The 72,089-nt window shown below is 34.6% G+C and overlaps 2 protein-coding genes, 2 long non-coding RNA genes and 2 other non-coding genes across 9 annotated transcripts; 3 read left to right on the forward strand and 3 right to left on the reverse strand.

Annotated features, from left to right (window-relative positions):
* Nucleotides 1–10,558: 10,558 nt before the first annotated feature.
* Nucleotides 10,559–15,267, forward strand: LOC111019574 (nuclear transcription factor Y subunit A-7). Of its 3 annotated transcripts, none has more exons than XM_088118967.1 (6): nucleotides 10,559–10,726; nucleotides 11,988–12,262; nucleotides 13,467–13,582; nucleotides 13,675–13,749; nucleotides 14,633–14,800; nucleotides 14,887–15,267. In XM_088118967.1, the coding sequence occupies exons 2-6, from the start codon at nucleotides 11,998–12,000 to the stop codon at nucleotides 15,094–15,096; spliced, it is 834 nt and encodes a 277-aa protein (XP_087975093.1). In that variant the 5' UTR covers nucleotides 10,559–10,726; nucleotides 11,988–11,997; the 3' UTR covers nucleotides 15,097–15,267. The 3 variants fall into 3 exon arrangements, with proteins under 3 accessions (XP_087975093.1, XP_087975087.1, XP_022151660.1); XM_088118961.1 differs by having other exon boundaries at nucleotides 10,715–10,850; XM_022295968.2 differs by having other exon boundaries at nucleotides 10,715–10,850; nucleotides 14,636–14,800.
* A 1,058-nt stretch (nucleotides 15,268–16,325) lies between these two features.
* On the reverse strand, nucleotides 16,326–25,222 carry LOC148213260 (uncharacterized). Of its 2 annotated transcripts, none has more exons than XR_015791940.1 (2): nucleotides 24,099–25,222; nucleotides 16,326–16,957 (listed from the first exon to the last, which is right to left on the reverse strand). It is a non-coding gene; the product is annotated as an uncharacterized LOC148213260 (long non-coding RNA). The 2 variants fall into 2 exon arrangements; XR_015791939.1 differs by having other exon boundaries at nucleotides 16,326–20,050.
* A 5,939-nt stretch (nucleotides 25,223–31,161) lies between these two features.
* LOC148213261 (uncharacterized) lies at nucleotides 31,162–49,658 on the forward strand. Its single transcript, XR_015791754.1, has 2 exons — nucleotides 31,162–32,485; nucleotides 49,379–49,658. It is a non-coding gene; the product is annotated as an uncharacterized LOC148213261 (long non-coding RNA).
* On the reverse strand, nucleotides 36,382–36,487 carry LOC148213262 (small nucleolar RNA R71). The gene has a single exon (XR_015793178.1). It is a non-coding gene; the product is annotated as a small nucleolar RNA R71 (small nucleolar RNA).
* Nucleotides 49,659–57,862: 8,204 nt separating the features above from the next.
* On the forward strand, nucleotides 57,863–57,935 carry TRNAA-AGC (transfer RNA alanine (anticodon AGC)). The gene has a single exon. It is a non-coding gene; the product is annotated as a tRNA-Ala (tRNA).
* Nucleotides 57,936–66,909: 8,974 nt separating this feature from the next.
* LOC111019566 (guanylate kinase 2) lies at nucleotides 66,910–70,503 on the reverse strand. Its single transcript, XM_022295962.2, has 11 exons — nucleotides 70,242–70,503; nucleotides 69,641–69,676; nucleotides 69,365–69,472; nucleotides 69,161–69,237; nucleotides 68,962–69,091; nucleotides 68,391–68,753; nucleotides 67,999–68,120; nucleotides 67,773–67,908; nucleotides 67,635–67,680; nucleotides 67,442–67,550; nucleotides 66,910–67,353 (listed from the first exon to the last, which is right to left on the reverse strand). Exons 2-11 carry the CDS (start codon nucleotides 69,641–69,643, stop codon nucleotides 67,236–67,238), a joined length of 1,212 nt encoding a protein of 403 aa, XP_022151654.1. The 5' UTR covers nucleotides 69,644–69,676; nucleotides 70,242–70,503; the 3' UTR covers nucleotides 66,910–67,235.
* Nucleotides 70,504–72,089: the final 1,586 nt, after the last annotated feature.

A 72,089-nucleotide genomic window follows, 5' to 3' on the forward strand; every position in this document is an offset into this window, starting at 1 on the left:
ACGGTCTCCTTCATGAATTTGCAAAAAAAGGGTTTCATGCTCGGCCTCATGGTGTCCTCGGAGCATCCTCCCTTCGAAAAGTGTTTGCATGAGATCAATTCTCTGGCAAACTCTAGAAATGGATAGGGTTCTAAAGTTTTTGCAATGGTATTGTCCTACCCTTTGGTGGGTGTCGAGGCGGAATTTTAAGGTCTAAAATGAAAATGATACACTTACAAGAAATTATTAAGTTAGTTAATGATTTCTAGACCAAATGAAATAGTAGCTAATCATTATAGGTGTAAGAGTTATCCTAGTATAGTGCTTGGTTGAGATAGTCTCAATTCAGTGAAGGAATAACTGACTACCCTTTGGTGGCAGTTGTTCTAAATCATTAAAGTATCATTGCAAATTATTTAATCGTTTGGGTTGATTATTTCTTAATTTCCTAAATTTGATTGGTTTAAAGAGTTTTTGCAAAGTTCTAATGTAAATAATTTGTTTGTTTTTAGCAATTATGTCTACGTCTTTAATTTCACTTCTCGCCGCCGATAAACTAACTGAGCATTACTATCCCGCGTGGAAAACGAACCTTCACACCATACTCGTAGTAGATGATCTCTACTTTGTCTTAACGGAGGCTTGTCCGGAGACCTCTAGACCTGACGCCACGAAAGCTATTCGTGGCGTATATGATAGGTGGACAAAGGTCAACTCAAAAGCCCGAGTCTACATCTTGGCCAACATATCTGATGTTTTGGTTAATAAGCATGAGACCATGATCACTACACTCGAGATCATGGATTCATTGTATGGCATGTTTGGAAAACCTTCCTCACAAGTCATCCATGAAGCTCTCAAATTCATCTTCAACTCACTAATGGAGGGAACATCTGTCCGAGGACATGTTCTCAGTATGACGGTCCACTTCAACGTGGCGGATATGAATGGTGTTGTCATCAACGACTCCAGCCAAGTCAGTTTTATTATGGAGTCTCTTCCGAAGAGCTTGCTTCAGTTTCGCAGCAACGCTGTGATGAATAAACTGGAATACAACCTTACCACGCTCCTCAACGAGCTCCAAACTTACGAGTCCCTTATGAAAAATAAGCGACCTGAAGGGGAGGCAAATTCTGTCACCTCCAAAAAAAACTTCCACAGAGGTTTGACCTCTAAGACTAAGTCTCGACCTTCTTTTTGGGTTCAAAGAATTTCAAGAAGAAGAAGGGTGGACAGGGGAATAAAACTGTCCCCACTGCTGTCTAGAAGGGAAATGTTTTCACTGTGGTGTTGACGGGCACTGGAAGATGAACTGTCATAAGTACTTGGCCGAGAAGAAAAAAGTCAAAGAAGGTAAATTCAATGTACTCGTTCTAGAAAAATGTTTGGTGGAGAATGATGATTCTTCCGGGATAATTGATTCGGGAGCCACTAATCATGTTTGCTCTTCTTTACAGGAAATTAGTTCCTTGAGGCAACTGGAGGCTGAAGAGATGTCTCTCAGAGTTGGAACCGGAGAGATCGTCTCTGTTGTTGCGGTGGCCAGCGTCAAGTCATTTTTTAGCAAGCATGTTACATGTTATTAGATAATGTGTACATTGTCCCTCAAATGAAGAGGAATTTAATTTCTGTTATTTGCTTACTTGAACAATCCATGACAAACTCTTTTCTTCATAATGAAGCGTTTATTATAAGAAAAAGTGTTGAAATTTATTCAGCAAAATTAGAAAATAACTGGTACAAATTAGGACTAACTTTAACTATAACAATTCTAAACACAGAATTGTTTAAAACTACAACAACACGATCTAAAAAGACAAAGAATTTCTCCTAAAGAAAATGCTCATCTTTTGCACCTTAGGCTTGGCCACATTAATCTCAACAGGATTGAGAAGCTCGTTAAGAGCGATCTCCTAAGTGAGTTAGACAACAACTCTTTACCAGTATATGAATTAGGCCCTTTACAGCAAAGGGTTATAAAGCCAAAGAACCCTTAGAACTTGTACATTCAGACCTTTGTGATCCGATGAATGTTCGAGCTCAGGGTGGGTATGAATATTTCATCTCTTCCATAGATGATTATTCAAGATTTTAGTATTTTTACCTAATGCAACATAAGTTTGAAGCTCTTGAAAAGTTCAAAGAGTATAAGACTGAAGTTGAAAATTCATTAGGTAAGTCCATTAAAACACTTCGATCAGATCGTGGTGGTGAGTACATGGACTTAAGATTCCAAGACTATATTATGGAAAACGCGGAATCGCTTCCCAACTCCCAAGCACCTGATACACCATAACAAAATGGTGTGTCATAAAGGAGAAACAGAACCTTGTTAGACATGGTTCGGTAAATGATGAGCTATGCTCAATTGTCTAACTCATTCGAGGTTATGTAGTGGAGACTGCATTTTATACCCTGAACAATGTTCCATCAAAGAATGTTTCTAAAACACCGTTTGAACTTTGGAGAGGTAGTAAACCTAGTTTAAGACACTTCAGAGTTTGGGGATGTCCAACATGTGCTTGTGGCAAACCCAAATAAATTGAAACATCGTTCAAAGGTATGCTTATTTGTAGGTTATCCCAAAGAAATGAGAGGCGGTTACTTCTTTGATCCTAAGGAAAATAAAGTATTTGTATCGACAAATGCTACTTTCGTAGAAGAAGACCATGTAAGAGATCATAAACCCCATAGTAAAATGGTGTTAAATGAAATTTCTAATGAAAGTATCAGTACGACTGATACTGCTGGACCATCAACAAGGATTGACGATGGAGCCAGTACATCGAGCCAACATCAAACTTCACAAGATTTGATAGGGCCTCGATGTAGTGAGAGGGTTGTAACTCAGCCTGACCGTTACGTGGGATTAACAGAATCTTATATCGTCATACTTGATGATGGCGTTGAGGACTCGTTGTCTTATAAACATGCAATGAAAGATGTTGACAAAGATGAATGGGTCAAGGCTATGGATCAGTCTATGTACTCCAATTCCATCTAGGAGCTTGTGGATCAACCTGATGGAGTAAAACCTGTAGGTTGCAAATGGATCTACAAGTAGAAGAGAGATGTCAATGGAAGGGTTCAAATCTTTAAGGCTAGACTCATGGCAAAGAGTTATGCCCAGTAGGAGGGAGTTGATTATGAAGAAACTTTATCCCCTGTTGCCATGTTGAAGTCTATCTGCATTATCTTAGTCATTGCCACATATTATGACTATGAGATATGGCAAACGGACGTTAAGACAACTTTTTGAATGACTACCTTGATGAGAGCATTTACATGGCTCAACCAGAAGAATTCATAGAACAGGGTCAAGAGCAAAAAGTTTGCAAGCTTAAGGGATCCATTTATGAATTGAAACAAGCTTCGAAATCCTGGAACATAAGGTTTGACACTGCGGTCAAATCTTATGGCTTTGACCAAAACATTGATGAACCTTGTGTTTACAAGAAGGTCGTCAACAATACTATAGCTTTCCTAGTTTTATACGTTGATGACATCCTACTCATTGGGAATGATGTAGGTTTTCTCACCGACGTAAAAGACTGGTTGGCAAAACAATTCCAAATGAAAGATTCAGGAGAAGCATAATTTGTTCTTGGGATTCAGATCTTTAGGAATTGCAAGAACAAAACGCTAGTTGTGTCTCAAGCATCGTATATTGACAAAATACTAGTAAGATATTCGATGTAGAATTCCAAGAAAGGGCTATTGCCTTTTAGACATGGGATTATGTTGTCTAAGGAATAGTGTCCTAAGACACCTCAAGAGGTTGGGGATATGAAACGTATTCCCTATGCGTCAGCTGTGGGCAGTCTTTATGTATGCCATGTTGTGTATTAGGCCTGACATATGCTATGCAGTAGGGATTGCCAATCAATATCAGTCCAATTCAGGACCTGTACATTGGACTGTAGTCAAAACAATCCTCTAGTATCTTCGGAGAACGAGGGACTACATGCTTGTGTATGACGCTAATGATTTGATCCTCACCGGGTACACTGACTCTGATTTTCAGACTGACAAGAATTCTCAGACATCCACGTCAGGATCAGTGTTCACTATTAATAGAGGAGCTGTAGTGTGGCAGAGTGTTAAGCAAGATTGTATTGCGGACTCTACTATGGAAGCTGAGTATGTAGCTACTTGCGAAGTTGCTAAAGAAGTTGTCTGACTTCGGAAGTTCCTGACAAACTTGGAAGTCGTTTCAAACATGTCCCTGCCCATTACACTATATTGCGATAATAGTGGTGTAGGGGCCAACTCAAAGGAACCTCGAAGTCACAAAAGAGGCAAACATATAGAGAGGAAATATCACCTGATAAGGGAGATTGTGCAACGAGGAGATGTGATCGTCACAAAGATTGTTTTGGAACACAATATTGTTGATCCGTTTACAAAGGCTCTCACGACTAAAGTGTTCCAGGGTCACCTAGAGAATCTAGGTCTACGAGACATGTACCATTTAGTCTAGGACAAGTGGGAGATGTCAGTGGTATATTGTATGCCATAGTTTATTGTAATCCTTATATACATCCCACTGACTTTAGGACAAATGGGAGATTATTGGGTTTAGTACCCTGAGCTCGTGAGTTTGTAATTTGTAAACATTTTATTTATTTTTAATAAAAGTTATTTTATTATTTCTTTGCATTACTTGTAATCCAATAAACTAAGATCCAATGTTATTTAATGTAACTGGAACATTATATATTTGATATACGGTATATATTTAATATACAATGTATATATTTGATATACAGTATATATTTAATATGCAGTGTATATATTTGATATATAGTATATATATTTGATATACAGTATATATACAATATATATTCGATATATAAGTGGATAATGTTCCTGTAATAACCTAAATGATCTATAGTACATGGATAAGGTTGGGTACCTTATCCTGGTAACGCAATGGATACGACTCGTTTTGTAATAGTTACAAACGACTTTATTCAGGTCGTTCATGTAGAGACATGCGAGTGAGGTTATCCTATACAATTAGTTTGTATAAGATCGGACAGCAAAATAATTAATCATTGGTTGTAACACCGTTAGTCAATAGATTGTTATCTCATAGGATGATCAGGTAACTCAATCTTAATCTTGAGCGAGTTATGGACTCCTGCCTATAAGAGATCGTTCTTTGATTTGTATGGGTGAGAGTGGTCTGGGTTGTCGACTCAATAATAATACCATTTTGGGGATGAGACCTAGTGGGTAGCTGGGAACATAACTACGTAAGATGAAATTCGCTCCTTCCCAACTTTAAGAAAGTAGATGAGTGTTCTCTTAAGTGCTGATTTTGAAACTTGAACAAGGGGCCCCACCCTCTCATTGGTCCGAGAGAGACTTCCGGTTATTGGTCGGACCATAATCGGGTTGTTCATTAGAGAAGTAGTGATATTTAAGAAGAATGATGTAACTCAAGGGTACAACGGTAATTTGACCCAACTAGAGTTATGAGCACTCGTGAAGGATTGACTTGCCGTTAATGATCGATATCTGTGGACATAGGAATATTCTATAGTGAGAAGAGTGCAGCTGCGGGTTTTTAGTGGAGTAACCTACAGTTAACGTTTGTTGATTAAGGTGGTTAATGAGTTTAACTAATTAATCTCGTAACGTTGGAGCTTCTGGCCTATAAGTCCATTAGATCTCTTTGCTAGCTCATAAAGGGTAATTAAGAACATTAAGTCTCGAAAAGAATTTGAATTGTTCAAATTTAATTAAAGGGATTTGAGTCAATTGTGTATAACACAATTAATGCATTATAAAACTATGTAATATGAGAGAATAATGTGAATTGGATTCATATTAAAACTATACTTTAAAATTTAATGTGAATTAGATTCGTATTAAATACTATAGGTTATCAGGGGTGTATATTTGAATATGATTCAAATATTAGTTGATTTAATTAAATTATGTTCATTTAATTAATTAATTAAATGACATTTGATTAATTATTAATTAAATTAAAATAGTGTTAATTTAATTAATTATTTAATTAATTTATTAAATTAAATTAATTAAGGACTCCCAAGTAGTTTTGCTCGGAAGTGGTGACGTGGAGAGGGGGAGGTTACTCCCTCATTCATTAAAAATAAAGATTAATGCTGTTTTTTGGGTTGGTTTTTCCCATGGCAAAAACTGTACGCAAAACAAATCACTCTCATTATCAAACTCAAATTCCCTGAATTTTTGTTCCTTTTTCCAAGTAGAAGGATCCCACAATCCGGGTTCTTAAACTCAGAGAATAGCAAGGTTGCTTGTGGTAGTGTCCCAACCTTGAGTTCGTGAAAAATTGTTTGTGTTGTCACAAAATTTATGCTCGAAGAAGAAAATCCATTCATGGTCTACAAAAGTAAGTTTTTTCCTCCCAAGAGGCTTAACCTCTCATTTATAATAGAAATGGTTCTGTTTTAAATTCGGTAACGTATGACTTCTAAACCGAGTTGAATCACAAGCGATCAATCATTCCCGCTGGGGATTCAATCCTTTCAGAAAAAACATGATAGAAATTGAATAGTTTACCCAAAGAATTTTGATAAAGTTTATTATATGTATTGTAGTTATTTGACACTAAATCTAATACAATTTAATTAGGCAATGAATAAGTTATTAATTTTAGTTTTTGATATAGAAATCCTGAATTCTAGTGATGAACAGGAATGTTTGAGTTGATTTATAGATTCGATTGTTAAAAAAAAATAATTAACAAAGATATTCATAAATTATAACCAAAAAGAACATTGGAATAAAGTATTAATAAAAATTATTTTTGTTGTTAAAAATCTTGCTTTCTTTTAGATCAAAATTTTTGTCTAAAACCTCATATCACCTCGAGTCGTCCCACCCGTCCTAGACTGATTAGGATAAAATCATCCAAGTTAGCTACACTTTAAAAAAAAAAAAAAAAAGCATAGGTTATAATATAAATAGAATATTCAAGAGGCTTGGATTGGTCCATTATTGTTTTTTCCAAAGCTTCGAGAAGATCCCACGTGGAGGGGGAAGAGTTGTGAGTTGTTGAGTGGGCATCGCATCCGAGGACCTTCCAATAATTTTCCTTACTCCGAGATCTGCCGGTGGGCCCCACCTCTTACAGTATCGACACGTGTGATTGCTCACAGAGATCTGTGCGTGTCGTTTTGTAAACGTCTGGCTCATGAGTTAGCGTCGTTTTTTGGACCACGTGGCACTTACTTTAACATTTTTCCGAACTGGCGGGGCCCAGTCAACTCATTTTCTAATTTCTAATTTTTGTCTTTTCGTTTTTTTCCACGCAAAGGTGAGATATAGATAAATATAAATATATAGTATTTACTATTAGTTATTTAATTCGTACATTATTAACTTTATAGTTTTTTTTGTATAGAGGGAAATAGATAGGTTGTTGAAGGGAAAAAAAATTAGAAAACTATTTAAATATTTTGTAATTAAAAAAATCGATCTCAATATTTTTAGGTTACCAGTACCTAATAAGCTAGTTAGTTATGCTTAGGTTGAGATTGAAAAAATAATATTAAAATAATTTAAATCTCAAATTTTACATTCTTATCTCTTGTTCAAATGTAGTCTTATCCTTATTTTTGTTTTCAACCTTTTCAAAATATAATATTTATTTTATTTTTATTATTAAATTTATTTTTTGTATTAAGTAGAAATCTTAAAACATTTGATTTTCTATTGAAGTTTCTCCTCAAAAAAATATGAATTTAAATATATTTTTTTTAAGTAGAAAATAATACTACTATTTAAGTTAGGCTATGGTGTCGGAATATGCCAGAAAAAGTTTCTTTTTCATATTTTCTTTTCCTTCTCTGATCTTTTTCCACTGTGGATGCAACCTTTGAACTTTTTTTTCTATAATCAAATTTATTTATTTTTTTCACATTTTCTACTGAAAGTATTTTTTTTAAATGACCAGGTTGAATTTAAATCTAGCTGAATAATAATATAAATGGATGTAAATTCCATACATAATTCATTATTATTAAAATTTTATAATTAAGTTGATGCTTTTAATTTTCCCCTGAAAATTTGGTAATGGAGAAACAAAATATCACTGTTCATGTTGTTTCTTTCCTTCATCTTCCTTTTTTCCTTCTTCTATTGGACTATTTTAACCTCACTTTAATTTCTAATTTACTAAAATGCTATTAGATTTTGTATTTATCTCCCCAAAGTCGTGTCAATCCTTTTGACATCAACTTCATTAGTTGATTTAGATTATCTATTCACATCTCTTTTTTTTTAATTAATTGAGATGAAATTTTGCTACAAGACAGCATTAATTATCATAAAACAAATCCTTATTTGCAACTAATATATTTCATATCGGTATGATTTTCGATAACATATGAAAGAAAAAATTAAATCTATGAGTTCGTTCGTCCCTTTGGGACCAACAATGAATAGCACAAGAATATTAATTTGTTGGTTTTGTCCATCGACTACGTCTTTCAATATAACGTTTGGCCGTAGCTCACTCTTCAATGGACGAATCTTATAGAAGAACCTATTTATTTTCAGAGTATTAGATTCTCACCAATGTTTGCATATTATTCAAGTAGACATTTTCGCTCGCTATAATTTATATTTATGTAAATTTCAAGTGACCAAATCAATCAAAATAATATAGCTAAGTTCATATTTAACAGTATAAAAAGGAGAAAAAGGCATTAGATTTTTTTTAATGTTGATTATTTTCACTCCAATGTAACTTAGATATGGGAGTTCTTTTCCCACTTATTTGTTTTAGATATAATTATAAGTTTTATTTTGATTTTTTTCAGTATTATAAAAGATGGAAGTGAGGATTTAGACCTCCACTATAAAAAGGTTTTTGTCGTTTGTTAATAACTCAATTCACGGATAGTTCCAAGGTAACTTCATATTAAAACTCATATTTATAAATGAACTATGTTAAAGATCCGACATTGAAAAGATATAAGATTTAACAAAGATTTATAATTCACTGTTACTCCTCTCTTAACCAATTTTGATTTTGAAATTGAACTTTAATAAATGTTGATGTGATATTAGAGTACCGGTTAAGGATTATCTCTAACAAAAGTTTATAATATACTAATTTTTCAAAAAGTCTTTTCACTATATAGTTTATCTTTTACGAAGATAATTCTAGTTTTTGAAATCACTAATTTGATCAATAATTTGCTTATTGCTTTTTGTTTTTTAAAATATAGTTTGTTCAATACCATGTGATTTCCTTTTATGTCATCTGTATGTATTCACTTTCAAAAATCATAATTAAATTTGAAACGTTAAAGTCTTCAAAAGGGTCTCAATAGACTTTAAAATTGTTAAGTAAATAAGTATAAAGATGAAATCTTTATCAAATATATGCAACTTTAAAATCAGTTTTAATGGTAACCTGAAGAAATATAGCAAAACAGGTTAAGACATCGATCTATGTTTGATTAGAAAATTGTGAATCGAATCCTTCAACCCACACGAGTTCATTTATCAAAACATCACATCATGTCAATTCAGTCAATACTTATATATAATAGTCTGGTCACATTTATTTTAAATAATAATATTGCTTAACAACAAAGACTAAATAGAAACACATATATATATATATCAATTAAAGAGTCAAAAGGCTAAATTTATAATTTGACTTAGGTAAAGGTTGAGTTTTACATATTTCTTAGAAAGGTTAAATTTATAATCTGACCTATGCAAAGGCAAAGTCGGACATTTTCTTATGAGACAAAATTGTACATATTAATTATTTGTATATAAAATATTTCAATTATGAAAATTTGGGAGGAAGGGGAGCAAATTAGAGGAAAACTACCAATTTTAAATTTTGACATTAAAAAATTTTTAAATTTTTAAATATACTTTTTGAATTACGACGAATTAAGGGACAATTCCTTGTTGGCTCCTTTCGCCTAAAGAAATAAAAGATAGAAAGGAAATTAGAAAAAGTGAAAAAGAAAAAGAGAAAGAAAAATAGGAGAGAGGTAGGTATGGGAAATTATAAACAACAATTCATAGAAGGAAAAAAAGGTTAAAAATTAGGGTAGGTTTGGTCATTGAATCCAAGAAAATGGAGAACATCCATGTCACTCTCATTCACATGGCAAGAAAATAAAAATAAAAAAAAATAAAAACAAAGAAAAGAGATAATACCAATTACCAAACCCCTCTTCTAATTCCTTGTCCCTTCAACCATAGATTTCTCTTTCCACAAAATTTTCATTATATATATTATATTTTCTAGAATCGATGTCATTCCTATAATCGAGATTCATTGTCTAAACACACAATAATCATTATAGACATAGGAATCGAACATAAGACATGGTAGGTGATACCATAAGACCCCATATCTTTATTACTATCCTTTTTTTTCAAGTGGATAAAATTTTCAATATATATTGAAAATAGACTCTTTATCGACGAATACCAATCTGAGAAATGAAAAAATATTCGACTGTTTCAATTTTTCCTTGTCGGGTGAGAGAAAAATATTAACAAAAATAGTTTAAATAGAGGGTAGGAATAACAATGATGTCTGCTTCACTATTAGCATTTTCTCTCTCTCTCTTATAAATTACAGTCTCAATCTCTGTTTTAATTTGTGTTTCCTCATTTGCCATCTGCTGCCTTTCTCTCCCTCAGAAAATTCACTTTTCTCACAGAATCTAGAATTTTCTCGGACTCCAAACACTCCTCTCTCTCTCTCTAAACTGTGAGTTAATTCTCTCTCTCTCTCTCTCTCATTTTATTTGGTAAATTGGGTGTGTTCTTGGCTCACTCTGATCAGAAATCCAGAATTTTCTTGGACCCCAAACACTCATCTTAATGTCTGAACTGTGAGTTTAATTAGTTTCACCACTCTCTTTCTCTCTTTGCTTTACTTTATTTGTACAAGAAACTTTTTTGAATCTTCTTTGAAGGAAAAAAAATAAAAAATTTCTTTGCTTTTACAAAGAAAAGTCTGCTCCTTGGCCATACACAAAGAAGACTATAATATGTATGTATTTTGTATGCATGCATATGCATGTATCAACATGGATTTACGTCTTATTTTTCCTTTTTTTTTTTAAGTTCGTTAAATTAATATTCGACTTTTAAAGATGTATGTTTGAGCTTGAGCTTGTAATATTTTTATGTTTGTGTCAATTTCATCTCTATATATATATATATTTTTTTATTTTATCTGTATATTTTATTTTTTTAACGGGTGTTTAAAATTTATTCTGGAAATAAATAAACTAAGAATATAAAAGTGAAATTAAAATTCTCAAAAGTATGGAGAGAGAAAATTAAAACAAATTTAAAATGTTGACCTTACAAATGTTGAAGGAACCACCATACAAATTTAAAAAAAAAAAAAACCAATCTCAATAGAATTTGTCTCTACTTGAGATCCATTGTTTCTGATTATGACAGAGTTTCAATGTTGCTATGTTTTCAATATTATTATATATGTTTTCAATAGTCAATTATTCCAAAATTCAGGAATAGTAGATATTTGTAAGTGTTTATTTTTAAATTTTAATTTATTATTATTTTTTTACAATGTTGCATATTGAAATATTGGGATGTATTGTTTTCAAATATATATTTTTTTAAACAAAAGTTGTGCGATTTTTTTTTCGTGAACATAGCTCAATTATTTAATATATATATTATCGACTATAAAGTAGTGAGTTTGAATTCTCACTCATGGTCACTTTTAACTTATTTTCTTTTAGTTTATCCTCGAAAATCAATTTTTTATTTCTAAGGAAAAAAATAAAGATGTTATCCCGTTATGACTTTTTTGAATAATAAAATCCATTACGAGCTATCTAATCACAACTACTAAAAACCATTTAAAAAGAATAAATATATTCTCCCAAATGATCAACCAAATTTTAGTTTTTTCTTTATATATATTTTTTATTTTTAACGAAGATCAGTTTTGGCCAAAAAATGACTCAAATTTTTTTTCCTTTTCTTCATAGAACACTGCAAATGATGAGCTCTGGAACAGAATATAGAAACCGTCCAATTTGTGATAATCTGCAAACCAGAAACCGTAGCCCAAACTACACCACTGATAATTCTCAATCCTGGTGGTGGCACGGCGGCGGACACGGCGGCGCTACTACTACCACCACCACCACCATGTCAAAGGAAGACGAATCAAATTGGGCTTGGCCCAAAGGCTTGGTTAGCAGTGGGCCAGGGCCCAAAACAAGCATCAAGCAAATGCAAACAACTATATCCCCACCTCAAGGTAAGGTTAAATATGTCATTTGGTCAAGCTATAAAATATCGTTTAGTTTTGTTTTTTTATATTTAAAAAGTTTAGTTTTCTTTTACTTTGATGATATTAACTTTCTAGTCTAGTCATACTAAAAAATACCATTGAAATTGAAATAGTGATGTGACATTAAAAATTTAAATTTATATATTTCATATCAATTAGCATTTTTTGAACATTCAATATTCATTTCAATTTGTTTACTAAAAAAATTTCAAACAAATCTATTAAACTTGTGCATAGTTCAACTCTTAAACTTTCTTACTCCTTTTAAGAGTTCGTAGGTTTAAATCACCACCCACCCACAGGTAATAATATTCTAATTTAATGAAAGAAATCTAACCTTGTTTGAATTAAAAAAAAAAAAGATATCATTTGGATCACTTGTATTATGATAAAGAACAATTTATCTCTCATTAATATTGAGAGAAAGCTATTTACCTTGGTTATTTTTTGGTCTCGTTTTCTATTTTTGATTTTGATGCAGTAGTTATTCTTTTACCTATTACATTGCTCGATGTGTTAGAGTTATTTTCTTTATATTCGGAGTACAGTATCTGTTTTTTAATATGAGTAGATTTATTCTTCCTTTAAATATTGTGCAGACTGTCATTATTTTATGATACTATAGTCTAAAAGCTCAAATAAGTATTGAGTCAAATAATGGAATTCGGCCTAGATTGGTGAACCAAAAAGAAATGCTATCTTAAAAGGGCATATTCCACAATAAAAAGATAATCAACCTAACAATAGTTTATAATGTAATATAAGTGGGTTATATTTCTTATTACCAATTAATTTTGAGATAGAACACATGAATATTAATATGATATTAGTGCTAAGGAGTTAAGGATCCCACATTGAAAATAAAAGGGACTTAAAAAGGGTTTATAATAGACATGACTACTCCTCTCTTTGCCAATTAATTTTGAGATGAAATCCATGAATTTTTTTTTAGTTTCTAAAAATAGAATGGTGTGTAACTCTAGTTCTCAATTAACTTACAAAAATTTATAATAGACATAGACCATTCCTCTGGTTGTCAATTGATTTTGAAATAGAATCCATGAATATTGATATCTCAAACTTATCTTTCTCTCTCTGAACATTTTAAAACATAAAATTAGAAATTAAATAATGATGAAGAACAGTCTTGTTTGAATTTGGACATGATCAGGTGGAGAATCCGCTGCAACACCAAATAAGAGTAGAGATGCATCCATTATGCTTCCATTGATGAACAATGAACACCTTGCCTCCACTTCCCACTCAGAGCTTGTTACCCTTCCAATGGTATTTTCTCTCTCTCTCTCTAGATCTCACTCTCTCTCTAGATCTCACTCTCTCTCTCTCTTCATATTGGAACTAATTTCTCTTTCTAACAGACAGCTACATCGTACCAGTACCATGATGCTTGCAATGGAGGAATAACGATGCCTCCATTTGGGTTTCAAACATTGGTATGAATATCAGATATTAAAATCTTGTCCTTCTCTTGTTTCTTTTAGTTTCTTGTGTTTTTTTTTGTTAGAAAGAAAAATTGAAATATATTTACTAATGATTTCTTTTAAGTCTCCATCAATATAAAATTGGTTAAATCTATAAACTAATCCAAACCCAAAAAGTAGTCTCTATACTATAATGATTTGTTTTTTTTGAGGTACTTAGTTTAATGAGTTAGTACTAGAAAATAGTGTAATTACGTCTCTAAGAGATCTATAATGAGTTGAGGGTGTTATTTGGGATGAAACAATATACTTAGTTATTGATAGGCGCGATCAGTTGAATTCTTCTTACTAACTATCATTAAAAATTTGACAGCTATTTATTTATTTTGAATAAAAAGAAAAAAATCTCTCTTTTCTCACTCTCCTTTTGTATTCATCTCCTACTTATAAAAAATTTAATGTAACCGTGGGGAATGCGACCAAAGTTCATGTTAGTTAAATAAGGGGTAGATCATCGGTACATAAAGTGAGAGATATTATCTTAATTAATATGAAACTTTTTAGGTGAAACCAAAAGTAAAACCATGAGAGTTATGCCAAAAGTGAACAATATCATATCATTATATAGATACTTGAAGTAGTTAAAGCACCGTTTTTCTTAATAGCAACAAAAAATTCTTACTGATCGGTCAATAGCGAAGTATTATCATTGATGTTTCTAACTCTGTTCGACGTGTTTTTAGAGTTATAGATTTGATATTTTGTTGTAGGGTTTAGATTTTCTTTAGTTATTGAATTTTATGGTTATATTTGGATAACCGACAGAAATTAGTAACACTTTAGCTTTGGTATTATGGTACCAATAATTATTATGAAAGTATGTGCTTTATCTTAGCAGAATTCAGAATATAGCAAAGTGGCACATGGTAGAATGGCTCTGCCTCTTGCGATCGCAGAAGAACCTGTTTACGTGAACGCCAAGCAGTACCATGGAATTCTACGTCGACGACAATCCCGAGCCAAAGCCGAAGTTGAAAACAGGATAAACAGATCACAAAAGAAGGTAACCAAAAGGAGTAGCAAGCTCACTTCTTTTTAACCACAAATTCCTATCTCATCAGCTTATGCTTTCATGCATTTATTGTGCAGCCCTATCTTCACGAGTCGAGACACCTGCACGCCATGAGAAGGGAGAGGGGCTGCGGAGGCCGTTTCGTGAGCAAGAAGAAGAAGGTGGAAAGTTCAGCTTCCATGGATGATGATGAAAATGGCAGCAACATCAGCTTAGGCTCTGAGCCAATGTCTAATGGCAGCAGCTGCTATGAAGGATCAGGGTTACACTTATCTGCATATATATGATCGATTCTGCCGTTGGAATGTTTCTTAAAGTTGGTAGGACGAAATAGATGTTAAATCACTACTCAACCTCAAACCCTAAATTTATAAGTTAATTAGATCATAGATTATAATTATTGACACTCTTTGTAAATCATTAAATAGACTTAATAGTTTAAGTTTTTTTTGATCTAATAGTAATATAATATATAGTCAGAGTAAGATGTCCAAGATGTGAAAAGCTCACGTAGGGTTTCATGAATCAAATTAATATATAAGTCTGAATCATAATTCTTAAATTTAAAAGTTAAGGACGCCTTTTATTGGTAATCAGGAAACATAAATTTAAAAACAGAGTTAGTATTCTTTATTTTTAGTGTTTTCAGATATATGTTTGGTAGTAAATTTGGTAATTGAATCTCAATTTGAAAAATTATTCAAGGTGTGTTTAGTAATATAAAAAACGAATCTCCAAAATCCTGCCAACTTGTATTCGCTAAATCCACTGATTCAGTGAATCTGAAAAAAAAAAAACATAATCCGAGTTTACAACCAAACACATCGTAAGCTTTTAGATTTAATAGTGATTTAACCTGATATTAGAGTAGAATATTATGATATTAATAGTTCATGCGTTAAGCTTCATGAATAAAATTAGTACTCGATCAACGTACACGGAGAGGAGAATATATATATATATATAAAGAGCAATCAACTTTAATGACTAGCCAAAGTGAGCATAACGAGAAGGTTGAAAATTCGATCCCCACCCCCACATGTTGTACTAAAAAGAAGAAATTTTAACGGTCCATTTTACCCTTCCATTTTTTAAATGTGTGTCAATATTGTCCTGTAATCTTTCCATCTTCCATATTTTCTCTTCCTTTCACGTTTATTTGCCTTTCCATCTTTCATCGTCCTCTTAAATGTCGTGTTTCCTCTTTTTCAATGGCACAAAATTGTAGTATGAATTCATACTATTATTTATGTTATTATTCAATGTTATTTTGGCCAATTCAAGTCTCAAATTTCTTTTAGTCTTCCCAATACCTTTCTAAATATACACATAAAAAAATAAGTTTTATACTAAACATGCTTAGCACAAGTGAAACACACAATATATTGTGTCAATATTGTCCTTTAATCTTTCCATCATCTCCCCTCTTTTTTCTTACTCTCACGTTTATGATATTGAGTTGATGAGGGGGCAGCAATAAAAAGATTATTATTATCACTTTGTGGAAGATCGTCACTGGATCAAATGTCAAAACTCTCACCCAAAAATAGGAGAGAATTTGACAACCATTTCATATATTTAAATTACAAAACTTTGAGCAAGATCAATATAATTTACATAATTGGATGATGAACTTCTAGACCATAAATATCTTCCCAAGATTCCTTAGCATGAGAGGATCTACAAATGGATCCTCTCTTCCAACGAATTTCACGAAACCAAGAACTATCAACCTTTGAATTAGGATTGCCAACTCGTGACTCAAGGTGCAAGAGCAGTGTGAGAGAGAAAAGAGACCTTTTTTATTTTAACAAAATCAAACAGGGAATGATCGAGATCCATTCTCCCGTTTGAAGGGTAACATGTAGAAGTGATTGTTTGATTCTTCCGTGAATTTTGTAAAAAATAACAAGAGAAACTTTTGGTTTCATGCAAAAGACCTCATACCAATGGAGATAATTGTCTTTCTTTATATACCATGGATCACCCTTTTCCCTAACCAATGTGTGAGTTTGTTTGCACTCTTTACAAACTCAATAACAAGTTGCATCAGTATTTAGCTTTAGCCAATGCGGCACGGAATCCACACGTTTTCCTAGTGATCCATGTTGCGGAGCAAGGTGGGGTGGATGGGAGCATTTGCATCTCCTGCCGAAGTCACGTACGAGGTAATCCAATTAGCTTTTTGGGGAACATTTGGAACTTGTTTGTGTTGGTTAATTAATTTGGTTTCTATCATTCCAAATCGACCAATAAAAAGTGGTTACTGTTAAACAACAAAATAATAAACCAACAAAATACAACAAAATAACACACCAGCAGAATATATTAACACCTCAACAAGTGATATTTCAAAATAGTAGCAGTAGATCTACAGGTCCTTGATTGGCATCATTCCATGATCAACATATTCTCCTTCCTTATTTGGTGAAGATTTTAAGCAATCTACAGCAACTCAATTACTCAGCAATATCCCTTAATTACTGGCCTTTATTCATTTCTTATTACCGTTGCAGCCTTCCTTACCTATTTTATTTTTCCTTTCTTGCTTTAGCTTGGTCAGTGGTAGTCTTTCATGTGTCTATTTATCCATCTTGGATTTAGCTTGTAAAACATCTTTTTTCACACAAACCAGAATAATACATAATCTGTTTTCATTGTTCCTTCAATTCTATTTCTTTAACCCATTCTTTCAAGCTAAGTTTTATATGATATCAGAGCTATAGACACAACACAAGAAAGACATATCAACTACCAATTCTCTCATATCTTCACCATGGCAAAACAAGAAGCACCATTGACCATTCAATCATTTCATCAATGTGCAAGTCTCATATCCATCAAATTGAACACTTCTAACTATTTACTTTGGAAGACACAAGTATTGCCACTTATTAGGACTCTTGGAGTAGAGCATCACCTCAAAGAAGATCCACCAGAGATCAAGTAAACCCAAGATGAAAAAGAAATTGCAGAAATTAACACTTAATTCAACACATGGACCAACAATGATGGCCTTCTTACCTCATGACTTCTTGGAATTATTACGAAAGATGTGTTGGCTTTGATTGAAGGTACTGATACTGCAAAACAGGTATGACATTCTCTTGAAAATTTATTATTGACTATGACAAAAGAGAATGAGATACATGCCAATGAAGCTCTTCTTACTCTAAAGAAAGGAACATCATCTATGGATGATTATATTAGAAAGTTTAAGAGTTTATGTGACAAGCTTGCAGCAATGAAAAAGCCATTGGATGATCTATCTAGAGTCTTCCATATTGCAAAAGGGTTAGGGAGCAATTACTAGGAGTTCAGAATAGCCATGTTATCCAAACCTCCCTATCCCTCGTACAATCAATTTATTCTTGCCTTGAAAGCTCATGAACAACTAATTGTAGCTGAGTAAGAAGAAGAAAAGGCAAATCAAATAAACATTAATCAAGCCTTTTATGCCAGCTGTGGACGAGACAGGGTGAGAGGAAAAAACTTTTCTTCCAAAGGAAGAAGTTTTTATCACAATATACCAACTAAGGTTAACAACTGCCAGCAACAAGGTAATTTCTCTTCGACATCAAAACACAACTCAACCCATCATAGCAATAATATCTCAGGTCGCAAAGAAGATAGAACAATGACATGTCAAATCTGTAGTAAAAACAACCATACTGCCATGGAGTGTTGGAAGAGGTTTGATCATGCTTATCAGTCAGAAGAAATCCGTAAAGCACTTGCTACTCTCACACTGAATGAAGGCAATAATACCAACATCTATGCGGATTCTAGAGCAACCTCACATGTTGTAAACGATCCCGACAAGTTTAAAATTATATGTCCTTACTTTGGCCATGATAAAATGATTGTTGGAGATGAAAATGGGCTAAACATCACACATATTGGACACACTATATTTAAAACTAAAACAGGCCAACTTGCCCTTAATAATGTACTACTAATAGTTCCTGAAATAAAAAAGAATTTGCTATCTGTTAACAAATTAACTAAGGACAATAATTGCTCAATCACATTTTTTGCTGACAAATTTCTTATAAAGGATCAACAGGTACGAATTCTAGCTGAAGGGCAAGAAAAGAAAGGTCTTTATCGTTTGGGAAAGCTGCACCCCAAACAAGAAGAATGTGCTGAAGCCTTTGTTACTCACTCCTCTACCAAATTAGTTAATTATTCTAATTTTTCAGTTAATGATTCATGTGTTTTTGTTGATTCCTCTAATAAAGCTTCTTGTTCAATTTGGCACAAAAGAATTAGGCATTTGAATGACAACTTTCTAAAGATTTTGTCCAACAAATAGCTCATTGATGTGTCAAATTGGAAAAAGGACTTAGTTTGCATTAGTTGTCAACTAGGAAAAAGTTGCGTCAATGAAATTCATTCATTAAATCCCTTAGATAAAGTGCACTGTGATCTTTGGGGACCTGCTCCTATAACCTCTGGTTAAGGCTTTAAATACTACGTTAGTTTTATAGATGATTTCACTAAATTTATATGGCTTTATCCAATAAGAAAGAAGTCTGATTTCTTAAGTTGCTTCACTAAATTCAAATTGTTAGTTGAAAATGGAGGATAAAAGTTTTTCAAAGTGATGGAGGAGGAGAGATTCAATCCATTGCCTTTCAAAATATTTTGGAACAAAATTGAATTCACCATCAATACTCATGTCCCTACACACCCCAACTAAATGGAGCTGTAGAAAGAAAACATAGACATATTGTAGAAACTAGCCTAGCTATTATATTTCACTCTCGTATACCTTTAAAATATTGGGTGGATGCATTTTTAACCGCCGTGTACCTCATAAATAGAATGCCTACAAAAGCCTTAAATATGAACTCTCCTTTCTAAAAGCTATATGGGAGAACTCCTAATTACAATAATATGAGAATATTTGATTGTCGATGTTTTCCTTACTTACAAAGCAAACCAAATAACAAGTTCCCTAAACGAACATATCATTGTGTCTTTGTCGGTTATAGTATGGACCATAAGGGATATAGATGTCTTGACCCTTCGACCAATCGCATATATATCTCAAGGCATGTAGTGTTCGATGAAGAATTTTTTCCCTTTAATCAAACCATAGCTAACAACTCTATCAAGAGTATTTCTCCTCTTGTTGTTACTACTTTTCAGGCACAATGAATGAAGATGCAGCCTAAACTCAAGCATCTGTAAAGTCACTTGAAAACAAGACTCAAGCCACAAATTAAGAAGACCAACCTGCAGATACCAATTCATGACAAGCAGCAAAAATTAGCTACTCAACTACCATTGTGGCAAGTCTAGATGTTGTACCAGCAGTTGAAGGAGATAAAGAAGACCAAAATCATTTCAACAATACATCTACAGTAGTAGCAAAAATCAGTAGCTCAATTGAAGGTGATTTCAACAATACATCTACAATAGTAGCAAAAATCAGTAGCTCAATTGAAGGAGTTCAAGAGGACCAAAATCACCCCTGTAGTAGCTCAATTCAAACACAACAGTTTGGTTTGCAACCCGATTCACGAAGCCATCTCAGTGAATCAAATACAAAAGAAGTAGCAACTGGTGAAATCAATGCATCAGATTTGACTTCCTCTCTCCTTACTAATTCTTCTCCTTGTCCTACAAATGCTGATTTTAGTTATTTTCAAGATATTGGTGACTTAGTTCATATTGATTTGAATTTTTCACCTGCAGAAACATTACCAAAAGATCAAAGCAACCAATTGGGCCAATCTTATATCCCCTCTACTCATCAAATGGTTATATGAAGAAAACTAGCTGAGAATCCATCCCTTGGTACAAACTTAGCTCAAGAAGTCCATCACTTGAAAGCTAAGAAATATCACCAATCTTATTTGGCTTCAAGTTCTCAAATAGAACCAAAGAACTACAAAATAGTTTTGATCCAACCTCATTAGCAAAGTGCAATGAAGGATGAAATGAAGGCACTCCTACAAAACCATACTTGGACCCTTGTTCCTAGACCTCATGACTCCAACATAGTAGGATCCAAGTGGGTTTTCAAAATAAAGCACAAGGAAGATGGCACCATCGATCGTTATAAAGCACGACTAGTAGCCCAAGGTTACTCTCAAATAGAAGGACTCGACTACGGAGAAACCTATAGCCTTGTGATCAAACCTACTACAATAAGACTAATCATATCCCTAGCGACTAGTTTAAGTTGGCCCATACAACAATTAGATGTTAAAAATACTTTTCTCCATGGTCACCTTAAAGAAAAGGTTTATATGGCGCCACCCCCGGTTTTGTGGATCCAAGTTATCCTACTCATGTATGTAAGTTGGAAAAATCTATTTATGGGTTAAAATAAGCCCTTAGAGCTTGGTTTGATAGATTGGCTAACTTTCTTCTCCATACGGGATTTACTTGTAGCAGATCAGATCCCTCCTTATTTATATTGAAAAAGGACTATATTCTAACGCTTATGTTAATTTATGTTGACGACATTATTCTTAGAGGGCATGATATTTCTCACATTCAATAGTTAATACAAACACTAAGTGGTGAGTTTGGGTTAAAAGATCTTGGTGTCCTACATTACTTCCTTGTAATTGAAGTCAAGCATACTCATAAAGGAATCACATTATGCCAAGGAAGATATGCTCGTGTTCTTCTTTGCAAATCCAATATGCTTGGTGCATCCTCCATAAGCAAACCAATGGCCATATCAACACAGGTCTTGCCCAATGATGAGCAACCCATAGATGTCAAACAATATAGAAGCCTAGTAGGATCTCTTCAATACCTCACTCTCACCCGTCCTGACATCGTACAAGCTGTGAATAAAGTGTGCCAACGACTCCAAAATCCCACCATAGCAGACCTCAAAGTTGTGAAGCGAATCCTACGATACATTCAAGGAACGGTAGATCATGGTATTACATTTTATAAACGTAGCACAACTAACTTATATGGTTTTTGTGATGCTAATTGGAAATGGTGTCCTCTGACAAGATGGAGTACCACTGGATATTGTATATTTCTTGGTTCAAACTGCATCTCATGGTCTTCCAAGAAACAATCGACCATCGCTCGTTCAAGTTCTGAAGCAGAATATCGAGCAATGGCTAATGCAACTACCGAACTGACATAAATTGGCTTCCTCCTTCGCGACATTGTCATCCTAATACTTAAAACACCTTAACTATATTGTGATAACATGAGTGCTCTCTACATGTCAATAAATCCCGTGTTCCATGCTAGGACCAAACACATTGAGATGGATTATCATTTTGTTCGTGAGAAGGTTGCTCTCAGCTCTCTCATCACCAAGTTCGTTCCATCCAAACAACAAATAGCTGACATCCTCACTAAACCCCTCGCTAAAGCTGTTTTTAAAGACTTAAGGAGCAAACTCGACGTTCGTTCAACCACTACCTTGAGTTCGATAGACGATGATAAACAACAAAATGATACACCAGCAAAATACAACAAAATAACACACCAGTAGGATATATTAACACCTCAGCAAGTGATATTTCAAAATAGCAGCAGTAGATCTAAGTCCTTAACTGGCATCATTACATGTTCAACATATTCTCCTTCCTTATTTGGTGAAGATTTTAGGTAATCTACTACAACTCAATTACTCAGCAATATCCCTTAATTGCTAGCCTTTATTCATTTCTTATTACTTTGCAACCTTCCTTACCTATTTTATTTTTCCTTTCTTGCTTTAGCTTGGTCAATGGTAGTCTTTCATGTGTCTATTTATCCATCTTGGATTTAGCTTGTAAAACATCTTTTTTCACACAAACCAGAATAATACATCATCTGTTTTCATTGTTCCTTCAATTCTATTTCTTTAACCCATTCTTTCAAGCTAAGTTTAATAGTTACAACATCCCTTTCTAATTTGCTTAGAATAGTTTGCCATTTCTTCCAAATAAAATAAAAAGTGTCATTCAGGGATCAAGGAGAAGCTGAGCTGAGGGGAGGATAGCTTGCTAGATAGCTTGAGCCCGAGAGCAAAAGAAGAGGAAATGCATAACAGTTTCAAAATTATTGTGACAGCAATGACAATAACGTGATATATCCATACATTTTCTCGGTAGGTTGTGTCAAGGATCCCACATTGAATAGAAAAGAGACCGAACAAAGGTTTATAATAGACATGGACTAGTCCTCTCATTGCCAATTGATTTTGAGATGGAACCCCATGAATATGAATAGCACATGGTAGGAAGATACCCATGGTTTGCTTTCCAAATAAAAGATTTTGAGATGGATACCCATGGTAGGAAGATACTCATTACCAATTGATTTTGAGATGGATACCCATGAATATGAATAGCACATGATAGAACTGCTAGCTTTTGAGATTAACTTTAGATTCATATATAGCTTGTATGAACTTTCACACTAAATGAACCCCTTTTATCAAAATGCCACATCATCAAGGAGATTACGACAAGTAAAACTAATTGTTAGAATGAGGTTGATATCTTTTTGAGGTAGAAAATCTGATAATCTTTGAATATCCCAAGTGCATAGAGGACGAATGAAGTGAGAAACTTGAATGACCTTATGAGTGTTAGGAGGGGAGAGATGTCTAAAAGACCACTCTCTAGGCAGCCAAGGATCATGGAACACTCGGATCGAGCCTCCATTTCCAGCCTACTTTCTAATTCCTTCAATTAGAAGTTCACCATTCCAAAACAAACTTTTTCAAATATAGGAAAACTACGAGTGAGATTTTGTGTCTAGAGTAAATGAATCCAGGTTATTTTGGCCCACAGCACCCTAAAGACTAGAAGGTTTGGTTTTTGAAGAAATCTCCAGACTTATTTGGCTAGGAGAGCTTTATTGAGCCCCTTCAAGTCAAGAAAGTTAAGACCCCAAGCTCTTTAGGTAAGCACATGCACTTTCAACTCATCCAATGAAGCTTCTTCTATTTGCTAATGGATCCTCACCAAAAGCGGGTGAGAGTTTCAGAGAGATCACCACAAAAACCTTTCGAAAGTCGGAAGACACACATACCGGTAGGTTCGTATAGATTGGCCCACACTTTTGATAAGGATTTCTTTCCCCGTTGATGAAAAGAAATTTCTCTTCCAACCTTGCATCAATTTCAAAATTGTCCTTCAAGAAACTCTAATCACCTTCTTTCCTTCGACAGAATGAGGAGGGTAAGTCTAGGTAATTACCTAGATATTAACAAGTTGCACGCCCAAAAGAGATTGGAGGTACTGTTATCTATTAATATGGACATTTTGGGAAAACATAATAGTAGATTTGGAAAAATTTATGGACTAACCAGATGCTATGGCAGAGTCTGCAAGAACTTCTTTGAGGAGCAAGCATTCAAGTTCATTTGCCTTAAGTAAGATTAAAATGTCACCTGCAAATAGTAAGTGAGAAATAGTAGGGGAAATGGGGCTGAATAGCCTTTTCAAAGGCCAACTATGAAATATATCCCCACTTCCAAATTTTATGTTTTTTAAGAATTTGCTTACGTCATTTTTGCTTGAAATTACAAGTTATCCCTTCTTATTTTATCTCTCCTTTTCTCTACTCTATCCTGTTCCTCCCAATTCTTCCTCCCAATTCTCTCTTTCTCTCCTTTCTTCATTCTTCCATTTCTCTGCAGATATTCTTTCTCCCTCCCTGATTGTTTTTTCACTATCAGATTTTTCAAGGACGTGCACTTCTCTCTCTCCCTCTCTCTTTCTTCCATTTTTTCTACATCACATTCCATTCGATTTTTTGTTTTCCTTTGATTTTTGATTTTTTTGTTTTGATTTTGAAGGCATGCACTCCTCTCTCTTCCTTATTCTTCATCCATTCCCTTTCAATCTTGACTCCATTGTTGGACCTTAAAATTCAAAAAACAGAACAATAACAAATACACAACACAAAAGAACGGGTCACACCTCAAAGAGAGATAAAAACTCAACAAAGAACACCAAGAACAAGGAGTTCGTAGAAATCCCCCAAATTAAAAAAAAAAATAGAACACACAAAAAAAAGCTCTCACTCTCTTGCTCTCGGCGCTCTCGCTCCCGCTCTTGGCGCTCTTGCTCTCACTCTAGCCCCTCTCGCTCTCGCTCTCGGCATCTGTCTCTCATCGAAAAAAAAAATCGTAAATGGAGCAGCTTGTTGCTGTTTTTCAGAAAGTGAAGAAAAAAGAATGGGAATGAGAAGAGGCAGCTTAGGAGGGATAAAGAGAGAGGTAGAAATAAATATTTAAGGTTTTTATGGTGAGTAAAGAAGAGAGAGAAAGTGGGGTTGGATTTTTCAAGAAAGAGAATTTGTAACCATATGAGAGGGAAAGAGGAGAGAGAATGTGAAGAGAGAGTGATAAATTGAAGAAAACAAACAAATAGGTATTTTCACACAAAATTGATGTTAGCAAGTGATTAGATAACATAGTTTGGGAATAGGGACCTTTTATCCAAGTGGACCCTCCAAAAATAGCTACTTTTGCCAAAACCCCAAGACATGTTTTCCTGAAACTGATACACACTAAACTTTCCCACTGAATCTGCATAATAAAGTATCATGGAAAGCCCTTCAACACAAAGAAAAAATAAGTAAGGGGAGAGAAGGTTCCCTTGCCGAATACCTCTAGATGGAGTGATGGTACCTTTTAATTGTTCATTGATCGGAATAGAGAATTGAGTTGTTGTGATCGAACTTTAGGGTTGCAAGACCATGCATACCAGACTTCTAATTCCCAATTATAAGTAAACATTTGTGGGCAATTATGAGGTTGATTGATGGCTCTGCTTTTAATAAAAGCTGACTGATTATGGGAGATAATCTCATCCAAAACTCTTTCAAACTGATTGGCTAGAACCTTTGTCACCATTTTTATAAGATATATTGCAAATACTAATGGGGCGAAAGTCAGAAATGCACTGGGGTGTTTAACTTTTGGGATGAGTGCAATATTAGTGGCATTCCACCTTTGAAGATTGCCTATATTATTTAGAATTTCTAGGTATTTATCTAACATTTTAGACCCTCAATATCCCAATAGTATCGGTAGAAAAGAGCTGATTTTTTCTTTTTGACCTAAGAAAAAGATTACAGACTATCGGAGAACCCTAATTAACAAAGGCAGTGGATGTTGCATTTCGGTGATAGTTGAAGGGAGTGGCTTGGTTCCACTGAAGCCCACTGCCCTACTTCTTGAATAATTGCAGCAGCATTGGTTGTAAACTTGTGATGAGTCCAACATTCTTCAAATTGACCAGTCAAGATATATGTATCACCTCACGTTACGAAAGAATGTTAAGAATCTCACGTTGAAAAGAAAAAAGATCTTACATAGGTTTATTATAGACATGAGCTACTCCTCTCATTGTCAATTGATTTTGAGATTGAAACTCATGAATATTAATATGGTATCAGAGCCCGAAAGCTCAAATGAGCATCTGGTCCAAAAATAGAATCCGACCAAGATCGACGAATCAAAAGAGCCACGATCTTGGATTACTTCCCTCATTGCTAATTTGTTTTGAAAATATTAATAAAAGGGGCTGCAAAGAAATCTGTGAAGTCATCTCCATTGTTGGGCATCTGCATGTATATTGTTGCACCACATGTATTAATTACCTACGAAACCCATGTCCAAAGGTGACGAAGAATCCAAAGTGTCCTTGAAATTAGAAATAAGATGATCATCGGCAGAATTTCGAGTAGACTTCTCGTGGCTTTAAAGGATAGCATTTAAATCTCCCCCATCAACCACGGGGAGTTATCTTGATTATGGATCCTATTAAGTTCTCAAATATGGATTCATTTGAGAGTAGTAGGATGACCATAGAATCCTGTGAAATGCCATGTTAAATTTGACCACTATATACTTGAATCAATGTGATTGTCGAGAAAGAACTAATAGTAACATTAACCGAATCTTTCCAAAGTAAACATAACCCGCCACTGAGACTTGACAATTGTGAGATTAATGGTTGAACAACCACTAAAATTAAGAGATAATTTCAGTTTATTAGTCAACTAGAAACTCTCCGTAAGAGATTTATTTTAGGTGAAAATTTTCTTGAGTAGAGATGTTTTTGAATGATTTAGCTCTATTTAGAAGTGTTCCAAGCCTAGAATTGAATATTTAGAGAGTTATTTCCTAATTATGATAAGAAGCAATATCGTGAGAAGCAATATTCTAATCCTTTTGTGGGAATTTGCAGTAGTGTTGAAAATTCTTTTCTTCGTAGGATACAGGTCCCCTGTTTTGACTCATTTATCTCAATAATACAAGGAAAATACATAAAGAATAAGGAACGATATTATAATCGCAAAATTTGCCTTTTGAGGAGTTGAGAGGAACAATGTCGTGAAACCTTATTTTTTAATAGAGAAGATGATTTTGTTAAAAATAAATAAATAAATAACTGAAAAGATAGTTGTTTTTTGTCGTGCAACATGTGGGGTGGGGATCCAAGTCACGACCTTTTTTGTCAGAGATAATGATGGTTATTTAAGGAAGAAAAAAAAGATTTTGAAATAGTCCCATATGAGATAATTTTGGCCACATCGGAGTTTGTTGCTAACATTGCAATCAATATCATCTACTAAAAAATAATTTAGTTTGATAACGAAAAAGTTAGAAATATCGACGTGATTGTAGACCCCTAAATTTGTCCGGTATTTCATTTCATCATTCTTTTTTTATTTGATTTGTAGTAGTTTTCTTGTAAAATTTTTATTTTTGTTTTAGGGTCAATATTTTCCCTTTGTGTGTTTTATCAAAAAAAATATATAAAAAAGTATATTTGATTTCAATATGATTTATTTTTCAAAATCAAATATTTTTAAATAAATTAAAAAATGGATTAAATGTGAATTTTTATTTTTCTCAAAATAAAATCTTTGAATAAAAATAAAATAAAATCTTACTTAATGGAAAAGTTTTAAATTTGATTTAGTATAATTTTCGTAAAAATCAAAATTTGTAATAAAATCATAAGATTTGATTAATTTTGTAATGATGAAAATATTTTTTCCATGGCTAAATTAGGGTTTCGAAAACACAGTGGTAGTTTAGATCGAGGGGAGGACGGAGAAACCTATCACAAAGAGAGGTCCACTACTCTAATTTTTTTTTTGTTCTCTCTTAAGGTTTGCTTCTTTTTGTTTTTTTTTTCTCTTGGTTCGTTACTTCATCGTTCTCCCACAAATTCTTTCTCACTATTTCCTACTCGATTCTCACAATCTATCACACGGTATCTCACTCGCTCTTTACTTTTTTTTCTTCCTCTTCTTTCCCATCGACTCATCATAACTTCTTTTATCTTCTTCCATTTTCTTTAGTTACTATTTTTGTTTTATTTTCTTCATTTTTTGTCTCCTTATTCATTTTTTCTTAAAGTTTACTCTATCACTATTTTCACCACAACTTTATTCTCCATCATTTGACTCACAGTACATTTGAATAAGAAGGCAAAAACCAGAGTTTTGTTCATCATCCATAAAATATTGATATTAGTTTATATTGTTAAAAAAATGTGGAAATCGAAAATAAAAATTTGCTCATATAACACTTTTTTGGAAAAGTTATAAATCTTATTTGTTAGTATGTGTGATGGTGATATTTTTGTTGAATTTTTTTTAATAGTAGTTAAGCTTTATAAAAACAAATTGAGAAATTGAATCTAAGAAATGGAAAGTCGTGTTGAGTGTAAACTCTTGTGGTGGCTTTGTGAACAATGTCAGATGAAGTATTTGCCGATGAGGACAAAGTTCTCAAACGCAAGGAAGATCTATAGTTAGGCTATAATAAACATAAAATTAAAAGTTTAAAATTTTTTTTTTAAAAAAATTGAAAGCTTAGGACTCGTTTGGTAACTATTTTATTTTCCGTTTTAGTTTTTGAAACACGGGCTTGTTTATAAACGATTCAATTTTATGTTTTTATGTTTTATGTTTTTTAAAATTGTTTTAAATCCTTTATAAATTAAATAAAAAAGTAGTTTTTAAAAACATGTTTTTTTTTTCCTTCTCATGCTCAACTTTTTTTTCTTCTCATGCTCAACTTTTTTTTCTTTTACATATTTTTATCTAATAATTTTTTCTTACTATAAGTATTTTTCTACCTAAAATGGCTCTTTAAAAAAATTGTCTTTTGCTCTCTAAAATTTTCATTTTTTAAATATTTATCTCGCTCTCCGTATATATTTATATTTCTTTCTTTTTATTCTAACTTATCACTTTTTTTTTATTCGAACATATTACTTTCCTTCTTTTCTCTCTAAAAAATTAATATTTTTCCAAACGTTTCCGATTCTCAAATTTCACAATTTATAACTTTTCTTTCTCTGTTTAGTCTATTTTTCTCCGAGAAATATATATTCAATTTTTCTCTGCCTAAATGTTTTCTTTTTCAATTTTCTTTCGCTTATAATTTTTATTTCTCTTTCTATTTACTTATTTTATGTAACCAATATATTTTTAACTTTTGTTCAAATTTTATTCTCACTATCATCTTTGTTTCTCTTTCAAATTTCTCTTTCTTTATTTAAATGTGTTTTGCTCTCAACTTTACTCTATGTAGAATTTTCTATTTTTGACTTTATCTTTTCTCCCACTAATTTGTTTTTCTAACTTTTCTAACTCTTTAAAATTTACTCCCTCTGAAATTTCTCTTTCAAATGTTTTTTTTTATTTCTCTAAATTTTTATTTGCATATCTCTACATTAGAGACGAAAAAAATTCTCGTAGGGTTGAGTCCCCGCTTTAAAAATAGAGAATGAATTTCTCATCATATCCCATTCTATTTTTAAGTAATTAATATATATTTTATTAATTGTTTTACTAAATTAGGAATAAACATATAATAATTTTTTAGTAAAATAATATATATTATATATCTTTATTGTTTTTTATTTTTTAAATTCTAAAAATAATTAAAATTAATTATTAAACCAATAATTTTTTTCATGAAGATCCTCGTCCCCAAATGAGGATTCGTGAACCTGGACCTCGATTCCCGAAATTGGAGAACGAGTTGGAGATGAGAATTAAAATTTCGTGGAAAAGGGCATTTCGACTCGTACACAACACCATTGTCATCTCTAATATTTTACATAAAATTTTGCTATCTCTAACATATATTTTCAATTTTCTAACTTTTTAAAAATAGAAAACCAAAAATGGTTATCAAACATGTGTTTGGTTTTCTATTTTTAAAAAATGAAAAGACAAAAACAGTTATCAAACATAATATGGCTTTTGTTTTTTAAAAAGAAAACTAAAAACAGAAAATAGATAATTGAAAAATAAAAAACAAAAAACATAAATGGTTATAAAACGGACCCTTAGGGATCTGTTAGACACATTAACTTTTAAAGTTCAAGTATCTACTAGCCACAAAATCAAAAGTTCAAAAATTTATTAATAGATATTTTTTAAAGTTTAAGATACTTGTTAGATAGAAAATTGAAAGTTTAGAGACATATGAACACTTTATAAAGTTTGGGAACTTATCAGACATAAACCTCAAAGTTTAGAGACTAAATCTGTAATTTTATTATTACTATTATTTTTTAATATGGATGGTTGATTTGCACAAGATAGGAAATTGATTGATGGTTAAAAAACATATTTTGTCGTTGTACTTTTATTGGAGTAGTAATTTAGTCTCTAAATTTAAATAGGTAACAATTTAGTCCTTAGTTTTTAATGATTAAGCTGTTGTAGTATAAATTTTGTAACAGTTAAAACTCTTAAACTTTAGTATGCAACAATTTAATCTCTATAGTTTAAAATTTGTAACAATTTAGCCTTAACCATGAAAAATTCTAGTCTTATTAATTAAGGGCTCATTTGATAACGTTCTCATTTCTTGTTTTCGTTTCTTCATTTTTAATAAAAAAAAAATGTATGACCTCAACACCCATGAATTCAAGGATGATCAAACCATATTTATATTTATGTTTTGTAACAAATTGGAAACGAAAACAACTTGTCTTGATTGTTTCCAAAATTTCTATATAATTTTGAGGATGCTTCAAGAAAATGGTAAACAATAAACATAATTAATTGCAAAATGCTTAGTTTCTTAATAAAATTTGAAAAGGAGAAACAAGAAATAGGAACGTTACGAAACAATTGGGGTGTTTAAAAAACCCCATAACCCAAAAAACTTGAGGAACCAAACCCAAACCGTGATGGTTGTGTTGGGTAAAGTAAATGTTCAGTTCGAGTTGGGTTCAAATTTTTAAGAACTGACCGGTTCGGTTCGTTTCTCAAGTTAATGGAAAAAATTATCGGTTTAATCCGAACCAAACCGAATTTATCTGTATATATCTATATTATGTTTTATAGGTTTAGGGTTTCTTAGCCGCCTCTGCCTCTTTGCCTCTTTACTTCTCATCTCTCCAACTCTCTCTATCTTGTTTTATCAATTTTTCATCTTTTTGTTGTGTTAAGGTTCTCTTAATCTCATTCTACCTCTCTCAATCTCAGATCTTTAGCAACTTTTGCCTCTGACTATCGTCGTTAGCTGTTGTACGTTACCATTCATTGTCATCATTTGCTGCTGTTCGCCTCTATTGTCTATATTTGCCTCTGTTGCTGCCTTGCTCCCGGCCTTATGTCGCCATTCCCTCCCATCTACTGTCTTCCACTACTTGTTCCATCCCAACCCTTGTTTCAAATGGAAGAAGTCGCCATTCACATATATTTGCCACATCGCCTCTATTTATCGTTGTTCGCCTCTGTTCCTTGCCGACTGCCGCCATTCCCTCCCATCTACTACCATTTACCGCCCGTTCCATCTCAACCCTTGTTTAAAATAAAAGACGGAAGTTTAGCAACCCAATGACCCAACTAATAACTTTCCAAAAGAGAGTTATTCCAGCTATTATTTGGGAAGTTTTGTGCTAATTAATGCTCTTGTATGTCTATTATAGCACTTGAAAATCATAAATGACAATAGATTCTTTGAAATGAGTTGAATTCCCTTGTATTGGATGCTTTAGCTTAAGTACTTGTTGATTTCCTCTAGCTTTTTTGAACAAAATTGAAACCTGAGGACTAAGACATGAGGAACGCGTAGAGCCCAGGCAGGAGTTGATGAAGCATTGCTAAGCCGGAAGTCTGAGAAGTTGGAACAATTGCATGCTGAAGCATGGAGTCACAATGCCCACGTGGGGATATTTTACCATGCCCGTACGTTTTCTAGTTGGGTGCCTTAAAATTAGGGTCCGATGTAAAAGGGACAGGATGACCTAGCTATTAAGAAAATAGCCTAGATTTTGTTCACTCACATAAGAAAGCATAAAATCACAGAGGAAGACAAAAGGTTTTTAGAGTGGTTCAGCACTAAGGCTTACATCCTCTATTGATTGACAGCTCAACACTTTTGTTTTCAAAAAATTACAAAGGTTTTTCTCTCCCTCTGTCTCTTGATGTACAACAGAGATATTTAAGTTGCTGGGTCATTTACATTTATACCCCAAAATTAAGAGAACTTACAGAAAATGTGATTTACCCATTCTTTTAGTTGGTTTCAACATCCGTAAATTCTTTCAAATCTCCACCTTTGGAACAACTGAAAGTGAAGCAGCTGTTTGTCCCTATCTTCATCCCTTTTCGAACAATTTCATTCCAGCAAGCTTCATGCAATATTCAAACTTTTAAGCTTCCACTAGTTTCGTGAGCATGTCGGCAGCATTTTGCGAGGTATGTACTTTTGATACTTTGATCGTTCCTTTCTCAATCTCTTCTCTCACAAAATGATATTTCACATCAATGTGCTTTGTACTCTTGTGAAATGCTTGATTTTTAGATAGGTGAATGATACTTTGATTATCATAGTAGATTCTCACTATATTTTGGTCACAACCAAAGTCCTTCATCAATCCTTTAAGCCAAATAGCTTCTTTTACTGCTTCTGCTAGGGCTATGAATTCCGCTTTAGTAGTTGAAAGGGCTACCACAGTCTGTAGAGTAGCTTTCCAGCTTACCATATTTTCTCCAATTAGAAATAGAAAACTCGTGAGAGACCTTCGCTTGTCTAAACCCCCTGCGTAGTCAGAATCAACATACCCATAGAGTTTAACTTATGTTGTATTTGACGCTCTGTAGGTTAGTCCTACCTCCTCGGTACCTTTAAGGTATCTGAGTACACCCTTTGCTGCTTCCCAATGTTTCTTCCCTGCTTTAGCCATGTATCTACTTACAAAACTTGCTCCCTAGGCTAAATCTGGTCTTGTACACACCATTAAATACATCAGGCTCCCTACTAGATTAGAATAGGGCACTGTACTCATGAATCTTTGATGTTCATAGTCAGATTCATTAGGGGAATCAGCAGCAGATAGTTTGAAATGTTGAGCTACTGGAATTTTTAACACCTCTGCACTCTGCATTTTGTATTTCTCTATAACTCTACTGCAATAAGATGTTTGCCTCATATCAATTTCACCTTTCTCTTCATTTCTTGTTATTTCCATCCCAAAGATTTTCCTTGTCTTACCTAGGTCTTTCATCTCAAATTTTGACTTAAGACATTCTTTTACAGCTATTAGGTCTCTCTTTCTCTTAGCAGCCAGTAACATATCATCTACATAAAGTAGTAGAAATATGTCATCCTTTTCAGGTGTAGTTTTAATATATACACAACTATCAAATGTACTACGGATGAAACCTATTTTATTCATAAACTCATCGAATCTATGGTATCAACATCTAGGAGATTGTTTTAAACCATATAAAGATTTGTTTAGAAGGCATACTGATCTTCCTTTCCCTTTTTAGCATATCCCATAGGCTGATTCATGAATATTGGCTCCTCTAATCTGCCATGTAAAAATGTTGTTTTTACATCAAGTTAGTCGAGTTCTAGGTTTCTTTGAGCAACTACTGCTAGTAGCATCCGAATTGATGTGTGTTTTACTACCGGGGAAAAGACTTTTGTGTAATCAATCCCTTCTCTTTGTGTAAAACCCTTGGCCACCAATCTTACTTTAAATCTGGGTGGTTGTACTCCTTCTATTCCTTCTTTATACCTATAGATCCACTTAGATGCTATTGCTTTTTGTCCTTTTGGAAGAGAAACTAAGGTCCATGTTTTATTCACATCAAGAAAATGCATCACTTCATTCATGGCCTCTATCCATTCTCTTACATTTGGACTGTTTATTGCTTCTTCGAAGGTTTGGGGTTCATACTCATTTATTGTATCTGTAGCATTTAATGCTAATGCAATACAGTCTTTATCTACATATCTGGAGGGTGGACAGATTTTCCTACGTTGTCTGTCTCTTGCCAACGAATAATCAGTTATATCTAAGGTACTTTAGCTTTCTTCTTCTACTATTTCTTCTTCAACTACTTCCAGACTTGATGTATTTTGATGACTTTCTCCTGAACCTCTTTGTTCTTGAGTTTGATTACTTAGCTCCACCTCAAATTAAGTTTTACCATTTTGAACATCATCAACTCTAGGAGTTTCCTGCCTCATGTACAATTCATGTTCTCGAAATGTCACATCTCTACTATTTATGCATCTTTTCTCTATTGGGTTCCATAATTTGAACCCTTTCACTCCATCAGAGAACCCCAAACACATGCATTTAATTGCCCTTGGCTTCAACTTCCCTTGATTTACATGAACATATCCCACACAACCAAACACTTTTAATTCTTCTAGCTTTGGAGGGTGTTTGGTCCACTTTTCTTCTAGGGTTAAGAAAAATAACCCAGATTTTGTTCACTCACACAAGAAAGCATAAAATCACAGAGGAAGACAGAGGGTTTTTAGAGTGGTTCAGCACTAAGGCCTACATCCACTATTGATTGACAGCTCAACACTTTCGTTTTCAAAAAATTACAAAGGTATTTCTCTCCCTCTCTCTCTTGATGTACAACAGAGATATTTAAATTGGTGGGTCATTTGCATTTATACCCCCAATTAAGAGAACTTACAGAAAACGTGATTTACCCATTCTTTTAGTTGGTTTCAACACCCGTAAATTCCTTCACTAGCTGACACAAAAAGATCTCAATAGAGAACATTCTTTGCATGCTGGAAAAGACAAGGAGTAGAATTTTCACCATTTTTGAAAGGGAAGCTAACGATAGAGAGAAGCTGATGTCGGTCTTTGCGTGCTAGTGTCTCTTCATCTGCGTTTTTGTCTTCTTCTCTAAAATGGGGTGTATCTTCTGCTTACCCATTTCGTTTGCCCCCTTCCCCATGAACTAAATAGAGCTGTAACTGCTGAACAACTGATAGTCTAGTTGATTCATTTTGCTATTAAATAGAGCTGTGATTTATTTTCTCTTACTGAACATTGTTGGCCACTGTGTTGAGTATGCTAGCTTCTGTATGGTTAGTTGAACTGCTCTATTTGGGATTTAGCTACTTTTTTTAGTGGAGTCGTGGATACTCAGGAATAGGTTCCCCTAAACATGCTTAGAACTCGCTTTTATCGCTTGGGTATCTAGCAACGAGAGTTGTGGGTGTCCATGTTTGGGTATCTCAAAAAGGAACCGTGTCGAGTTGAGCAATAGCAGTCGATTTCATGCTAGAGTAGAAGTTGAGATTTAGTGAGAGCATAAGGAATCTCCCCCGTCTTTCCATATCTGTTATCCCTTTTTCTGTTACTGTGCTAGAGCTTTTTTATACCCCAGCATCTGTAGGTTGTGTTCACTTTTGGAATCATTTGTTGCTTTTGTTATTGTGTTTTCTTTACCGTTTTTAATATAACCAACTCTATTTGTTATTCTTGCATTTTTTGGTATTCTTGAGCATATTCTTAAAATATCACATTAAGTCATTGTGGATTCGACCTCGTTCGTACTACAATCGACGAATATAGTGTACACTTGCACTTGTATTCATCACGCTTGAGAGGATGCAACAAATTTTTGGCACCGTTGTCAGGGGCTTTGTCATTTTACTTTAAGTATTAGTGTTTGAGAATACGGAGCTTAATTTAGTTTTCTCTTTCTTACATTTTTATGTGACTGTAGGTGTATGAATGATTTAGAAAGCTTGGAGTATATAATTGATCACGAAATAGAGCGTACATTTTATAGAAACTGAAGAGAACAAAGAAGGAACCAAGCTGCAGCAAGAATTGATCCACTTGATCCACCACTACGTCTAAATGTAAGAATTGAAGAGATAGTAGATGGAAATCTCGTTACTGCTGACCCTGAAGTAGCAGTGCCCCCTCACAATGCTTTTTTATTAGCAGATGACACAAATAGAGAAATTAGGGCATACACGGCTGCAGCATTCTACAACTGTAACTCAGTCATTACAGAGCCTGAAATAGAAGCACCCAGATTTAAGCTGAAAGCAGTGATATTTCAGATGTTGCAGACAGTGGGTAGTTTCATGGTCATGCCACTGAGGATCCACACTCACATATGAAATTCTTTATAGGAGTTTGTGATTCGTTCAAGGTTGCGAGTTGTAGCAAAGAGGTGCATAGGCTAAAGTGTTCCCCTATTCGCTGGGAGATGAAGTCAAGACATGGTTGGAGTCATTATCATTTGAATCAATCGCAAGCTGGAACGACTTAGGAGAGAAATTTCTGATCAAATACTTCCCACCAAGTAAGAATGCTAAGTATAGAAGTGAGATTAACAATTTTCAACAGTTTGTTGGAGAGTCCGTTAGTTAACCATGGGAGCGTTTTAAGAGACTTCTGAAAAATGCCCTCATCATGGGATTTCGAGATGTATTTAGATTGAGACATACTATAACGGATTGGATGATGCAACGCGACTAGTTATTGATGCGTCAACAAATAGAGCGATACTAGCAAAACCGTATACTGAAGCATTTAACATTTTGGAGCGAATATCGTCAAACAACCACCAGTGGTCTGATCCAAGAGCTAGTCAAGAACAAAGAGCCAAAGGACTTTATGAATGTGAGAATTTCACTGCATTGAACTCAAAAATTGAAAATCTGACGGATTTGGTAATGAAAAGTATGATGCATCATATGACAGAGCAAACATAAGTCACCTTAAAGAGATCTCATGCTCCTACTATGAAGGGGAACTTCATTACAATGATTGTCTGGGAAATCCAGCATCGGTGTACTATTTAGAAAATGCCGAGAATGCCCGGAACAACTCATATTCCAATACATTCAATCCGGGATGGAGCAACCATCAAAATTTTAGTTGGGGTGGAATCCAAGGGAGATAATGCTGGAACTTCAAATGCTTCAGAATATCAGCAGAAGCCAACATACAAACCGGGCTTTTCATATCAAGGTCAACAAACAGTTCAGAGGCAGTTAGAGGGAACAATTACATCGTTGGAGAACTTGATGAAACAGTACATGGCAAAGAACGACGCTATAGTGTAGAGTCAGGCAGCATCACCAAGGAACCTAGAGATTCAGATGGGCCAGCTAGCATCAGATATGAAGAGCAGACCATATGGAGCACTGTCAAGTGATACAGAGGTACCAAAGTGAGATGGTAAGGAGCAATGTAAAGCTCTTACATTGAGAAGTGGAAAAACATTGCCTCCTACTCATCTCAATGTTCTAGGAACTCAGAATGACTTGACTCAAGAGGAGGAAGGAGAAACTCAACCAAACAGAGAAGGAGAGCCAAACAAGATAGTTGTATCCAACCCACCAGCACAGATTAATGAGCAACCAAAGGAAACTAAGGACACTACAAGTAAAGAGGTCAACCTGGTTGATGCCAGAGCATCCAATGCTGGAGCATCAAAGGCACGTGTGAAAGAGAAAAGAAAGCAGACAAAGCATGACAATGCTCTAACTGAGTATAAACCTGTACCTCTGTATCCTAAGCGACGGTAGAGAAAATAGTAAGATGTGCAATTTAGAAAGTTTTTGGATGTTTTGAAATAGTTACATGTCAACATACCATTGGTGGAAGCCTTGGAACAAATGCAAACTTAAATGCGGTTATTTAAGGACATACTCACAAAAAAAAGGCCGGGAGAATATGAAACGGTAGCAATGACTAGGGAGTGCAGTAACATCCTTATAAGCAAGATTCCAGCTAAAATGAAGGACTGTGTGAACTTTACTATACCTGTTTCCATTGTAGGACAGAAGATAGGCCAAACGTTATGCGATTTGGGAGTGAGTATCAACCTTATGCCCTTGTCCATCTATAAGAAACTGGGAATGGGGGAGAAACATGTCCAACAATAGTCACATTGTAGTTAGCAGACAAGTGAAATTTATTTTCCATGCTGACTTTATTATTTTGGACTATGATGTAGATAAGGAGGTCCCAATAATCCTTGGGAGGTCATTCCTTGCAACTGGAATAGCACTCGTGGACGTCCAAAAAGACAAAGTGACAATGCGTGTTCAAGATCAGGAAGTGAAATTCTCAGTGTATGATGCAATGAAGTATTCCTTGGAGTCAAAAGAATATCCAATGTCAAATATTTTAAATGAAATGCTGATAAAGGAGTTGGAAGCAAAAACCATGCTGGAGCATCTTGAGAACGCTGAGTTTAGTAATGGTGTGAAGAGCCAGATGAAGATCAAGATGTTATATATATGGAAAGTAAGAGCAGTGGTGAAAGGTTAGCTAGACAAGCATTTGAGTCTTTAGAACTTGCAAACCGTGAATACAAATCGTTGCAGCCATTTATAGAGGAGCCACCAGTGTTGGAGCTCAAGGTGCTCTCATAGCACTTGAAATACACCTACTTGAGTTCGTCCGACACGTTACCTATTATCATTGCTGCATACATGTCTAAAGGAAAAGAACAAAAGTTGTTGAGTGTACTGAAGGCACACCAGAAGGCAATTGGGTGGACTATAGTGGATATATTTGGAATAAGCCCCAGCTTTTGCATGCACAAGATCGTGCTAGAGGAAGCCAGCACGAATTCTGTTGAACCCAACCGACGGTTGAACCCTGCAATGAAAGCGGTTATCAAGAAGGAAATAATTAAGTTCCTGGATATAGAATCTTTTACTCTATCTCCAACAGTGAGTGGGTGAGTCCAATGCAATGTGTGCCAAAAAGGGGGCATGACCGTTGTGGAAAATGCAAAAAATGAATTGATTCCCACTAGGAATGTGACAGGGTGGCGTATTTGCGTGGATTACATGAAATTAAATAAGGCCACCAAGAATGATCATTTCCCTCTCCCATTTATCGATCAAATGCTGGACAGACTCGCAGGGCAAGAATATTGCTACTCTCTAGATGGGTAGAGTGGGTACAATCAGATAGCAATTGCCTTTCAAGATCAACAGAATACAACATTCATTTGTCCTTACGAGGCATTTGTATTCAGAAGGATGCCTTTCGGGCTTTGCAATGCCCCAACAACCTTCCAAAGGTGCATGATGGCCATCTTTTTTGACTTGGTAGAATATGTTGTATAGGTGTTTATGCACGATTTTTCAGTATTTGGCTAGTCATTTACAGAATGTTTAGAGAATCTGACCAAAAAGTGGTTTAGAGATGTGAAGAAACAAATTTAGTTCTAAATTGAGAAAAGTGACATTTCATGGTACATGAGGGAATTGTGCTAGGGCATAGAGTCTCCAGACAGGGCATTGAGGTTCTTGGGTTTTATACCATAAACTTGTGATTTGTAAACATAAAACAAATATTTATTCAATAAAGTTGTTATTGATGTTTCTCTTAGAATTGCATTAACTCAAATCCAATAAACTAACATCCGAGGTTATGTCATGTAACTATAACAGTATATAACATATATACAGTATATATTTAATATACAGCGTATATATTTGATATACAGTGTATATATATACAATATATATTCGATATACAGGTGGATAATGTTCCAGTAGTAACCTAAATGGTCAACCTAAATGGTCTATAGTATATGGATAAGGTTGGATACTTTATCCTGGTAACACTATGAATACGGCCTACTTTGTAATAGTTATGAATGACTTGATCCATGTAATTCGTGTGGAGACATGCAAGTGGGGGTATCCTATACAATGAGTTTGTATAAGATTAGATCGCAAAATAATTAATCTTTAGCTGTAACATCGTTAGCTAATAGATTAATATTTCAATAGGATGACTAGGTAACTCGATCTCAATCCTGGGTGAGTTATAGACTCTTACCTGTTAGGGCTCGTCCTTTGATTTGTATGGGTGAGAGTGGCCCGAGTTTCCGACTCAATATTCCTACCATTTTGGGGACGAGACCGAGTAGAGAGCTGGGGAACATAACTTCAAAAGATGAAATTCACTCCTCTCCGACTTTAGAGAAGTAGATGAGTGTTCCCTTACATGCTGACTCCGAGACTTGAATAAGGGGCTCTACTCTCTCACTAGTCCGAGAGGGAGTTCCGATTATTGGTCGGACCATAATCAGGTTGTTCATTAGAGAAGTAGTGGTATTAAGGAGCAAGATGTAACTCGGGGGCAAAACGGTAATCTGACTCAGCTAAAGTTACGAGCACTTGTGAAGGATTGACTTGTCGTTTATGGTCGTACATCCATGGACACGAAAATATTCTGAAGTGAGAAAAGTGGAGCTGCAGGTCTTTAGTGGAGTGACCCACAGTTAACGAATATTGATTAACTCGGTGAATGAGTTTGAATGATTAACATTGTATCATTGGAGCTTCTGATCTGTAGGTCCATTAGGTCCCCTTCATAGCTCACAATGGGAAAAACGAGGATCGAGATTTTGATAGTATTTGAAATGTTCAAATTATATATCAGGGAATATATACAATGTATATTATGATACATTATATATATATATAATTTATTTTTAATAAATATTCAATAATTAAACTATATGTTATGAGAGAAATATTTGAATAGGATTCAAATAATTAATATGAATTGGATTCATATTAAAACTATAGGTTATACAAGAGAGATGCATTTTAATATGATTCAAATATATAGTTTTAATTAAATATGATTATTTAATTAAAAGTTAAAATGATTAATTGTTGATTATTTATTTATTTTGTTTATTATTAATTAAAAAGAAGAAGATATCCTAATGGTCATCGTATATCCAAAAGGATAAGATATCCTAATGGTCTTAGGATTTTCTCTAGTAAGCTGAACCCTAAACAGATGAAAAAGGCTTGAAATCTTTCAATTCTCTTACTCTATAAATCCTTTGACATTGGATCTCACAATCCTGATTCTCGACCGAGAGACGTAGCAAGGAAGATAAAGTGGTGTTGTTTCATTGAGAACACGCGAAGAAGAATATTCAAAGCTAAAATCCAAGATTCTTCCTTCTTTTATATTTTTCTATGTTTTAAATTTTAAAAAAAATTCAAGAATGCGTTCTACTGCTTCTGCTCTAGGATTCACATCTTTTCAGGGGTAGACAAAGCAAAAATCGAGGGAATTGAGAAGTTACCCCACCATTGAATGTCAAGGGCATTCATAGTTTCTTGGGACATGTTGGGTTCTACTGCGCAAATTTATAAAAGACTTCTCTAAAATTTCTAAGCCTCTTTGTTCATGGTTTGAAAATGATAAAGAATTTAGCTTCACATCTTATTGTGTGCAGGTATTCAACATGCTGAAATATGCTCTCATTCATGCGCCCATCATAACAGCACCAAATTGGACAAAGCCTTTCGAGTTAATGTGCGACGTCAGCGACTATGTCGTGGGAGTAGTCCTGGCTCAACGCAAAGAAAAGTTGTTGCATCTGATTTATTACGCCAGCAAAACTTTGATCGAAGCACATATCAATTATACCACAACAGAAAATGAGTTGCTAGTAGTGGTATTCGCATTCTAAAAGTTTAGAGAATACCTGGTGGGCACCAAGGTAACAATGTACACAGACCACATAGCATTAAAGTACTTGCTGGCCAAGAAGGATGCTAAACCAAGGCTAATTCACTAGATCCTATTAATGCAAGAGTTTGATAAAGAGATTAAGGACAAGAAATGAACTGAAAATTTGGTCGTCGACCACTTGTCTAGGCTGATAGGAGCAGGAAGCTCCAGGGATGATATAGAAATCAGAGGCGCATTTCTAAATGAACAGTTGCTAGCAATCAAGGCTGTGAATGAAGAAGAAGATGAACCATGGTTTGCTGACATGGCTAATTACGTTGCCTGTGGAATTCTGCCAACAGGAATGAACAAGCAACAATTAAAAAAAATTGTACAAGAGTAAGTTTTATCTCTGGGATGATCCATTTTTGTACAAGATTTGTCAAGACAAGATGATCAGAAGATGTGTAGCTAATGCCGAAGCACGCCAGGTGCCAACAAAATGCCATTCAGCACTATACAGTGGGCATTTGGAGGACAACGTACAACAACAAAAGTCTTTCAGAGCGGATAGTTTTGGCCAACAATCTTCAAGGATGCATATGACCTGGTCCAACATTGCAACGAATGTCAGAGGGTAGGAAACATCTCTAAACGGTCAGAAATGCCTCTCACATACATCTTAGAGTTGGAACTTTTCGATATATGGGGCACGGATTTCATGGGACCATTCCTTCATTCTAACGGACATATATTTATACGGCTTGCAGTTGATTACGTGTCAAAATGGGTTTAAGCTATAGCTTGCCCCACCAACAATGCAAGGGTGGTGACTAAGTTCCTTCATAAGAATATCTTCATGAGGTTTGGTACATCTAGAGAAGTGATCGGTGATGAGGGCTCCCACTTCATCAATAAGGTTGTAGCACTGCTGTTGGCGAAATATAACATAAGGTATAAGGTTTACACGACGTATCACCTCCAATCGAACGGGCAACCTAAAATTTCAAATAGAGAGATAAAAAGCATTTTGGAGAAGGTATAAGGTATAAGGTTTTCACGACGTATCATCTCCAATCATGAAGTTAGATGATGCATTATGGGCCTACCATACGACATTCAAAACTTCTTTGGGCACATCTTCGTATAAACTGGTCTTTGGAAAGCCATGTCATCTGCCGCTTGAGTCAGAGCATAAGGCATTTTGGGTTTTAAAGAAGCTAAATCTAGGCTATGCTGCAGCAAAAGATCTGTGCTGTTTGCAGATGCTGAAGCTTGAGGACTTTAGACGAGATGCATATGAGAACGCCAAAATTTACAAGGAGAAGACCAAGCGGTGGCATGACGCAAAAATCCAACCATGACACTTTGAGAAATGATAGAAATGATAACAAGTCGTCTTGTACAACTTAAGATTGAAACTCTTTCCAGGGAAACTTAAAACTTAAATCATCTTGGTCTGGGCCACTTTTGGTCTCAGATGTGTTTCTTCATGGAGCTGTTAGAGTGCAAGAGGCTGATTCGGGAAGATAATTCATAATGAACGGTCAAAGGCTGAAGCAGAATGATCGTCAACAAGAAAGAATATGCCCCAGGCCCATGTTTCCTAGTAAATCAACTAAGAGGTCACCCAACCCACGCTTAACTTTGGAGTTCTTACGATTGAGCCACTGAAAAAGAAGATGTACCTTCTTGGTATAGGTAGTGACTATCAATTCTTTTAAGCCTTTTTTGATCATTCTTCCATGATCTCAAGATCCCTCTCATTCATATGTGGTATCGGCTCATTCATGTACCCCTCCTCTCTAGTCAGGCATCACATGCCCACCAGCTTCCGCCTTGGTTCGTCCCCGAACCACATCCTACTGGGAGAGGTTCTGCTCTGATACCATCTGTAATGCCTCAGGCCCAAGATTCGGAATCCGGATTCGGCACCTCTATGCCTCAGCATTCCTCTACGGCCTGACTGTCTAAATCCATGACACATTACTCTATTTTAAAACAAATGATATAATATAAGCTGTGAAATATATGTAGATTTTAAAACAAAGTAAATTAATTCTTTAGGTAGTTTTCGAAATAGAAAAAAAGCGTTTATCTCATGCTTCAACCTCAACAATGTTAGGTACTATCCCTACATTTATTTTATTAATTTATTTGCTCTAATGCCATGTATATTTATGCTTAACTATTTTTATTTATTTACCTTTGAAAGTCTAAGATGATCCTTTAAAAAATTATCTAGGCCTAGTGACTGTTAGACTTATGTTAGACTTTTTATTTACTCACTGGAGTAGAATGCTTTATGTTAAATATAAATGTGTAGAAGCTAAAGTCAGATAAAAAAAACTTATATAAGTTACCCTTATAGATATGTCATGACTTACAGATATGCCACGAAGAAATCGAGGTTGTAATAATAAACTTTCCCCCACCTTGTGGACCAAATGTAACTCCTGAAACATCAATAGGTAAACCTATGACCAACCAGCTCAGTACAACAAATAATTATGACTATGAGTCTAGTCATTCATTATACCTACTAACTTTGTTAAACAAGCCAACTTAGACCTAGAGTCGTTAGGACATCAGTTAGTAACATCTACCACTTATGGAACTACCTTGCTTGCTACACAATTAAGGCATGTAAAGTAATTGTAGTAGATCATCTCTTGGAGCTAAGCTAATTAAGTTAGACCTGTGTGACTTTGACATTATTTTCAGGTCAATTGGTTGGCTAGAAATCAAGCTAATATTGATTGCAACAAGAAGGAAGTGTACTTCATTATACCTACATGTAAAACCTTCAAGTTTAGACGAACCAAAACTAAATCCATTCCAAATGTGATCTCAGTCATGAAGGTGAATAAGTTATTACAATATGGTGCGTGGGCATATCTAACAAATATCGTGGATATGAGTTTAAAGACTTCTAAAGTAGACATAGTACAATGCATGTGCAACATTTACGGAGTTCATGAAATAGCAAAGACTATCATGACTGGTTTTTCATAGTTTTTATAGATGATATACTTGTGTACTCCAGCTCAAAGGGAGCAGCATGAAAAACACCTCAAGAAGGTTTTAACAACTCTGAGGTAGAATCAACTCTATGCTAAATTCTCTAAGTGTGAGTTTTGGCTTAATAGAGTATGCTTCTTGGACATGTTATCTCTGCAAAAGGGAATGTTAGTAGATCCATCAAAAGTCGAGGTCATGAGCAATTGTCCTAGACCTACCAGCGTATCAGAGATACGTAGCTTTTTAGGTCTTGCAGGCTACTATCAAAGATTTGTACAAGACTACTCAAAGTTAGCAACACCTTTATCCCAGCTTACTCGAAATAATGCTACTTATATGTGGAGTGATGATCGTGAGACGAGCTTCCAAAAGTTGAAGAAAATATTAGTTACAGCATCGGTCCTAATAATACCAATTGGAAAAGAAGGGATGGTAATCTATAGTGACGCTTCTAAGAAAGGCCTAGGTTGTGTCCTTATGCAACATGGTAAAGTAATAGCATACGACTAGCGTCAGCTAAAGAGACACAAGCTGAATTATCCCACACATGATCTGGAATTGGTAGCAGTTTTCTTTGCGCTGAAAATTTGTCGACACTAGCTTTATGGAGAAAAGATCAAGATCTTTACTGACCATAAGAGCCTTAAGTATTTCTTTACTCAAAAGGATCTAAATTTGAGGCAACGACGATGGTTAGAGCTTGTGAAAGATTACGATTGTGAGATTAATTATCATCTAGGAAAGGCGAATGTTGTAGCTGATACATTGAGTAGAAACACATCTCATATGACATCTATTACTGTCACCTCCAAGGAATTGGTAAATGAATTAGACGAATTTGGAGTTGAGATAATTCCTCGAGATGCTAAAGCACTGTTAGCACAAGTCACAATTAAACCAACTCTAAGACAAAAGATTATTGATGCTCAGCAGACAGATGTGAAGTTGGTGGAATTTCGAAATTTGATTGGCAAGGGTGACTTTACATTATCCTTAGATTTTGCTTTACTTTTCCAAGATAGGTTATGTGTTCCTTCAGATCCTTCTATTAGAAGGGGGTGTTGGCAAAAGCCCATAACGCACCATTTTCTGTGCACCCTGGTAGCACAAGAATGTATCGAGGATTGAAACAACACTATTGGTGGCACAATATGAAGAAAGAGGTAGCGTTTTTTGTTAGTCAATGTTTGACTTGTCAACAAGTTAAAGCTTAGAAGCAAAAACCTACAAGACTATTGCAACCTCTGAGTGTTCCTGTATGGGAGTGGGAGAATATCTCAATGGATTTTATAGCCAATCTTCCAATGACTACTAAGGGCTATACTACTGTTTGGGTAATTGTGGATAGACTCACTAAATCAACACACTTTATACTTGGTCAAGCTACTTATATGGTGGAAAATGGGCAGATTTGTATATCAAAGAGATTGTAAGGCTTCATGGTGTTCCAGTTTCCATTATGTCTGATAGAGATGCTAGATTCACATCTTTTTTTTTGGAAAAGTTTGCAAAAGTCTATGGGTACTAAGCTGGAATTTAGTACAACTTTCCACCCCCAGACAGATGGGCAGACAGAACGGGTGAATCAGATTCTAGAGGATATGTTCAGAGCATGCGTCTTGGATTTCAAGGCAGTTGGGATTCACATCTACCCCGAGTGGAGTTTGCATACAATAATACTTTCCAAACTACTATTGGCATGGCTCCATTTGAAGCTCTATATGGAAAGAAATGTAGATCACCAGTCCATTGGGATGAAGTGGGAGAGCGAAATTTATTGGGACTTGAGTTAATTCAAACTAGGAATGAGGCTATTCAATTGATCCGTAAGCAAATGCAAACAGCTCAAAATAGACAAAAAAGCTATGCTGATAATAGGCGTAAGGATTTGGAATTCAAAGTAGGAGATCATGTGTTTCTTAAAGTACCTCCTATGAAAGGCGTTTTGCGATTCGGAAAGAAGAGGAAATTGAGTCCTTGATATGTTGGACCTTACAAGATTCTGGAACGTATTGGTCAAGTAGCATATCGATTAGCACCGCCACCAAATATGTCAGCGGTACATAATGTGCTCCATGTGTCGATGTTACGAAAGTATGTATCATCCCTTTTCCATATTTTAGATCCTGAGACACTTCAACTAAATGGGGATCTTTCTTATGAAGATAAAACTATATGCATCATTGCCAAAATGACGAGGAAGCTGAGAAATAGAGAGATTCGTATGATGAAAGTTATGTGTAGGAATCACTCAGTATCTGCAGCAACGTGTAAACACAAGAAAGATATTATGGAGAAATATCCCGACCTCCATTATGAATCGCAGGTAACTTTCGAAGACGAAAGTTCTTTTAAGGAGGGTAGATTGTAATGCCCCACATTATTTTAAAAGTATTTTCGTGACTTTATATTATTATTGTCATTCAGCTAAGCTAGTCAAATCTAATCAACTTTATGTCAATAAAATTTAATCCATCTTAGTTAATAAATGTAGGCTTCTCATGCTCTAACTAATTAACCACAAGTTAATTTTATTTACTTATAAAAAAAACTTACAACAAAATTTAGTGATTCATCTTATCAATGTTTAATTAATTATGTATGATAATCAAAAATAAATATGCATAAGAGATTAATAATATTACCAAGATTATAATTGTATTTAAGTAACAAAATTAGCAATAGTACTTTAGTAATTAGATAAATGTTGTGAATTATGGTAATTGTAATGGTGGAATTATTTGAGTATTTATAAATTTCCATACATTTTACCCAAAGTTTTATTATAAGGTAATTAACCAAGAAAAACCCCACATTACCTTTATTTTACTCTTTATTTTTCTACCTTAATTAAATTAACTTAATTGGGGGAATATAGAGAGTTTTACTTAACTCATAACCATGATTATGCAATATAACTCACCTTCCACTAACCATGATTAGACAATATAACCCACCTTCAACCCAAGAGACACATGTAGTAAATAAGTTAGTTAGGAAGACCAAAAAACTCTCACAATCCAATAAGCAATCGGCCATGCATGAGGAGAGAGAAGAAGTTTGTTTCATCTTCCAAGATTCATGTTTATTTCATCTTCCAAGATTCATGTTTGTTTCATCTTCCAAGTCATTCTCCTTAAGTTACCTATGTTTGTTTCGTTCTTTTTCCTCCAAGAACAACTCAAGCCAAATCTAAAAATTTCTCTCCATCATCCATCTTAGTACTGTAAATCATAACCTTAGAGGGAGAAATAGTTGTTTCTTCCAAGTTCCTTTAAGGTCGTTCATCGATTCTGCCTTTTCGGTAAGAAACGGTTTCTTTTAGTCTAGTTTTGGGAATGAATTTTCCCTAATAATTTTTATATTACCTAAGCATGTTCATATCCATTTTCTAAGGTTTCCATCATCATTTTAAGATCTCTTAGTTGCGGGAAAATTTTCTCATTCTATTTTTTACGGTAGAGAGGAAAGTGCACCACGGTAAGCATCATTCTTCCTTGTGTAAATTATTTTTAGGGTTCATTATTAGGATAAAATATGTATTGTTTAGGCCTCATTTTTGTTAATTTGAGATCTGAAGATTAGAATTAAAAATGTCCTAAAAATGTTCATAAAATTGCTTCAAAACGGTTTACGTTATTTTCATAGTTGTAACTTGTTTAGTATCAAATTTTGGATTGTTAAATTCTGAATTTTTGAGACCATGACCCGCACCTTTAAACTAGCCTAAAATGTATTTTAATATATTAAAATTGATTTTTATGATTAGTTTTACGTAGGGCTTAAAATTATGAAAACTAGTGCTATGTGTTTTCTCTAGTTTTTTTGTAAATTTGCAAAATCAGTAAATTATTTTTATGAATATTATAGTATAAAAATCAGAGGCTAATATGAAGATTTAAAATTACTCTTCACAAATTTAAATATTAATTTTATGATTATTATGGACTATGTTAATTATTATGGGATTTATACTCGTAGAATAATGAACCTATCTAATTATGAGAACTTATTGGAGAAAGCTTAGTTTAGGTAATTGAGTCCTAATTTTAGTTGTGTTAATTGTTATTAGGAAGGTTTAAGGAATTTCCTTTAATTTACGAAATTCAGGTAAGTGGATTCTATCATAAGTTACCGCCTTGTATGTTTTATTGTATTATTGGTTGACTGTGACTGACTTATGTTATTTGTTATCATGATTTGTTGTTGAATTATGTTATTCATGTTGCTTAAATATATTTTGTTATTGAATGGTCGTTGTGATTAAATTTGATGTATTGCAAAGCATGTTATGATTATGTGGCTTTATTGTGTTATTTTAAGTATATTCAATAGCAAAGCATGTTTAGGTAAAGCATGACATAATGTGTGATGCATTGCATTCGTAGTTAAGTTAGTAGTATTATGTGTCATGGATTTAGGTAAGATTAATGTTATGCATGAAATACCCAAATTAAGTAGTTATGTTATGCAGCTAAATGTATGATATGACATGTATGGTTTCTGCTAAGGTCTGGGCCCTAGGAAACAAATTAGTTCATGTTAATGGTATTTATGAGGGATAATTACCTTATAAATATTACATGCGGAATTGACGGTTATGGTATGGGGTATTTCTGCCTAGCATAACGCCAAGTTAAGGATTTAGATATGTAAGTTTATGCTAGCAAGCACAAGTATGTTAAGTTAAGTTTTTCGTTGATTTATATGTTAGGTTGAGGTATGCATGCATATAAGCATGATGTGTGTGTTTGAGCATGAAATGTTCCTTATGATGGGAAATACTTACTGGGTATTTTTATACTCATTCCACGTTGTTTCAATTTTTGTTTTACAGATAGTTATGCAGTTGTCGAGAACAACGTCGAGAATGACCTTGGCATTGACGAGGAGGAGATATGAGACACAGTTGGATTTTATTTATAATCTATACTTTTAATTATGACTATACCACATTTTTACTTGTTTTATTTTAAAGATAATAATTTTGTGATTTCCGCTGCTAGAGATTTATAAGTTAAGTTTTATTAAGTTATCGTTTCCATTTTTAGATGAAAGAACAAGTTTTTATCTTATTTTATTTTAATGAAATTATGTTTTATGAGTAATTATCTCAATATTATATTATTAATTACATATAAAAATTGGGGTCATTACACTAGTCCTAAGGTAACTCTTCCTTCCCGAAGCTCGATGCTATTAAAAGGCAAAATGGAAAACCCTCATTCGCTAGCGACCAAGCACCCTGACAGCCCATCGAAATCACAAGAGCCCCATGCTGAGAAATCTTTTGCTGACCCTCCCTCCTCTCAACTCGATCCGCCCCCACCACCCACCCAAACCATCCTTCCCAACACTCAACCCATACCACCAATCACCTTCATCGCCCCATTGGTTATAGAGGAGATCCACCCATCTGGAGTTACCAAGAGCATATCCATCGTCGGGCTTGCCTCCCGTACCCGTCAGCATAAACTATCCTCTTCCTCGCTACCATCTCCTAGCTCCACAAAGAAATCCAAAGCCCAGAGCCCTCCTTAGCCCCCACAGTCCAAAAAAAAAGCCATCTAAGATCGTTTTCCCATATGAGGGGAAGCGGCACAATTCTTCTTCTATTTTGCAAGTTCCATCCCCGTTGAGTTCTTCGAAGAGAATTAATGTGGTGCTTCCACACCAATCAACATTTCAACATTTCGTGGACCTAAAGGCCAAGTCGAGCTACAAAGCGAAAGGCTTGTAGGAGAACTTCAGACCTGAGGAGATGCCCCAATTTGTCAAAGACGGAGCAAACAGCAAAAGTGGGATCATTTATGTGCCCCCCCCCCCCCCTTCATTCTTGTGTTGGTAGAATTAGTTCGTGAGTAATACACGAACTTTGATCAAGATCGAGTGGGGCGCACATTGGTTGGAGATGTAGAGGTTGATTGCTCCCCTGAGCGGATCAACAAAAGGTTGAAGCTCCCCAACATCTCAAACGCTGAATTCAATGAAAGGGTGCAGCAACCCTCCCTATGTGAGCTTGACCACGCCCTACAAGTTGTAGGGGTTGAAGTCGCTTCCTGGCAGGTTACGTATCAGGGCGCTCGCTCCCTCAAATCCAGTCATCTCACATTGGAGGCCAATGTTTGGCTCTACTTCATGAAGAGTAGAGTTATGCCTACAATGCATGAATCCTTTATCGCAAAGGACAGAGTCTTGTTGCTGGCCTACATTCTCTAAGGCAAATCCATCGATGTTGCCAATAATTCACAAAAAGATAGCTCAATGCGCTTCAAAGAAATCAGGTTGCCTCTTCTTTCCAAGTTTGATCATAAAGTTATGCCTACGAATGGATGTCCCTATTCTTGTGATCGACAAAAAAATGTTGGAGCGTCTGATGATTCAGGATTCAACACGACGTGGAGTTTTGCCAGCTAAAGCCCTTAACGATATGATGGTGCAACTTATGAAGGTCCAGAAGTAATTACTGCGTATGGAGAAGGCCCAAAACCGCTTTTGTCAACCAGGCCAAGAAACGGGATGCTGACATCTTAATGGCACTAGAGCGCTTGAGGAATGAGGCCCATCGACATCTACTGCCATACCTACTGGATTCAAGAATCTCCTGGATAATTCCAGCAGCTCTGAGGAGGAACGTCAGCCCACGGGCGACTCCGCATAGGAGGATGGGAGCTCAGAAGGAAGCTCTATTTGACCGTGAAAGGGAAGTTCCTTTCCTTTATTTTCATAGTTTAGTTAGCTTTTTTTTTTTAATTTCTGCATTTTAATTCTTGTTTTTGCTTGTTTTTATTTTTCTTTATTTTACATCAGTATTTTAATCTTCCCCCTGCAGTTTAATGAGAAAAAATTATGATTAGAAGTCTTATGTTCCCTTTATCAGTTTGATGCCTTTCACTTTGCGAGTAGTCTGAATGTTGGAGCCTGCATAGTAGAGTCTTTTATGTCTAAGCTAGAGCATTTAAATGTCTGTGAGCCTTATTTTGTTCAAAGTCTAGATTAGACTTGACTTCCCATGCCCTAGCATCTCTCTCGTAGTACTAGCCCCAAGCGGTGCTAACCTTAGGAAGGATTTTCAATGGCCATCTATCCAAAGCCAACCTTATCTTTGGATAGTTAACTTAGGCCTCTTGTAAATCCCCTTAGCATTTAACGTTCTCCTCCCTCCATATTCCACTATCCTCTTAGTGTTAGCATTTAACATTCTCCTCCCTACACTGACAGCCATTGGCGCCCACTTGTTTGATGCTGCCGCCCACCCCCTTTGGCGCCCACCCTTGTTGCCAAATCCATTTTCCTTGTCACCCATTCTTGGAACATTTTAGGAAATATTTTCCTCATTTTTTCAAAGAACAATGGAGGAAATGTCTTTAGTTTTATTTTGTTTCAATTTTAGGAAATTTTCATTTTAATTTTATTATTTTAATTTTGTTATTTCCTTGTAAAGGCCACGTGCCTTAGCCTATAAATAGGCGTGTTCCCCCTTTGTGTGGTTAAACTCAGGATCTCATATTTTATCCCTCGGAGCATGCTTGTTTGATTGGTCACCAAACTCGTGGAGTATTTCCGACCTCGAGCATAGTGAATATTCTATCTGCTCAAGGTAACGACTGCAAAGGCAATCCATCTAACCCTTAGCCTTTCGGGTTGGACCACTTATACGATTCGGTTCAAGTGGCTTGTGGCTCGAGTAATCCAATAAGTTTTGGTTGTCACGTATCATTTGGTATCAGAGTTGAGGCTCTAGATCGAGATATATGTTACTTTCTTGTCTTTAAATTTTGTCTTGTCTTTACTTTCCAAGCAATTTTCGAAAATCACAAAAAGAAATTCATTCACTTGTTCTTGTCTTCCGTGTGCTTATTTCCTATCATTCTTGCTTAAAAGTTTTTTACTTCAAAAATTACTTTAAAATGTATAAATCTTATTTGTTTGTCTTCAGCATTCCAAAAACTTTCCAACAAACCAAGTTTCACTTTAATTCAAGCCCCAAAGCCAAAGTTATAAATTTTTCTTCGAAACCCAAAATTTGAGAGAAACCTGCATAGCGCCAAATCCGAGAGCCGACTTTGAAAATAATAACTTTTTGCTCCAAAGTTCAAACTGAGTGAAACTGGTGCCATTTGCAAGATTTCTGAGTTAGATTTCCATAGAGATCAGAATCGATAATTTGGATCTATGGTTAGAAAGTTATCGAATTGTTAGTGAGCACTGTTTTTTGGAAAAATTCTGGAGCAGCCGAGACACCAAATTGAAGTCTTTGTGAGAACTCTTACTGACCTTTTGTTGTTTATAGTTTAATCTTATATCAAATTGAAGTCTTTGAAAGAGCTTTCTAGAGACACCAAAATTGCAGCCATCCGAGGTCTCCAGCAAAAGTTATCAGCGTTTAAAGACGAAGTATCCAGACAGAAAATGTTCCATATTTGGAGTTGGACGATTTTGGAAAAAATTCTTTCAGCAATAAAATATGGTCTCAATCGATTTATTTTTGGCAAGTAATCCTATTATTGTTTATTCTTCAATTTAAAAATATTTTGGGATTATTTTGTCAACATAGGACAGCCCTAAAGAAGGAAAACAGCCGCCAAGCCCACTGAGTACCCGATAGAAGCCATTAGTGCAACCCCAGAATTCTTTTTGAAAGAGCAGCCCCTCCAAACGATTTTAACACCAATCGACATCCCACATAGTTAAATACACTCGCTGTGCTTTCATTTGCCATTGGTTTGAATCTCATCCGAGTCGTACACAACATGCACCACTCACCCAAAGTCACCCCTCTTGTCGCAAAGCCCACTATTTTTGTTGGTAAGTTATTTTTGTGTGTTCTTGACTACAAATTGGATTTTGTACATCTTTTAAAGTTTCTTTTTGTTTTCATTTTTTATTGCATAGTTTTTTCATTGTTGTGCTTTGAGTTCAATTTGTATATTGTTGTCGAGTCTTTAGTGACCAAGAGCATTAGGCTCAAGGTTTTTGCATCTTGCTTTTCTTAGCATCTTCATCATCATTTGGTATCATTTGTCCTTATTATTCGATTGTTTTATTCTTTCCTTCATTTGGTATCTTTCATATCATTTGTTTCTTAATTATCATTGATATCATCTATATCATTAACCTCCATTCAAAAAAAAAAAAAAACAGAAAGGTATCTTTGTATAAATTACTTGTAGGCTTTTGCTTGCTTGTTCAAGTGCCGATTCGCCACGAGCAATCAAGTGAACATCTCAAAGAGGGTATTCACATCAACATCACCCTACCAAACGAGAGAAAAGTTGAGAGGTCAAGTAAGGGAGAGAGTGAGTGTTATTAATTGTTATTTTTGCTAACCTTTACTTGTGTAGATATGGAACGAAGAAGGGAGAATTAACAAGGAGTCACCACCAACTTCCAAGAAGAAAGAGTAAGTCCACATTGTAAGTACTCATTAGATGCTAGGAGATCTCTTAATGCACAATCTAGGGAAGATTCCTTGGAGGAACATAAAGATAATCTTTTTTACACTAGATGCATAATAAATACCACAGCTTCTAGTGTTCGTATTGATAGTGGTAGTTACACTATGTAATTAGCACTTATATAGTGGATAGATTGAACTTAGTCACCACACCACATCCATGTCTATATAATTTGCAAGGTTTAACTAATAGTGGTGAAATAAAGGTCCAAAGTCAAGTTAGATTTTGTTTTGCAATAGGTAGGTATAAAGATGAAATTGTTTGTGATGTCATACCTATGCATGCTTGTGACCTTTTATTTGGAAGACCGTGGCAATATAACAAAGAGGTAAAGTATGATGATTTCCACAACAAGTATTCATTTGATAACAATTGCAAGAAAACCACATTACTTCCCTTACCTTCAAACAAAGTACAAATTGACCAAAGAAAGTTGGAGGAAAGAAAAAAAAAGCTGCAACCAAGGAGGCAACCAAATTGCAAGAATAAAATGTGAGTGTCCCCAACCAAGGTGAGAAGACCGAAAAGCTCACGGTAAGTTTCTTAAGAATAAAATGTTTTGTGATGATATGTATGATGATTCTATTTTATTTGATTGCAATGACTTACATGACCATTTATGCCTATGGTTGAAAAGGACAGTAGTAAAGTTGAAAATTGTAAAATCATGCATGAATTTACTATTCCAATTGCTAACAAGGAAATGCATGACGTTTTTCCACTTGTCGATGAGGAGATTACTGAGAAGGTACTTTGTGATTCAATCACTACATTCATGGTCCTTTACCTACTAAAAATTTTTGTGATTATGAAGTATTCAAGCTTAATCAACCAATTCATGAAGATCAACAAGTTGAATGTGAGTTGGAAAGTATGAGAGGAGGAAAAGATGAGTTGAAAGGAAGTAACTACGGAAGGAAATAAGAGGAAAAGAGAATGATCCACACTATTTTGTCATACAAACCAAATCTCGAGGAATTGTTGGATAAGGATCCTTACTTTCAAGCTATTGTGTGTGTTATCCTAATGCTAGTATTGTTTTGAGAATTTTGCAAAATATTTCTACCCTTAACTACAATCATAGTGGGAACAAAGTATAGTTGAAAGCTATTGAGAAAGATTACAAGATGGAGCAAAAAAGACTCATCCTACCATCTTCACATGATTTTGAGATCATCCTACAAGGAAAGTATAAAATTAATAAATTTGAAGACACTAACTTGATTCCTTTTTGTGTAGGTGATCATGAGCAAGTAAAGTTATGGCCAAGAATATGAGGAAGTATTTGCTGAATAAGTCCTCTAAACAATGTCATGGACGAGAACACAAGTTGTTATGTTGGAGAATCAAAATGCCAAGCACCATGTGGAGGACAAGGAAATCCATGCATAAAGTCAATAAACGAAATGATTGGATTTGAAACCATTTTTGGAAAGAACGAAGATGCATTAAAGAAATATTCAAAGGAAGACCGATGAGAGCATCAATATCACTAGACTTCAAGATTGCTCTACAAGGAATCCAAGGAGCTATGTCCACTCGAGAGGCCGAAAAAGACAATCGCCTAGAAATCCTCAACAAGAGCCAATTGCAATACTCACAGAGAAGGATCATAAGTCTTTAACATTGCAAAAAGAACGCACAAGGTAAGAGTACACTTTTTAAGGCTTATTATTTGACTAACTTGATATGTTTGAATGTAGGTAACATACTTGATTCGAGGATGAATCGTTTTCAAGGAGGAAATCATGTGATCATAATTAGTCAAGAACTCCAAGAATCAAACTACATCAACAAGTAGGAGAACCAAAGGGATAGACCCTTAAAAGGAGGAAGCTACGTTGGACCCGTCACCAAATTTTGACAATCTTGGAGGACCAAAAACAACTATCAAGGGTCCATAAGAAGAGGAAGATCGAGAAAGAACCAACGCTAGGCGCCAAACAAGCAAGAAGACGAACCAAGGCGCACACGTCTGCGCCATTGCATAGCCACGCACGCAAGCCCAGCGCGCACTCCCAACCGCGGCATGCTCATTCCGCTTACGCCCCAGCGGGTGCGCATTCCACCCGCGAGGCAGTCCGCCTACAGTGCTAACCTCGCAAGCGCCTTGCCCAGCGCGCGCTCCCAACCTCGCTAACCTCACAATGTCAATGCCTGTTCGCCCGCCTTGCTAACCTCGCAAGTGCCCACGCCCGTGTACTCATGTCGTGCCCATTCCACTCGCCTATGCCGTGTGCCCCCTACCATTCACCCGTGCGCACCTCACCATGCCAGAGCCCCCCAGCGCGCCTCACACGCATGCCCCTCGCACGCCTCGCCTACGCACGCCTACATGCACGCCTAGCGCTTGCCCCCTCGCACGCGCCATACCGCCAGCCATGGGCGCCTACCTGTTTGATGCTACCACCCACCTCATTTCACGCCCACTCTTGGAACATTTTAGGAAATATTTTCCTAATTTGTTCCAAGAAAAATTGTGGGAGTATGTTTAGTTTTATTTTATTTTCAATATTAGGAAATTATCATTTTAATTTTATTATTTTAATTTTGTTATTAACTTGTAAAGGTCATATGTCTTATCCTATAAATAGGCATGTTCTCCTTCTTTTCAAATCAGTTAAGCTTTTGAATCAATAAAAATCCAGTTGAGCGTTTTCTCTCATTGTCGTGTGCAAACCCCCCTCTCCCCCCCCCCCCCAAATATCGATTTTCTTTGTGTGGTTGAACTTAGGATCTCATTTTACCCCTCGGAGCATGCTTGTTTGATTGGTCACTAAACTCGTGGAGTGTTTCCAGCCTCGAGTATAGTGGGTATTCTGTCTACTCAAGGTAACGACTGCAAAGGTAATTCATCTAACCCTTAGCCTTTCGGGTTGAACCACTTATACGATTGGGTTCAAGTGGCTTGAGGCTCGAGTAGTCCAATACGTTTGGGTTGTCGCGTATCAGTAACTCAGATGATAGAGTGCTTGCTTAGTATGCCAAAAGTACTGAGATCAATACCCTACATTTCCAATTTGTTTTTACCATGAAAGTAACCTATCTTCAAGGAAACAACAAAATTATATAAGCCAAACTTTATTATTCACCATGATAGTAAGTTATCTTCAAGGAAAAAACAAAATTATATAAGGGAGTAAGACAAATGCACTTTTGATAAAGAACTCACTCTTAATTTTCTTAACAAGTTTGGGGATGTACCTCAGATGGTAGAGCATTCGCTTAGCATGTGAGAGGTACGGGGATAAATAACGTACTCTTTAATTTCATAATAGAATAACCCATCTTCAAGGAAACAACAAAATTATATTAGAGAGTAAGACAAATTGTACTTTAATTAAATAACGTACTCTTAATTTTTTTTAATAGGTTTTGGGATGTAGCTCAGATTGTACCGCTAGGGATTGATACCTCGCATGTTAGAGTAAGACAAATTGTACTTTAATTAAATAACGTACTCTTAAATTTCTTAACATGTATGGGGATGTAGCTCAGATGGTAAAGCACTCGCTTAGCATGTGAAAGGTACGGGGATCGATACCCTGCATCTCCATTATTTTTATTCACCATGAAAGTAACCTATCTCCAAGGAAACAACAAAATTATATAAGAGAGTAAGACAAATTGTACTTTAATTAAATAGCATACTCTTAATTTTATGACCATGTTTGGGGATGTAGCTCAGATGGTAGGACGCTCGCTTAGCATGTGAGAGGTACGGGGATCGATACCCTGCATCTCCATTATTTTTATTCACCATGAAAGTAACCTATCTCCAAGGAAACAACAAAATTATATAAGAGAGTAAGACAAATTTTACTTTAATTAAATAGCGTACTCTTAAATATATAAACATGTTTGGGGATGTAGCTCAGATGGTAGAGCGCTCGCTTAGCATGCGAGAGGTACGGGGATCGATACCCCGCATCTCCATTATTTTTATTCACCACCAAAGTAATTCATCCTCAAGTAAACGACAAAATTATATTAGAGGGTAAGACAAGTCATGATAATTGTCGGTATAATTACTATAGTTTTTTTTTTCACTCAAAAGATTTTTTCTTTATTTATTTTTTTTAAACACATAAAACGTATCATAATAATAAAGATGTCTATCACTTATATACTCATGATCTTTTTCACAGATGATATGGGACTTATTCACTCTAGTTTGGCCTCATGGCAGTGGAAAGAACCAGTTTAATGAGCTAACTTGCTTACTTTATTTGATGCTCCTTATTTTTCGTAATTTATCTTATGATGTTTTCAAATTTCAAAATGTCTTAAAGATAAGCTTTTGTCTTTCTTATTTTAAAATCCTTTATACGTTAATTAATTCAATATTTGAAAGATACAAGATTGATTTTTTTGGCATTATGTGAAAAATGATCCTGTTGTATTTTAAAGTAAGTTATTTTTAAATTTCTAGAAAGGTAAATGTTTCCTTCTTTAAAAATTTTCAATTTAATCTCTTATATTTTTTTAATTATACATCCTCACTAACAATGAAGATTAGAGATGGTTTAGGACTAACTTGAATTTAGTAAGTCATAGAAAATTTAGAGAAAGTATTAATTCATCTAAAATAGGGAAGTTCTCAATTTCTTCTTAAAACCTTCTTCTTTTTTTTCTTTTTCTTTTTAGAAATTTCAACTTTTTTATTTTAATGGCTTAATTTTTCCTCTAAATTTTTAACAACTCACTTGGAGTCGTTTGTTTTTAGGATCTTAAATGTCTGATATCTTAGATGGTCAAAAGTTTAGATGCCTAAAAATACAAATATCCGACATTTTTTAGATAACTATGTTTATTTTATAGCAAAATTTATAATGATGTCTGAAAATATTTGAATATTTTTTTTTAGTAGGATTTGTACTTGAGGATGTCAAAAATTATATATTTGTTCAAAAAAAAAATCTTTACGAATATTCATGTAGTTTATGCATTATTAATTGAATAGTTTTTTTTATATAAATATAGTTTATATTAAGTTTAAATGTTATCTTGTAGAACAAATTAATTTATATATTACCTTAATATTTTTATAAAATTTAGTATTAACTATTAATTTCAATTTTAACTTGTTTTTATCACAAGAAAATTATATAATTGATGGCATTTTTATTGGATATTTTTTTCATTATCAAATCAGAAAATAAAAATTAAGTGGGATAAGATTGGTCTCTATGGAACTTTTTCAACATAGAGATCCTTGGAAATTCATGTTCACGCACGCACAAATCTTTAAAATTTAAAATTTCTCAATTTAAAATTTCTAGGTGGGAGAGAGAGAACATTTGAAGTATTCCTTCCTATTCTTCTTACCTCCTTTTTGTACGACAACTTCTTGTAACACAAAAGCAGCTTCAATAAAAAAAATATTTATAGTAGTCTACACTATTGTCGCATTTTCATTTATAGGGTCAATAACAGTATCTACAATAGTATGCACTAGTGTCGCAATTCCATGGGGTCGATGTCCGTATCTATCATGGTTTGCACTAGTGTCGCACTTCCATTTTTGGGTTAATTGCATAATCTATAGTGCTTTGCACTAGTGTCACACTCCCATTTATGGGGTCAATGTCGGTATCTATCGTGGTCTGTAGTGGTGTCGTACTCCCATTTATGGGATTAATGTCAGTATTTTAGTGGTGCTGCACTCCCGTTTCTAGGGTCAATATCTGTATCTACCTATGTAGTATCCTTATCAATGCAACAATCGCTCCTAAATTCATTCGACAGAATCGTTAGAACCCATGTCACATCTCTATCTTCAGATAACCTAATAATACAGACTTGTTTACACCATTCATGTACAACGAGAGGCTCGCAACTTTCTTTTGGTGGAAAAATTAATATTTCTAGTAATTCCTGGATGAGATGAGATAAAGTAGAGTCGTTCTGAACTAACACCTGAGTGATCTTGAAATCGTTATAGACATTGTTTTGGTCCCAATTTCCATCGTATAAAGTTGTTATTAGTACAGATTTCAAGGGAGAACTTGGAAGAATGAGAGATTGTCCACCTTACCAATAAATTTGGTAAATCTCTTAAAGGTAGGAAAAGTAAGTTGGTTCAAATCCCTTAAAAAAATATCCAGAAAATTAATTTAGCTCCTTGTCCAAAATATGATATCATTGATCATGTTTTAAAACGTAAGGGTGTCCAAATTTGGCCACTGCTCTAAATTTTCCTAAACAAAAAGGAAAGCTTATTAGGCCAAGCAAACATAAAAGTCCAAACCCTCGTTTGTTCCCCAAGTATATGGTGCCACTTTATATATGTATTAACGTTTTTTTAACCTTGTCGCGTGGTTTTAGCCGACAAAAATACAGAAGCCAACAAATTGAGTTTTGGTGTTGTTGCATCAAAGTGAGAGAAGCAAAAGTGACAGTATATTGGCAGAGATACGGAGACGAGATCTCGGAGTTGTAATGCATCGTCGACAATCAATTCTCATGGATATTTTGTTGAGGTTTTTCATTATATTCATGTATTCCTAAGATTCTATTGTTATAGTTCTTAAAAGATAAGGTAACTTTTGTCAGGCCTCTAGAGTTGAGAGATTGTATTGTTCACTGTATTTATCCCAAATCATAGTAGAACTCGTTGTCACGAATTGGATGGAGCCCAGAGTTGGGTGAACCAGTATAAATTTTCTTGTGTCATTTCTATGCTTTTCCTATTTTTCTCTTATTTTTGTGGTTGGCTTAGTTTTCACTGACAAACTGTGGAACAGAAAAAGTTCTTGGTAAGGAAATTTTCCTAACAACACTCAATCATTATAGACAAACATTTCTTTAGACTTTCTAAAACTACTGGACATATTTGTGTGACTTGAATAAGATTTCAAACTCGTTAAGTGAGTAAGTTCAATTATGCATTTTTGTTTAATACTTTGAATTATAATATTCTAAGAAAAAGGAAATATTAGACATTTTTCAATTTTCATCACTAAAATTTAGCCTATATATTATTGTATAATTTAGGATGGTGGTTAAATTTGGACACCTATCTAATAAATAGCTAATAGTATCACATATTGCACAAATAACCAATTTTTAGGAGTTTAAAAAGAGATGATTTTCCAATTTGTCATTAACCATATTCTTTGTCTCCTCTCATTTGTAAGCATCTAACCCACTCTAACAGATTTGAACAAACTCTCTCTTCCAATGTTTAATAGATTTACCAGATTTATAAATATATTTCCACCGTTTTAATTATAGGTTTTCTTAAATAATCATTTTTTTTATAAAATATCTCTCAAGCTCTCCCCTCAAGGTCATCGATCTGTCATTATTCCAAACTTTCCCCTCTGCAACTATCATTTGATTGGATTGACAATATTGTCCAAGGTGGTATGTCTTTAGCTAACAAAAAGAAAGTTTCACGTCTATCATTATTCAAGAATGGTGAAATGAACTCTGTTATTATCAAGCTATCTGAAGATAGAGATGTGACATGGGTTCAAATGGTTCTTTCAAAGGAATTAGGGAGTGATTGTTGCATTGTTGTCGATACTGCTTCTGTAGGTACCAACATTGGCCGCAGGGATGGGGGTGCGACACTAGTGCAGACCTCTATAGATATCAACATTTACGGTAGAAATGGAAGTGCGACACAACTGCAGTCTACTGTGGCTACTCACATATTGACTCCATAAATGGAAGTGTGACAACAATGCAGACGATGATAGATACTCATATTGACTTCATAGATGGAAGTACGACATCAGTGCAGACCACGACTATAGATACTCATATTGACCTCACATAGATGGGAGTACAACATCAGTGCAGACCATGACTATAGATACTCGCATTGTCCCATATATGAAAGTACGACTAAGATACTCATATTATTAACTACATTTGGAAAGAGTCATGTGATTAATATTAATTATTACAAAGTCTAGAGAGGAAGGGAGAAGGTCTTAGAATCAACTATGGGATCACTCGATCAGTCGTATGCACTCATTCCGTCATTCGCAGCAAAAGTTGATTGCAAACAAAATTTAGGTACCGTATATATATTCATTGATACTTTATATTTGTTGTATATGTGTATATTTACCAAAAATTTTCATGCCCACAAAGTTGAGCCACATGCTAATTCAAATACTTTTTCATGAGGTTGTCTGCTTTTACAGAATGATAGAAACACTGCCTACCCGTTATATCTATAGATGAAAGTTTCAAAGGAACCCGGACCCTTTTACACTTTGGATAGAAATTCCCAAATCACAAGGTCTGTTTTTATTTGATTTCATAGGGTTAGAGACTCATTAAACATATTTACCCCTCCACCTAGAAAATTTAAATTTTCAATTTTAGATTTTAACGTTAGAAAAGCTATTAAATTTCAAAATCTACATGACGACAATTTAAATTTTTTTTTGTTTATGTACTTGTTTTCAAAATATAGTGCATCAGTTTTTAAATTAGATTCTTAGTTGCTTAAATTAGGTTCATCGATTATTTACCATTGATTCCCTAGACTTGTTGTTTTTGCTAATCGTTCTACAAAATAAATCTCTAAAATTAAGCACATACTTAATTTGTTGGAGGGTATATTTATTTAAAATATTATTTATAATTCTAAAAATAATTTCATCTAGTCATTGGTACAATATCTAATATTTTTGGTCATTTCTTAAAACCGTTATTTTATTTATTTATTATTATTATTTTTTTTTTTTTGTCGTTTCTGCGGCCGCCCTGTAATGGCCGTTGACCAAGAAATGAGAAAATTTGGACCAACAACTAAGCCCAATGAGGCCATGGAAAATAAAAGGCTTAAAAGCCCGACACACATGGCGCATGGCCCAATTCCGATCATTCTTTTTAAAATTTATTAATCTCTTTTTTTCCCCTAATAATTAAAACCAAATAGAACAATAGTCAGAAAGGATTACTTTTTAATAACTTTATATATCTACGTTAAAATTTATCAATATTTAATTAAAATCTAGCAATCTATTACTTTATTTTAGAAAATTTTATACTAGCAGTATACGAGTGATATATTTTCATCAATTTGAGATTTTACTGACATGTTATCGATGTTTATCGAAACCGACACCGAAATCGACAATTTTTTCTTCATTTTCGCCGACTAGCTGAAATGTCGGTCGGTTTCAGTTTAAACCTGATTGTTTTCTTCTTTTTTTTATCCTTTTACCTTTTATGAAATACAAAGATAGCAAGACTAAAAAAAGAAAATTTCTAACCGACAAAGAAAGCATGAAACCAAAAATAAGAAGAAAGGTTACAGAGAGACAGACCAAGAAGATAAAACGTATCTAAGGTGGTGTGGAAAAAAATGTACCTCAAGCGAGAGATCTGAAATGTAAGAGAGAGAAGGTCATGCATGAAGATGAATGAGAGAGAGAGAGGTTTTGTACAAGTCCAAACAGATCAATTCACGATTTTTTATCTGCAACATCAATCGACCAGCTTCAATTAGGTCGAAGTTCAAAGTTATTCTCTCTGCGATGTCGTTTTTAGTTCAGGCAGTTTCAGCTTCTTCAGCATACAATATCGTGTAAAGTTCAAAGTCGATGAGTGAGGTCGGTTTTTGGACTACATAGATAGAAAGTGGAACAACCCATGCTAAAACGAGCTCATTTGAAATCATGCATTTAAAACACAGCTTTAAAGGCGTGTTTGGTAGTGGTTGGAGAGCAGGCAAGGTTTTGGGAAATTGTAGATCTTGCATTGTACTTGTTTCAAGGAAAGTGAAGACCAAGTCATGTGATATAGTGGGTCCCGCAGGGACACTTTTTACCCACTTGTGGTCTGCAAACCCCTCAATTGTGGGCCACCTCTTCCCACCAATCACTTCACTCCATTGCATTCTAATCTGTTAAATGTTAGTGTCCATGAAAATACTCCTATCTTAATTTTATGAAAAATAATAATAAAATGTTGATTTACAATAGGTATTCCTAAAATATTATAAAAATAAAAAATTTATAACAAATAAACATTTCAGTCGTATTAGTGATATTTTGTTGATGTATTTTTATATATTTTATCAATTTTTTTGTCATGCTATAAAATTGTCGATTTACCTCTTACATGTATGTTGAACCTATGAATATATGAAATTGTAGATGAAATATTTGAGAGGATGATGGGACTTCAATACTTTGATTATAAGAGTATTAAATTAGCACTCTTTCACAAAGCCATTCTATTATTTTCAAAAAAGTTTTAAGTTAGGCCCTAAATTTTTTAAAGAATAAATATTTTGATACTTTACTATGTTATTTTGATTTTAACAAAGGGATAACGTGGCTTCGAATAGATGTATTTATAAACCGTTGACATCAACATATATTTGAGCTACATAAGTTGGTTGATAAGGTTGGGTTGATATTGACTATCGACACTAACCTCAATCGTCATTGGAATAGAACTCAAAAAAACACATCTCATTTACCAAGATGTCCCAAATCTCTCCTTTGTAAGTCATGGCGGCCACTCAATTTTAGATCGGCGTTGGTTAAACAGGGACTAAACTGTCTTATCTGTCTGATTGAAGATCATTCTTTATTAAAAATGCAAACATTGTTCCAGATCGACTAAAGGATAAGGAAGCATTATCTATAGCATATTAGTGAAAAGGGACACCATTTTCATCCATATGAAAAACCTTATGAGTGAAATTGAAAAGCAAATCTAAGTAGAGTTAGCACAAAGTAGATAATACTATATAACCATAGTATAGTATATGGGAGGTATCAAAATCCATGCTGTATAATTTGACCGTCCATGAAATCCTCAAATGTCGAACAAAAACGATAAAGCTTCAGAAACATAGTTGGAAATCCAAACAATGTCCAACATTAATCGGAAGAGAGAAAGATCGACATTGCATAGAGAAAGAACATCTCCGTTGATATGAAGTTGTTATATGAGTGAAATAATAAAAGCAAAAGTGATATGGACTTAAGCCTAAGAAAGTAGGTGACAGTTGGGCATGGTTATATGAGTGGCCGTTAAAGCAGTTTTCAGTTGTGAACCCCACCATCACCAAACCAAACCCACTTGCAAAATAGTACAATTCCTTGGCTGGCAACTGCAGCCTTCTCAGTCCCCACTTGCTATTACTTCTATTTAGTCCCTCCATTATTTTTTTGTTTCAATTGCGTCCCTCTTCTCGTAAATTTTCACGTTTAACTTCTGTTGCTTGGTAATATTAATGATTTGATTAAGGAGTGATGATTTGACATGATGTGAGACGAGAAAATTGGTAAAACTAAATAAATCAACGGGAGAAGACCAACAAAGTTTAATAGATAGGTAGTTTGAGAAAAGACATTTTAATGGATAGGTCGTTATCTTATTAGTTTAGAAACTAGTATTGAACATTTACAATTTTAAAAATCTAAATTTGTTTGGTGAAGTTTGTTGTTCTTTTTTTTAGTGGATTTAATAATTGTGAGGGTGAGGGATGAAACTTTACCTTTGAAACGATAATATGTATCTTATCCACTAAATTATGTTAAGGATCATATCATCGATATTTGAGATGATAATAGATATTTATCCACAAAGTTATGTTCAGATTGGTTGGAGACAAAGATTTTTTTAGTATAACAAATTGAGCGTACGAGGGTTTAAACTACAACCTTAATGAAAGAAATAAAAGTCATCTACTGCTATACGAGGGTTTAAACTACAACCTTAATGAAAGAAATAAAAGTCATCTACTGCTTGACTAAGATCACGTTGGCAACAAAGATTTCATTCTTCAACTTCTAAGGAATATGCTAATGCTTTAACTATTTAGCAATGCTAAGTATAGGAATGACCAAAATTTAGACCTTAATTTACCAATTTTTTTCTTCTTTTTAGTAGATATCTTTACCGTTTGAGCTAATTGCTTATGTTGGTATTCATTTTTCTCAATAATTTGAATTTAGATCTTTGGGATTGAATTTATCGTTCAATTGGATTTCATAAAGTAGTTTCATTTTTTTTTATACAACATGTGGGGATGGGGATCAAACTCGCAACTAAACTATGCTCGCTTTGACAAGTAGTTTCATTTTTTATGCTATTTTACAAATATGTTTCATTTATAAAAACAATTCCAAGTGTATAAACCCTTAAGAGTAATTACAAAGGTTTTTTCAGTAGAACAAACTACCAAGTTTTTAAATCAATTAAACTTATTAATAATCCCCATTAGTATCTAATTAGTCTTTAATTTTTATAGAAATGTAAATATTTTTTTAAAAAATCATAATAATAAAAATTTCATAAAAATTACTTTATTTCTTTTTTATTGAGTAAAAATTACTTTAATTAATGAATACACATTTCTTACTTTTAATATTTCATCCATAATTTTAGAATATAATGAAAATATCGACTTTCTTTTTCAAATATCTATGAGCGGACCAACTTACGCGAATCTCGACTGACCCTACAACATTTGGTCAATAATAAAAAGTCATAACAAAACCCGTAACACAAACATTAATGACAATTCAATGTTATCTAAGGATTCCTCCATAAAATTCGTCCACGGTGATAGTATGATGGCAATTTGAGCACTCGTCCATCGATGTCGATGAATTTTTTAAATTGTGTCTGTTAGTTTTTAAGTTCGAATCTTCCTAAAGCAGATCTATCCATCTTTCAAATCATCAGATCAGCAATTCACGGATTGTTGTCAAAGATTCTCTTTTTTTTTCCTTCTATTCAAAGTCCTCATCAGAATTATTACAAAATGGGGTCAGTGCCCATTTTAATTAATGCTTTGAAAATCATCATTCTTAAAAAGGCAATTCCACAATGGCAATCCCTTCCTTTTCTTTCTCTCTCTAAAATTTCATCTCAACAATCAAGAGCAAAATCCCAGAAAACCCATTACAAAAACACAATGAAATCTGGAAAATGGACTTCCAATTTCTAATCAGAAAGCAAGAAAAATTAGTGTTTTGGATAAATGATGATGAGGCAATCTCACAGCCTATGTCAGAAAAATAATAATAATAATCATCGTTTCGCTTTCAGACACTGCTTCGACCTCGAGTCATTTCTCTTCTAAACTTAAAAGAACGCGGAAGAGAAAAAAGTGGGAGGGAAAAAAAAATCAAACTCGTTATGTGATCTCGAAATAAATGTATTCAATCTAGAATGCACGTCGTCTCTTCATCGTCTGTAAATCGTGACAAGTTAGCGTTGTAAAGCATGTGTGGAGAAGTTTTACTGTTAGCTTGGCTGATTGATCATATTCGAGCCATTTGAAACCGAGTCAATTGCATATGCATCCAGCCCTCTTGTCCGACCAGGCGCTCCGCCTTTCTGTGAGGATAAATCCAACACAATCCTGCTTCTCAAAGATTAAATGTAAGACACATTGAAAGCCATGACTTTGGAATCGTATTATCTATATAAATCGTGATTCCAGTACTTACATCTTTCGGGACTCGTTCTCGGGGTCTGAAGCTCGGTAGGTTATTATTATTTTGTTATCTATCCTTGATACTGAATGGACAATTGGAGGAAGGTCCAAATCTTCTGGAACTGAAGAAAGTTATAAATATATAATTAAAAAAGCACCTTATGAAGTATTCATACGTTAGAACTTTCAGTGAATAAGTTTCTTACTTGATTTAGTGCAAGAATTGACACTCCCATCAAGCCCCAAGAGTTTCTGAAATAATTAGAATTATAAAAGGTTGAGATGTCGGCTAGAAAAATGTTTAAATTAAACACATAGTTCCATTACAAAGCAAAGGAAATTACCTTGAGATTCTCATAGCATTTTTCAAGGTTATCATTGAACAAGATGTGATCGAATATACCCGATGATTCTCCTTGCTTGATCTCCGCCTCCGCATTTCGCAGTCGTTTGAGGATTTGTTCTTCGGTTTCAGTCCCCCTAAGGGTGTATAATTTGATGCATATTCAGACTGGTAACATGAATGAAAAAGGTTTTGAAAGAGGAAACTTGATGGCATCTCTAACTCACCTAGCACGAAGGCGCTTCTCGAGTTCGGCCATTGAGGGTGGACTGATGAAGATGAATATAGCGTCCAGGGAACTAGCCCTCACGGACCTCGCACCTTGAACGTCAATGTCGAGAATGCATCTCTTCAGGGAAAATAACAAGCATTTCAGATTTGCAGACACAAAAGTCAGTTTCAACTTCGAATAGGATAACTATCATACAACTTAGATAAAAATCGACAAAATCCTCAAACCGAAGCAGGTCTTCTCCTTCAAAATCATTCTAAAGAGAACCAATTGACCTCCCATGCTTACTATTATGTTAAACTATCAATTTCAATTTCAAAGGAAAGTCCATCTTAAGCAAGAGCAAGAAGTGTATATGATTATTCAAAAGACGGATTGAATACGTACTTTTCCTGCATCTGCTACCACTTCGACTGCTTCAACGCTAGTTCCATAGAGATTTCCATGAACTGAAGCAAATTCAAGAAATTTCCCCTCTTTTATGTCCTTCTCCATAACACTTCGCTCTGTAAAATGGTAATGGAGCCCATCTTTCTCCATTTTCCTTGGAGCACGAGTCGTGTGGCTGACAGAGAATCCAAACAAGGATGGAAATTCTTTCATGAGCATGGATATAAGAGTACCCTTGCCCACTCCAGAGGGACCGCTAACAACGATCGGCTTCTCAACCATTCCCCTCACACCTTTACTCCAAGCAACAACTTCAGAACCTAAAGTTTTTCTTTGTTCTTGAACATATGGGGTGTCCACCTACTCACATTCAAATACATGATGTATCATAAGAATACGAAAATAAAACCCGATAAATATGTAAATTTCAACTTCTTTTAAGCATGTACCTAGATATCATCACCTTCAGCTTTATCCATAGAGTGGTATTGTGATGTTAAACTCTCACAAACATGTACGTCAAATCAAATTTCACCCTATAAAACTTGAAGTGCTACGTATGACTAACCTCAAGAATCCAAATCGAGTCATCTAAGGTGGACCCGCCATTAATAAACAATATGCGATCTTCGTTTAATGCTATTGCCGAATGCCCTTTACAAGGCTTTGGTATTGTTCCCAGAACAATCGGATCGATCCTGCAAATTCCCACCATAACTAAGAGAGCTAGAAATGGACTCAATTGCATAACCAAGGGAGAAACTTACCGAGTTCCTTTCGAATGATCAAATACTTGAACTCGAAAGAACAACAGCGATTCGTCACAGCCTCCATCAACCAAATACTGCCAAAGTATTACCAAAAACAAATTAAGAATCGCAGAGGTGACTCCTCGGCGCATCACAAGTCACTATAGAACAAATTAATACATACTCTGACAAATCAAAAGCAATACAGCAAAATAAGCATACTGTTTTATTGCCGATGACAGTGGCGGTTTCACAACCTTTCGATTTTAAACCGAACCCATTCGGAAATCCCTCCTTCAAATCATGAACCAGGAAAGCTGGGGCTTCTCCCTAATGACCGTACAAAGCCAACACACAATTGTATCACAATAAAGAAACCATACGATCCCTTAACATAAATCCACATAATTAACAAAATCTTAAGCCTGATTTTTCCTCTAAGAAACGAAAATCTCTCATAGAACAACAAGAAAAGTTAAAAACTATTAAAAGGCTCACCATGGAGAAATTTAATCCTCCAAGTTCTAGGTTACCCTGATCAAGACAGATGGAATGAGATGAGATTCATCAAACCATATTATATTTCAGGATTCAAGCATAAACAACCAAAGGAAAAAGAAGGGCAAGAAATTTGGACATAATAATGAAAATACAAGACAAAAAACCGACAAGAAACAACATGGGTTCACAACTCGAACCCTCCAAAACCAGAATAAACTCCAAAAAACCCAAATGCGTAGAAGATGCACTATATCAATGCTGTCAATGGAAAGTGCAAACAAAAAAAGATAAGCAATACAAAAAAAGCAGACAAAAGGAAAAGGGGACAAACAAAGAAAAAGGGGAGGGCAAACAAAGAGAAAATAAGGAAAACAAACACAAATCCATAGATACGATCTCCAGAAATCCACACCCCACATTCAGAAACTCAAAAACAAATGCGAGAAAGAGGCAAAAAACAGAGCCCCAACCAGCTAAATCAAAGCTAAAACAAAACAGAACAGATCAAACAATGGGTCGAATTCACAAAAACCGACTACGAAATTACGAATCAAGAAAGGAAAGAAAAAGGGGGGGAGGGGACATTAAACTCCGCTACCTTGAGCGAATTCTGAGCAGAGGGTACCAAGGCTGGGGAAATCGATGAATGTTTTGTGAAACGAAACACGAAAACGGCGACGACCCAGAATCTGGTTTGTTGTTTTGTTTGAGAAACCTGAAGAAAAATTTCCTCCGGAGTTGCTTTTGAATTTGATTTCACCAAATCGGAGGAAACCCAGAATGTAAGAAATGAGAAGGGCGACGGAAGAGAGAGGCGCAGGAAAGTTTGAGAAGCATTCTGGTATTTGTAGGCAGAGAGGGACTCAGAAATTTAGAGAGAGAGAGAGAGAGAGAGAGAGAGAGAGAGAGAGAGAGAGAGAGAGAGAGGGTGGGGTTTTGGTCGCATTCAATTCACGGAACAAGAAGACCGGCTCTCGTTTTCTCGCGGGATGGTTACGGTGCCATTTTTTTCTTTTCTTTTTTCTCTTTTAGCTAACCAATTTAATTAATTTAATCTATCCCATTTAATTTCAATACGTTAGATTTCTATAACAATAGACTTCTTCTTAACGTTTGGGTTAGAAGCATGCTTCTGGATCTATTATTTTAACATATGTATATTTTCATGGATTCAACGTGGACATAAGAGGTGAATCGACATTTCCATCTTAACAATTAACAAGATATGTAAAATATCAACAAAATGTCACTAATATATATATATATATATATATATATAATATTAATATTAATTATTTTTAAGTAATTTAAACATGGAAAAATGTTTATTTGTTAATTTAAATATTTTTACGATTTTTAAATTTTTCTAATTTTTACAAACAAATATCAATTGACATCAACATTTTTATCGATATTTCCATGAAATTGAGACATCAATATTTCCATGAAATTGAGACATCAATATTTTCATTGACATCGACATTTAAAACCTTGGTTAGGAGAGTGTTAAGTCCAAAGTTTTAAATATCAGAGGGAAATGTTAAGGTCGATGAATATTTATGTAAAAATTAGAAAATTTCAAAAAATCATAAATAAATATTTAAATTAACATTTTTTTTCTATTTATAAATAATTAAAAATGACTAATATTAATATTATGTAGATATATTTTTTATTTAAATATAACATTTAGAGGTGGAGATGGAACTCACAACCTCATGTTTAGAGATATATGTCAATTACTACTGAGTTATGCTTGTTTTGGCTAATATTATGTAAATATTAGTGATATTTTGTTGATATTTTTAATATTTTGTTAATTTTTTGTAATATAATGGTGAAACGTTAATTTATCCTCATATCGATGTTAAACCCATAATACATAGAAATATGGATGAAAATGTCACCAACGGATATTTAATACTATAATTAAGTCCAATACATTAGATGTTTAAATTAGCAAAGGGTTTCGTTAAAAAAAAAAAAGTAAATAGTTGGATTTTTATAACATATGGTGCTCCATGTCTCTCGTGTTATTTGTATATGGATGAAGTCTTCTTGAATTGGTTCGAAAGAATCGACTGGACTAGATTCGATCTACTTGAGTATGATTTAGTTGGATGATCCAACCCGAACTTTATTTGATTTGGGTGACTCAATCCATATTGTTTCGATCGGTTGGAACCAACCTAATTGAGTTGGGTTAAACTATATTTTCTGGTAGCCTTGATTTTATAAGGTGTAAATTGAAAAATGGTCGGTCCAATTCTGTTTGTTGAGTCGATTTTGTAAAAGAAAGGTTTCGATATTAGTTTTTTGTTTTTCTTGAAGTTGTAAATTTTGGGAAGGAAAACAAACACCTCTAATTTGTTATTTTTTTTTCAGAAAAAACAATTAATTTCATCTTTATTGTCATTGTCACGTATAATATGGGATTTTTTTTAAT

This window comes from Momordica charantia (assembly GCF_013281855.1).
Source record: "Momordica charantia cultivar OHB3-1 chromosome 1 unlocalized genomic scaffold, Mcharantia_2.0 BLBB01000001.1, whole genome shotgun sequence".
Lineage (NCBI taxonomy): Eukaryota > Viridiplantae > Streptophyta > Magnoliopsida > Cucurbitales > Cucurbitaceae > Momordica > Momordica charantia.

What these genes read in the sequence shown, in the direction of transcription:
- LOC111019574 (XM_088118961.1), top strand. An exon ending in AACTATATCCCCACCTCAAG is followed by an intron (nt 12,263 to 13,466) that starts GTAAGGTTAAAT and finishes GGACATGATCAG; the next exon opens with GTGGAGAATCCGCTGCAACA. An exon ending in TAAACAGATCACAAAAGAAG is followed by an intron (nt 14,801 to 14,886) that starts GTAACCAAAAGG and finishes TTTATTGTGCAG; the next exon opens with CCCTATCTTCACGAGTCGAG.
- LOC111019566 (XM_022295962.2), bottom strand. An exon ending in GATCATTCGAAAGGAACTCG is followed by an intron (nt 69,092 to 69,160) that starts GTAAGTTTCTCC and finishes GGGAATTTGCAG; the next exon opens with GATCGATCCGATTGTTCTGG. An exon ending in ACTCGATTTGGATTCTTGAG is followed by an intron (nt 68,754 to 68,961) that starts GTTAGTCATACG and finishes GAATGTGAGTAG; the next exon opens with GTGGACACCCCATATGTTCA.